The sequence below is a fragment of the Durio zibethinus genome, chromosome 16 (genome assembly GCF_047325235.1).
Source record: "Durio zibethinus cultivar Kanyao isolate XHJ-2024 chromosome 16, ASM4732523v1, whole genome shotgun sequence".
Classification (NCBI taxonomy): Eukaryota; Viridiplantae; Streptophyta; class Magnoliopsida; order Malvales; family Malvaceae; genus Durio; species Durio zibethinus.
In genome coordinates, this window is record NC_143177.1 from 23,282,640 (window position 1) to 23,343,552 (window position 60,913).

The 60,913-nt window shown below is 32.2% G+C and overlaps 2 protein-coding genes and 2 long non-coding RNA genes across 7 annotated transcripts; all 4 read right to left on the reverse strand.

Moving 5' to 3' along the window:
• Positions 1 to 30,808: 30,808 nt before the first annotated feature.
• On the reverse strand, positions 30,809 to 32,285 carry LOC149514455 (B3 domain-containing transcription factor NGA4-like). The gene has a single exon (XM_089745031.1). It carries the CDS (start codon positions 32,141 to 32,143, stop codon positions 31,763 to 31,765), a length of 381 nt encoding a protein of 126 aa, XP_089601157.1. The 5' UTR covers positions 32,144 to 32,285; the 3' UTR covers positions 30,809 to 31,762.
• A 2,882-nt stretch (positions 32,286 to 35,167) lies between these two features.
• Positions 35,168 to 35,614, reverse strand: LOC111298402 (B3 domain-containing protein Os02g0764100-like). Its single transcript, XM_022893120.2, has 2 exons — positions 35,308 to 35,614; positions 35,168 to 35,223 (listed from the first exon to the last, which is right to left on the reverse strand). The coding sequence occupies exons 1-2, from the start codon at positions 35,612 to 35,614 to the stop codon at positions 35,168 to 35,170; spliced, it is 363 nt and encodes a 120-aa protein (XP_022748855.2).
• A 2,340-nt stretch (positions 35,615 to 37,954) lies between these two features.
• On the reverse strand, positions 37,955 to 40,616 carry LOC149514456 (uncharacterized). Of its 2 annotated transcripts, XR_016328758.1 has the most exons (4): positions 40,071 to 40,616; positions 39,807 to 39,905; positions 38,290 to 39,448; positions 37,955 to 38,189 (listed from the first exon to the last, which is right to left on the reverse strand). It is a non-coding gene; the product is annotated as an uncharacterized LOC149514456 (long non-coding RNA). The 2 variants fall into 2 exon arrangements; XR_016328757.1 differs by having other exon boundaries at positions 37,955 to 39,448.
• A 14,449-nt stretch (positions 40,617 to 55,065) lies between these two features.
• LOC149514457 (uncharacterized) lies at positions 55,066 to 57,990 on the reverse strand. 3 transcript variants are annotated; one of them, XR_016328756.1, is made up of 5 exons: positions 57,191 to 57,957; positions 56,931 to 57,029; positions 56,465 to 56,565; positions 56,309 to 56,374; positions 55,066 to 55,954 (listed from the first exon to the last, which is right to left on the reverse strand). It is a non-coding gene; the product is annotated as an uncharacterized LOC149514457 (long non-coding RNA). The 3 variants fall into 3 exon arrangements; XR_016328755.1 differs by having other exon boundaries at positions 55,066 to 56,374; positions 56,491 to 56,565; positions 57,191 to 57,990; XR_016328754.1 differs by having other exon boundaries at positions 55,066 to 56,374; positions 57,191 to 57,946.
• Positions 57,991 to 60,913: the final 2,923 nt, after the last annotated feature.

Genomic DNA, 60,913 nt, shown 5'->3' on the forward strand with positions numbered 1-60,913 from the left:
CCCACCACAACACTTCGCATATCCAACATATCCTGGAATGCCATCGACTTTCAACCCCGGGCAGTATAATAGCTATATAAATCCTGTCTTCACTGAAAAGGCAGTAGAACCAATTCCTGATATAGATGATTTAAAAGAGAAGGAGAAGGAAAAGATGAGAGTAGAGGCTGAAGAAAGTTCCAAGATTAGCATGCTAGAGCAAAGGCTAAGGGCTGTGGAAGGATTTAGCTTCTATGGGTCAGTAGATGCCGCTGGGCTCTGCTTAGTTCCTGATGTGGTTATCCCCCATAAGTTCAAGGTACCAAAATTTGAAAAATATGATGGTACAAAGTGCCCCAAAACCCACATCACCATGTATTGCAGGAAGATGGCAGCTCATGCACAGGATGAGAAACTCTTGATGCATGTTTTCCAAGACAGTCTTACTGGCTCTGCGGCCAGATGGTATGTTCAGCTGGACAGGACTCGCATTCGCTCGTGGAGCGATATGGCACATGACTTTATCAGTCAATACCGACATATCATCGATTTGGCCCCAGATCGTTTGTCTTTGCAGAATCTGGAGAAAAAGGCAAACGAATCTTTTAAAGAGTATGCCCAGAGGTGAAGAGATATTGCTTCTCAGGTACAACCTCCTCTGACCGAGAAAGAAACTACAGTGCTATTTGTTAGCACTTTAAAACCTCCCTATTATGAAAAGATGATAGGGAATGCAACAAAGAATTTTGCCGATATGGTAATTTCGGGAGAAATCATTGAGAGTGCCATCAAGAATGGCAAGCTAGAAGGGAATGAAGCATCTAGCAAAAGAATCCCAAAGAAAAAAGAAACTGAAGCTCAGGCTGTGAGCTTTGATAGACAGCAACTTAGGGGTTATTCGCCTTACCCCCCACCAGAATATCTGCCCTATCACCCCACTGTAAATAACACTTCTTTTCACCCATACCAACCACCATACCCCCAAACCTATCAAACCTCTCATAGACCCCAAAACACCATGTACAGTTCTAACATTCAACCTACCCCAAAACCACAAATTCGCCCAACTAACCCTGCTGGTGGCTCGCGGGAGCAACGAACCACTCGCGAAAGACCTATTTTTGACCCTATTCCCATGACCTATACGGAATTATACAAGGAGCTCTACAACAATCATTTGATTGCTCCAAGTAAATTGGAACCCCTCAAGCCACCTTACCCTAAGTGGTATGATCCCACTGCCCACTGTGACTACCATTATGGGATTGCTGGTCACTCCACCGAAAATTGCACTACCCTGAAATATAAAGTGCAACGGTTGATTAAGGATGGGATGATCTGCTTTGATACTGGAGGGATGACTGCACCAAATGTTAGTGGCAATCCTTTGCCAAATCATAATGTGAATGCTATAGGTGAAGAGCATGAGCGCCAAGTGAAGAAAGAGGTGGTAGATATTAAGACACCTCCCGATCAATTGTTTGATGTCTTACGAAAAGCAGACATGATACAACTGGTAAGTCCACACAGCTATCATGGAGCATATATAGTTGGTACTAGTTGTAAGTATCATAGTGGGGCAAGAGGCCACTCCATTGAGACCTGTAAACAGTTTCACCGAGAGGTGCAAAAACTTTTGAATTCACATCAGATGGAGGTCTACGAAGAAAAAGAAAGCTTGAAGAATGCTGAGGTGTGCATGACTGATAGGCCTGAAAAGCTGTTTCCCAAACCAGTGACAATTCGGTGTGGAAACAAACCAAAATCAGTCATAGACAAGCTCCTCCCTAGGCCGATAACTTTTAAAGTCCCGACTCCTTTTCCATACAAAGATGATAAAGCTGTGCCCTGGAGATATGGATGTGACACTGTAGTGCAGGGGTAAAAAGAAGAGGTCTCCAAAGCTGATGCTTCCAATATTACTGGTGTAGGAGGCATTACTCGAAGTGGGAGATGTTACACCCCAGAAATGCTAGAGAAGGCTAGAAGGGAGAAGGTTAAAGAAGGAGAAAGACGAAATAATCCAGAGATAGAGCCTGAAGAAGATCAGCCAAAGCCAGTATCAGAAAGGGAGGTTTGTGAATTCTTGAAGCTGGTAAAACATAGCGAATATTCAGTTGTGGAACAGTTGAATAAAATGCCAGCTCGAATCTCATTGTTATCACTGTTGCTGAACTCAGAGCCACATCGGAATGCCTTGCTGAAAGTGTTGAATCAGGCATACGTGGCACATAACGTGTCTGTTGAATATGTGAATCACTTGGCTGGAAACTTAGTCATGCCAAATCACATTTCATTCAGTGATGATGAGATTTCTTTGGAGGGAAAGAGAAATGCTAAGGCCTTGCATATCACAGTAAAGTGCCAGAGCCATATCATAGCTAAAGTCCTTATCGATAATGGTTCAGCCATCAATGTCATGCCTATGTCAACTTTGGCAAGGCTACCCATCGACTATTCTCATATGCGAGATAGTCAGATGATTGTGAGAGCCTTTGATGGGACCAGAAAAGAAGTCCTGGGAGATATTGAGATGCCATTACAAATTGGGCCATGCACCTTCAATGTAAAATTTCAAGTGATGGACATCTCTCCTTCCTACAACTGTTTATTAGGAAGACCATGGATTCACATGGCAGGAGCTGTGCCCTCTACTTTACATCAAAAGATCAAGTTCAATGTAGAAGGTCAATTGGTAGTAGTAGTTGGGGAGGAAGACATGCTAGTGACTCAACCATTAAACACTCCATATGTAGAGGCTGCTGAAGAAGCATTGGAATGCTCCTATCGATCTTTTGAATTGGTCAATACTGTAGGTGAAGGAAACCAAAATCAGCCTTTTTCAAATATAGTGGTGAGCCAAGTCATCAATAAAGGCTGGTGTCCAGGACTAGGGCTAGGCAAAAATTTACAGGGAATTAAAGAACCTCCAACAATAGCAGACAATAGCGATAGGGCAGGCTTAGGCTATGAGATGGCAGAGTGGGAAGTCAAAAGGAGGCCATCAAGAAAGACACCAAGACTAATGTTCATCCCACACTTGTATGAAACCTTCAGACCTGGAGGGTTCATGAACCCAGATGCTAGAAAAAGTGTGGAAGATGATTTTGCCCAGTTAGCCATTAATGCTGTTGAAGATGAGGTGAGGGTAAATCAAGAAGTGTGGGTTCGTCTCTGTCCACCAGATTATGAGCTGAACAATTGGAGTGTTATCGAGATGCCTTCGACTTTTGATTTAGATGCAATGTAATTGTAGCATCCCAATAGCTATTGCCCAAGGCATTGGGGTGATCTTTTTGTTCGGGCCATTCATCATTTATTATTTTTAATAAAGTTAGAAAGTATGCATTTTCATTCATTTCTTCTTGTGTTTTCATTATTTCCATCTTCCCAAACACATCTTGCCAACATATCCCCATTTCATTCAATTGCAGGTCTTTAAATGAACATGAAGATAATCATGATAACAATCAAGAGGTTAGCTTTGAGAATTCAATCAATACTGATGAACTTGATAATGAAGAGAATTTTGAAGAATATGTTATGCCTCCGGACCTAATGAGGATGGTTGAACAAGAGAATAAGCCAATTGAGCCTCATCAGGAGGTAGTGGACTTAGTGAATCTAGGAGATGAAGAGAATAAGAAAGAGGTCAGAATAGGTACTTCACTTACATCTGAAGATAGGCGACGGTTGGCAGATCTACTTTGTGAATTTGTAGATATATTCGCTTGGTCTTACCAGGATATGCCAAGACTGAGCACAGAGATAGTGGAGCACAGATTGCCCCTAAAGCCAGAATGTAAGCCAGTTCAGCAAAAACTGAGACGGATGAAGCCCGAAATGCTGCTAAAGATTAAAAAGGAGGTGAAGAAATAATTTGATGCAGGTTTTTTACAAGTGGCCAAGTATCCAGAATGGGTAGCCAATATAGTCCCAGTTCTTAAGAAAGATGGAAAAGTACGAATATGTGTGGATTATCGGGACTTGAATAAGGCTAGCCCAAAGGATAACTTTCCTTTGCCTCATATTGACACACTGGTAGATAACACAGCTAAGCATTCAATTTTCTCCTTTATGGATGGTTTCTCAGGGTATAATCAGATAAAGATGGCTGCAGATGATATGGAAAAGACTACTTTTGTGACCATGTGGGGAACTTTCTGCTACAAAGTCATGCCTTTTGGATTAAAGAATGCTGGGGCAACATATCAAAGGGCCATGGTAACACTCTTCCATGATATGATGCACAAAGAAATCGAAGTGTATGTAGATGATATGATTGCAAAGTCTTGTGGGGATGAAGATCATGTCACCAGCCTCAGAAAGTTATTTGAGAGGTTGAGAAAATTTCAGTTAAAATTAAACCCAGCCAAGTGCACCTTTGGGGTAAGGTCAGGGAAGTTGCTAGGTTTCGTGGTCAGTGAAAGAGGAATTGAAGTTGATCCCGATAAGATACAGGCCATCCAGAATTTATCGCCTCCCAGCACACCAAGAGAAGTTCGAGGTTTTTTGGGGAGATTGAACTACATTTCTCGGTTTATCTCTCAGCTTACTTACAAATGTGATCCCATATTTAAGCTTCTCCGTAAGAATAATCCTGGGAAATGGAGCGAAGAATGTCAGGAGGCGTTTGATAAAATTAAGCAATATTTATCGAACCCTCCAGTGTTGGTGCCACCTGTTCCAGGGAAACCTTTAATCTTATACTTAACTGTATGTGAAAGTTCAATGGGATGTGTGCTGGGGCAGCAAGACGAAGCTAACCGAAAGGAGAGAGCTATTTACTACCTGAGTAAAAAGTTCACAGAATATGAATCCAAGTATTCTTCACTGGAGAAAATGTGTTGTGCATTAGCGTGGACTGCCAAAAGACTCAGACAGTATATGCTTTATCACACTACGTGGCTCATAGCAAAACTGGATCCCATTAAGTATATCTTCGAGAAGCCTTCTTTGTCTGGAAGAATTGCTAGATGGCAAGTAATGCTCTCGGAATATGATATTATATATATGAGCCAAAAAGCAATAAAAGGGAGCGCTATAGCAGAATTTCTTGCAGATCGCGCTACTGAAGAGTATGAGTCGATGAAGCTAGAATTTCCTGATGAAGACTTAATGACTATTTCTCAACTGGAGGAAGGGGGGCATGTAGAAAAATGTTGGAGAATGTACTTTGATGGAGCTGCTAATGCCTTGGGACATGGAATTGGGGCAATTCTGATTTCTCCAGAAGAACGATATTATCCTGTAACAGCGAGGTTAAATTTCAATTGCACAAATAACATCGCTGAGTATGAGGCATGTGTTATGGGTTTGCAAGCTGCTACAGAAAGAAGAGTAAAAGCACTGAAAGTGTTCGGAGACTCAGCTCTAGTTATATACCAGTTTAAACGAGAATGGGAGACGAGAGATTCAAAACTCGTTCCGTATCATAAGTATATTCTAGAGTTGACGAAACAATTTGAAGATGTCCAGTTCGATCACTTACCTCGAGAAGAAAATGTGATTGCTGATGCATTGGCTACTCTGGCTGCAATGATTCGAATTAATGATGACACCGACATTCAGCCCATCAAGTTAGATGTTAAGGATATACCAGCGTATTGTTCTAATGTAGAGGGGGAAGAAGATGGAAAACCCTGGTATTATGACATCTTACAATATGTCAAGGATCAGCAGTATCCAGTTCATGCAACAAAAAATGATAAAAGGGTCATCCGAAGATTGGCTATGAGCTTTTTCCTGGATGGGGATATCCTTTACAAAAGAAGCAAGGATCAAGTACTATTGAGGTGTGTAAATGAGACTGAAGCGAAAAAAATCATTGAAGAGGTGCATGATGGAATATGTGGGGCACATACTAGTGGACATATGATGGCAAGACAGATTATGAGAGCGGGATATTACTGGTTGACGATGGAGAATGATTGCATTGATTATGCTCGTAAATGCCATAAATGCCAGATATATGCTGATAAGATTCATGCTCCGCCGTCTGCTTTACATGTTATGGCACCACCATGGCCATTTTCAATGTGGGGCATGGATGTCATTGGTCCAATCACCCCAAAGGCTTCTAACAGGCACAGATTCATTTTTGTGATGATAGATTACTTCACAAAATGGGTAGAAGCAGCTTCATATGCAAACGTGACACACTCCGTGGTTTGCAAGTTCATAAAAAAGGAGATTATCTGTAGATATGGACTTCCGGAAAAAATCATTTCAGACAATGCCAAGAATCTAAATAGCAAGATGATGCAAGAAATATGTGCTCAATATAAGATCAAGCATCATAACTCGGCACCATACCGTCCAAAAATGAATGGGGCAGTTGAGGCAGCCAATAAGAACATAAAGAGGATTTTGGAAAAAATGATCGAGACTTACAAAGATTGGCATGAGAAGTTACCATTCGCATTGCATGCATACCGAACGTCAGTTCGCACCTCTACTGGGGCAACCCCATTTTCTTTGGTTTATGGGATGGAAGCTGTACTACCAGTGGAAGTAGAGATCCCCTCTTTGAGAGTTTTAAAAAAAGTTGAGTTAGAAGAAGCCGAATGGATTCGTGAACGTTATGAGCAGTTAAATTTCATAGAAGAGAAGAGATTGACTGCACTGTGCCATGGTCAGTTATACCAAAGAAGAATGATGAGGGCTCATGATAAGAAGACTCGGCCTCGTTGCTTTCGAGAAGGAGAGTTGGTTTTGAAAAGAATTCTCCCAATCCAGCACGATAGTAGAGGAAAATAGACTCCGAATTGGGAAGGGCCGTATGTGGTGAAACGGGCTTTTTCGGGTGGAGCATTGATACTGACTGAGATGGATGGAAACGATTTACCCCATCCTGTAAATTCCGATGCTGTGAAGAAATACTATGCTTGAAAAAAATACAAAAAAAATAAAAAAATAAAAAAAATGAAAAAATGGAAAAAATGAAAAATGATGAAAAATGAAAAAAAAATGGAAAAAATGGAAAAAAAGAAAAAAGTGAATGAAAAAGGAGGACTCAAGGCGAAAACCCAAAAAGGGCGGTTTGAGTCATAGGGGGTTGTCTAAGTTGAAAACCTGAAAAGGCAGCTTAGATAAGGAGGATACGGCATCGAATTTAAAAGTCTGCTGATATAGGGGCTAGCAAGTTCGGAAGAGTTCCAAGTTGTTAAATACATCAGAGGGTTGAGTTTTCAGAAAAGACTTTGAGATGTGTTATCATGATTATCTGATTGTTCATTTTGGGCTTTGTCCCCATACCTATCCTTGTAATTCTTTCTTGACCAAAGTTTGCCAACATTTTGCTAATAAGAGACATTCTATTCCATTCTTTGTGTCTTTTTTCTTATGACTGTTTCTCAACATTCAGATTCTTTTCTTCTTAATACCCCACCATTGAAGAAATGTGCAAATGCATTCTTACTTTTTGAATTTGAAATAATGATTGATGAATGAATAACAACAGGAAAGATTTTTACATTACATTGAATGAGTCAAGAGTGAAAAAGGCAGAATCGACATGTTCAGTTCCTAATTAGGAAATTGAATCTAGGAAGAGATTTCTTACAAGAAGAATGTGAGTGGAAAGGACAATTGAGAGCTATACTGGTTCGATCTTAGAAGAGCAGTGCAATTGGATCCTTGAGGAATCAAAGGGCTTGACACCCAAGAAAGAAAAAAAAAAGCTTGAGAAACTTGAGTACCATACATTGAACATGAATTAATTGGCCAACATTTGCATAGCATGCATTGAAAATCATGCACATTGCATAGCATACACTACTTTTAGGAAAGTATAGTGTACAAATTCAAGAAGCAGGGGTGTTCCAACATCCCACATGGAAAAGACAGGTATAAAAAGACTTTGCAAGTTTGAGAAGAAACTTGTCAGGTAAGTTCCTAATCCTTGAAATAGGATGTCTCTTGGTATCAGGGTTGATTTATAAGACCTTTGGGCATAATCTCCTAAAATCACTTCAAACACAACTTTCAACTCCTTCGGACATGATTGTCTAGGAGTATTTACTTTTTCAAAGTTCGTTGCCTCTGTTTAGAGGAGCAATTTACTTTTTCAAAGTCGTGGTACCTCTGTTTAGAGGAGCAATTTACTTTTCAAAGTTCGTTGCCTCTGTTTAGAGGAGCAATTTACTTTTCAAAGTCGTGGTGCCTCTGTTTAGAGGAGCAATTTACTTTTCCAAAGTCGTGGTACCTCTGTTGAGAGGAGCAATTTACTTTTCAAAGTTCGTTGCCTCTGTTTAGAGGAGCAATTTTCTTTTCAAAGTTCGTTGCCTCTGTTTAGAGGAGCAATTTATTTTTCAAAGTCGTGGTGCCTCTGTTGAGAGGAGCAATTTATTTTTCCAAAGTCGTGGTGCCTCTGTTTAGAGGAGCAATTTACTTTTCAAAGTCGTGGTGCCTCTGTTGAGAGGAGCAATTTACTTTTCCAAAGTCGTGGTGCCTCTATTGAGAAGAGCAATTTACTTTCCAAAGTCCGTTGCCTCTGTTTAGAGGAGCAATTTACTTTCAAAAGTCGTTGAGTCTCTGTTTAGAGGAGCTTCGGCCAAAAAAAAACAAAAAAAAAAAAACAAAAAAACAAAAACAAAAAAAATCAAAAAAATCAAAAAAATAAAAACAAAAATAAAAAAAAATCAAAAATAAAAATGTTGAGTTGAGTCTTGATTGGGTGTCTACGTCTTTGCGCAATTTTTGTTTCACAGAAAATGTGCAAAGAGGGGCAGCTGTAGACACCCAATTGGGTCCGGGCCCAGATCAATTGGGCCTGACCCAAATGGGTAAGGCCCATTTCAATCCTGTATATTTTTTTTTCTTCTTTTGTATTTTATGTATTCTATTATTATTATTATTATTATTATGTATATCTTTATTTATTTATTTATTTTTATTCAGATTAGATTTATATGTATTTTATTTATACAGTTATATATTATTATTATTTTTTTTGTGTAATATATTTTTGGGTTTATCTTATTTTATTTGTTATTATTTTTTTTTAATCATCTGTTAATTCTATCTTCTTTTTCCCGAATTATCTGATATTATTTTTAATTTTTAATTTTTGATTTTCTTTTCTAATTATCTAGTTTTTTTTTATTTTGATTTTGGAGGGCTAAGATTGAAGGCTGAAGAATCCCATTGGAAGTGGAAATTCAATCAGAAGAGTCCAGTGGGATTCAAAGATTGAATTCCCGTCCAAGGAGGAATTGGGATTGATCAGAAACTCCTGATCAATCCCTATATAAAGCACCTCCTGGAACAGTTCAGGAACACATAGAAAACAGTAAGCAAAGCTACTGATTTAAGAGAAAAGGAGGCGTATAGGAAGCTAGGAAAAGTTTAGGAGTGTTCTGGGAGTGAGAAAAAAATTTTTAGAAATTTTTGGCGAAAATTTTTTCTGGAAATTTCTGGGAAATTTCCAGATTCCGACGAAAATTCCGACGAAGTTTGAATTTTCCGACGAAAATTCCGGCCAACATTGAAGTTTTCGGTGACCTGCCCAGTTTTCGGCGAAGAATCCCAGAAACCGGCTACTTTTCGGCCAACTTTCCGGTGAAATTTCCAGATTCCGGCGAAAATTTCCAGAATCCGGCACCGGTGTTCTTCGGTTTCTAGAGAGAAGGGAGAGAAAAAGGAAGAAGAGAGAGAGGGGGAGGAGCGTTCTGCCGAAAAACGGAGGAAGGTGCCTTTTATACCCTCCCAAAACGACGTCGTTTTGGCCTTAAGTAACCCAGAGGATCCGCGCGTTTTGCCTCAACCCGACCCGACCCGGGCGTCGACCCGCTTTCTGACCCGCGCGTGCCAGCCCCCTCCGAGTCGAGCCGAGCCGAGCCAAGCCGAGCCAAGCCGCCAAGCCGCTCCCCCCGAGCCGTTTTCCTGCCTTGAGCCGAGCCGAGCCGAGCCGCGATCCGAGCCGCTCCAGGTTTTTTTTTTTTTTTTGAATTTTTTTGAATTTTTTTGAATTTTTTTATTTTATTTGTTTATTTGTTTATTTTATTTTTTATTTATTAGATTAGGTTTATGTAATATTCTTTTTATTATTTTTTATTATTTTATTTTCTTTAAATAAAAATAAAAAAATTCCAAAAAAATATATTTTTAGGGAAAAGTTGAAAGTATCAATTTTTCTTAGAAATAAATTTCCAAAAAATATTTTTGGGGAAAAGTTGAAAGTATCAATTTTCCTCAGAAATAAATTTCAAAAAAAAAACATTTTTAGGGAAAAGTTGAAAGTATCAATTTTCCTTAGAAATAAAATTCCAAAAACTATTTTTGGGGAAAAGTTGAAAGTATCAATTTTCCTTAGAAATAAATTTTCAAAAAAAGGGTTTTTGAGGAAAAGTTGAAAGTATCAATTTTCCTTGAAAATCGAAATTTCCAAAAAAAATATTTTTGGGGAAAAGTTGAAAGTATCAATTTTCTTTAGAAATAAATTTTCAAAAAAAAAAGGGGGTTTTTGAGGAAAAGTTGAAAGTATCAATTTTCCTTGAAAATCGAAATTTTCAAAAAATATTTTTAGGGAAAAGTTGAAAGTATCAATTTTCCCTACAAAAAAAATCATTCTTTCATTCCTTTCTATCTTAATTTTGATCTTGTTTTTTTTTTTTTTCTCTTTCTTTAAATAATCCGACGACGGAGCCTCTGTAAGTGAAACAGTAGTTTTCTTGCATACTCCTGAGGTGAGGGAATTTTCTCAATTTTCTGCTAAAAGTATTAGAGTCAATTGAGAATAATTTCCAATAACTAATTACTTGGTAAAATTTTAAAGCTTTTGGATAACACAAATTTAAGCTGGTACCATCTTTTGATGGGCGTTGTGAGGGTGCTATAACCTTCCTCACACGTAACCGAACTCCCGAACCCTGTTCTGGTTAGTAGACCTGAACCTATTCTTTTAGGGACCCTTAAGCTTAGGTGTTCCCTGAAAGGACAGATTCCTTAGGTGGCCAATCGCACCTAGACAAAAAAGATTGGTGGCGACTCCCTAAAGTCAATGTCTAGCGATAGATCCCCGGATCTAGACGTTACGACACTCCCTATTATGAAAAGATGATAGGGAATGCAACAAAGAATTTTGCTGATATGGTAATCTCTGGAGAAATTATTGAAAGTGCCATAAAAAATGGCAAGTTGAGAGGAGGAGAAACCAAGAAGACATCAGAAAAGAAAGAAGCTCAAGCTCAAGCTGTGAGCTTTGATAGACAACAATTCGGGGGTTATCAACCCTATCCATCCCAAGGTTACTCTCCATACTATCCTGCTGTGAATAATGCCTCATCCTACCCCTACCAGCTAGCCCCACAACCATCTTATTCATCCACTTACCGCCTTAACATTCAAGCTCTTGTAAGAACCCAAATTCGTCCTACTCACCCAGCAAGTGGCTCACGAGAACAACGGCCTACTCGAGAAAAACCTGTATTTGATCCAATCCCTATGACTTATACAGAGTTATATCGAAAACTCTATAATAGCCACTTGATTGCCCCCAGCCATGTGGAACCACTTAAACCACCATATCCAAAGTGGTACGATCCTACAGCTCGTTGTGGCTATCATTATGGAATTACTGGCCATTCTACTGAAAATTGCACTGCTTTAAAGTATAAGGTGCAACGGTTGATCAATGATGGAATGGTAAGTTTTGATCAAGGAAAAGCAACAGCACCTAATGTTAGTGTACTGAGCGAAAGTCAAGAACAGAAAGGATCCAGAGATTCACAATGAATTGAGGGGCAAGATATCAATGGAGATAAGGCTGGTTGAAGGTTTCTTCTGTCATTTTGGGATTTTTTTTTTCAAACAATGTTAGATTTTTTTGCAATATGACTTCACTTGTTATCATTTTAATAAAGGCAAGTCAGTGCATTTCATTACATTTTTCTCTTTCACTTGACCATTACTCCATGCTTTGTTACCTTTCATAACTTCACATTCCCATTCTTAAATTTCAGATGATGAATATTTAGACAATGATAACAATAATTCTGAGATTTAATTTTGAGAACTCATCCACGTCAATATGAGGAGATGATTTGAGCAAAAAGTAAGCTATTACTGAAGGTGAAATAGATATGTCTTGAAGGTGTGTAATCTTTTATACAAGTTCATGAGCTTTGTTCAATAGATGATGTTCAAGAAAGGTATTCACAATTGAGATGAAAAATGGCCATCTTTCTTTTACCATTTGAAAAACCATTTATTGTTACCCCTTTGAGCTTATCATTTTTTTGAAGAACCCCAACCAAGGATCGCCCTCTACACTGGAGGGTAATTTTTGAAAAAAAAAAAAAAAAAAACCACAAAAGGTCTCAAAGATGAAAAGAGAAAGAAAAGCAAAAGAAAAAATAAATGCCACACATGACTTGGGGCAAAGTAATGAGAATCTTTTGTGTGAGGAAAGAAAAAATAGTGAAACGATGTGGGGCAAAATGTCAAGCTGCATCAAATGATCCTTCGGTCTTGAACCTTTTTAATACATGTTTTGAGCCTATTATATCTATTTTTTTATGACCCTTCACCTTGGCCTACATTACAACCTTGAAAAGTCCATTTGGATCAAATGTGAATACTCAACTTGAATGATCATATGTTGAACGAAGGTATGCTCATGAGGAAGCAATGAAATCATGGTCTAAAGTTGGACGTATGAAAGATATCAACAATGGATGGAAAAATGATGAAAAAAAAAGAAAAAAAAAGAAAAAAAAAAGAAAAAATGAGAAAAAAAGAAGGAAAAAAAATGAGAAAATGAGAAAAAGATATTCAAATTGAAAACCTGAAAGGGTGATTTTAGTAGAAAAAAAAATCAAGTCAAATGGCTCACATGAATGAAAGATCAAAGACATCTGAAGATCTCTCAAAGATTGGGGCAAAGTTTGCTAAACTCAAGATGACTTCAACTATAAATGGAATGAGTTTTTGAAAAAGAATCCTAGATTAATGTTGAGAATTGTCTGAATATTCATCATTTGGACATACCATCCATCCCAATGACATGTATCCAATTCACTTCCTTTCCCATTTGCTTTCTACCAAAATAGATCTCCATTGATTATCTTTACCATAATTCACTTTCTGTCCTCTTATTGTTACACCCTTAGAATGAATTGAGAAAATGCTTGATTGCATTATATTTGTCAAAATTTGAAATGATAATGAATGAATGAACATGTGCTTAAAAGAATCTTACATTCATTTGAAAAGAAATCTAAGATGATGAAGAAATGGTAGAAACCTAAAAGAGATGATGAGGCAAATCTTGAAAAGTGATGAATTGATCGATATAACTTGCAAGATATGATTGAATGACGAAGACAATCAGTAGACAAAGTCTATTTTGGAATGGTTGATGTTGAGACAAGGACCCAATGATGGTGGATGAAATTTGTTTTGAAATTTGCTAGTGCTGAGAAATTCATTGAATGATGGTCAAGGGATGATCGATTGATGAAGTTTATTCCAAAGTATTGAAAAACAGAACAAGGAAAGAATGTGAGTGGAAAGGACAATTGAGAGCTACACTGGTTCGATCTTAGAAGAGCAGTGCAATTGGATCCTTGAGGAATCAAAGGGCTTGACACCCAAGAAAAAAAAAAAGAGCTTGAGAAACTTGAGTACCATACATTAAACAGGAAATAATTGGCCAACATTTGCATAGCATGCATTGAAAATCATGCACATTGCATAGCATACACTACTTTCAGGAAAGTATAGTGTACAAATTCAAGAAGCAGGGGTGTTCCAACATCCCACATGGAAAAGACAGATATGAAAAGACTTTGCAAGTTTGAGAAGAAACTTGTCAGGTAAGTTCTTAATCCTTAAAATAGGATGTCTCTTGGTATCAGGGTTGATTTATAAGACCTTTGGGCATAATCTCCTGAAATCCCTTCAAACACAACTTTCAACTCCTTCGGACACGATTGTCTAGGAGTATTTACTTTTCAAAGTTCGTTGCCTCTGTTTAGAGGAGCAATTTACTTTTCCAAAGTCGTGGTACCTCTGTTTAGAGGAGCAATTTACTTTTCAAAGTTCGTTGCCTCTGTTTAGAGGAGCAATTTACTTTTCAAAGTTCGTTGCCTCTGTTTAGAGGAGCAATTTACTTTTCAAAGTCGTGGTGCCTCTGTTTAGAGGAGCAATTTACTTTTCAAAGTTTGTTGCCTCTGTTTAGAGGAGCAATTTACTTTTCAAAGTCGTGGTGCCTCTGTTTAGAGGAGCAATTTACTTTTCCAAAGTCGTGGTACCTCTGTTTAGAGGAGCAATTTACTTTCCAAAAGTCGTGGTGCCTCTGTTTAGAGGAGCTTTGGTAAAAAAAAAAAAACAAAAAAAACAAAAAAAACAAAAAAAAAACAAAAAAACAAAAAAACAAAAAAAAAACAAAAAAACCAAAAAATGTTGAGTTGAGTCTTGATTGGGTGTCTACGTCTTTGCGCAATTTCTGTTTCACAGAAAATGTACAAAGAGGGGCAGCTGTAGACACCCAATTGGATCCGGCCCAGATCAATTGGGCCTGGCCCAAATGGGTAAGCCCAATTCAATTTTATCTTGTATTTTTTTTTCTCTTTTCTTCTTCTTTTGTATTTTATGTATTGTATTATTTATTATTATTATTATGTATTAATATATGTATATATTTATTTATTTATTTTTTGTTAATATTTATGTGTATTTTATTATTTATGTATATATATATATATTTTTTTTATCTTTTTTATTTTATTCATTTTTGTATTTTTACTTATCTAATTATATATCTGATATATTTTTTTATTATTATTTATCCTATAATATCTGCTGATTTATCTTCTCTAATTATCTAGTTTTTTATTTTATTTGATTTTGATTTTGGAGGGCTGAGATTGAAGGCTGAAGAATCCCATTGGAAATGGGAATTCAATCAGAAGAGTCAGTGGGATTCAAAGATTGAATTCCCGTCCAAGGAGGAATTGGGATTGATCAGGAACTTCTGATCAATCCCTATAAAAGGGACTCTGGAACAGAATGCTGAAGACACAAAAAACAGAAAGCAAAGCTACTGATTTGAGAGAAAAAGAGGCGTATAGGAAGCTAAGAAAAGTTTATGAGTGTTCTGGGAGTGAGAAAAATTTTTTAAAAATTTTTGGCGAAAATTTTTTCTGGAAATTTTTGGGAAATTTCCAGATTCCGGCGAAATTCCGGCGAAGTTTGAATTTTTCCGGTGAAAATTTCGGCTAACCTTGAAGCTTCCGGTGACCTACCCAGTTTTCGGTGAAGAATCCCAAAAACCGGCGATCTTTCGGCCAACTTCCGACGAAATTTCCAGATTCCGACGATATTTTCCAGAATCCGGCACCGGTGTTCTTCGGTTTTTAGAGAGAAGGGAGAGAAAAAGGGAAGAAGAGAGAGAGAGGGAGGAGCGTTCTGCCAAAAAAACGAAAGGGATTGCCTTTTATACCCTCCCAAAACGACGTCGTTTTGGCCTTAAGTAACCCAGAGGATCCGCGCGTTTTGCCGAACCCGACCCGACCCGGACGTCGACTCGCTTTTTGACCCGGGCGTGTCAGCCCCCTCCGAGCCGAGCTGAGCCGAGCCAAGCCGCTCCCCCCGAGCCGTTTTCTCTTCCTTGAGCCGAGCCGAGCCGAGCCGCGATCCGAGCAGCTCCAGGTTTTTTTTTTTTGAATTTTTTTTTGAATTTTTTTTATTTCTTTTTTTATTTGTTTATTTTATTTTTTATTTATTAGATTAGGTTTATGTAATATTTTTTTTTTATTATTATTTTATTTTCTTTAAATAAAAATAAAAAATTCCAAAAAAAAATATTTTTAGGGAAAAGTTGAAAGTATCAATTTTCCTTAGAAATAAATTTCCAAAAAATATTTTTGGGGAAAAGTTGAAAGTATCAATTTTCCCTACAAAAAAATTCATTCTTTCCTTCCTTTCTATCTTAATTTTGATTTTATTTTTTTTTCTTTAAATAATTCGATGACGGAGCCTCTGCAAGTGAAACAGTAGTTTTTCTTGCATACTCTTGAGGTGAGGGAATTTTCTCAATTTTTTGCTAAAAGTATTAGAGTCAATTGAGAATAATTTCCAATAATTAATTACTTGGTAAAATTTTAAGGCTTTTGGATAACACAAATTTAAGCTAGTACCATCTTTTGATGGGCGTTGTGAGGGTGCTCTAACCTTCCTCACACGTAACCGAACTCCCGAACCCTGTTCTGGTTAGCAGACCTGAACCTATTCTTTTAGGGACCCTTAATTCTAGGTGTTCCCTGAAAGGACAGATTCTATAGGTGGCCAATCGCACCTAGACAAAAAAAGATTGGTGGCGACTCCCTAAAGCCAATGTCTAGCGATAGATCCTCGGATCTAGACGTTATGACAATACTCTCACTCAAATTGAACATTTTTCGCTTGTAGCCTGTAATGGGTAGGGATTATGGTGCCTTACTAGTCTATGATGGACAATGATGTAAGGAGCAATTTGAGAACCTTTAGACTTTAACCTCAAACCACATATAGTGAACCTTAAGAGTGCCTAACCTATAGATAGAGCCATCATCCTTCCCTTTTAGAATTGACCAAAAGCATAGGGTTCGTTCCTCTTATTCTGTGTAATGTTTTAATTATTTATTTATTTATTTTTTTGGCATACTAACATTTTCTCTCTTTCTTTTGCATTGGTTCATGCTCATAACATAAAGTTACATAAAGAACATTTGCTTGAAAGACAGTATTCAACAAAAAGTTTTTTATGGACTCCACATAACGATTAGTTTGCTCCTCATCTATATTAGCTCATTGTGAGTTATCCAATGAAGTAAAAATCTAATTAGAAAAGATGCAACTAAAGATGAGGGATTATTTACCAATCGATTATGATTCTACCCTGTCTCAAAAAACATCTATCCTTCTCAAATAAAATAATCTAGAAGAATTGGTTGATATATGGAAAACGATGAGCCCAGCTAAACAAGAAAAGTTTTGCCAAAGACACGGGCATATAGCACACCTTCTCGCAGTAATTATTGATGATCAACTAATTAGAGCTGCAACGTAATTCTGAGATCCTGCATAGAAGTGTTTCATCTTCAATGAAGTTGATATGACATCAACCATCGAAGAATATTCAACTTTATTGGGTTTGCACCTCAAGGCTCCTGATAAGATATATGTCAAAAAACATAAGTCAAGATTTCGTAAGGGTTTGGCTCAACTCATAGGGATAGACAAAGAAGTTGTGGATTCTCATACAAAGAAAAAACAAGAATAAGTTTGCCTACCTTGAAAGTTCTTTCATTAGTTTCTAGTGCAACATGCTAACGAAGAACGGGGGTTAGATGTATTTGCCTTAGCTATATATGGAATAGTGATCTTTTCAAAGGTTTTAGGTTACATTGAAATAGCGGTGGTTGACTTCTTCAAAAGTGTGATCAACGATTGTAACCCTTTAATGGTAATATTAGCAGAGACTATCAGATATTTGAATTACTGTCATCAGAATGGATGGTGCTTTATAGGCTGCATACAATTATTATACTTATGGATGAAAAGTCACTTCGAATGGAGAAAAGGTACTTTTTCGAAGCTTTATGTCCGTAATCAAGCTTCGATCAAAGAATTCTATGAAAGTGAGTTGTCAGAACAAAAGTTTAAGAAGGAATGGATAGCTTTCTTATAAAAATTGACCAGTGTCAAAGTAAGATGGTTAGTTCCATGGATGAATCGTGAACCTATGTTGTATCAGTGTAGGGATAATATTATGCTTTCACCTTTGGGTTTATGAAGAGCAATAAGTTATGCACCACTCCTAGTAAGAAGGCAGTTTAGGATAAAACAGTTCATTCCTATGACGCATGGGCTTTATCAGTTAGATTTCTCTTACAATGAGCCAAAAGCATTTCAGAGGATGAAAGAGATGATTAAAGCATGGAAAAACCTCTGAAAAGTGAGTCCTTGATCATTTACTGATAAAGTCACTCTAGGGCATTTACTTTGAAGAGCAAAATAAAGATAAAAAATGATATTCACTTATGAAAGCTTTCAATCATCAACAGAAAAAAAGCTTGAAGAGACACCATCAGAATTAGAGCTTGCGACAAAAGAATTTGAGTCTGAAAAAGATAAGTTAAAGTAAAAAATCTAGAAGCTTCGAGAAAAAAAAAACAGTGGAAAGATAGAGCTAAAAGGCATGAAGCCAAAGTTTGTAAGATTGTTAAAAAATATGATACAGCTGTTGAAGACCTAGCAGAGTTACACCAAAAACATAAGAGATTATGTGTGAGAGAAATGGCCAAAGAGATAATAATTGTTGAGCTGACTGAAGAGAATGCAAGATTGAAATAAGAATATGTTGAATTGAAAGAAGAAAGTAACCAAGAACAGACGAAGAATAACATGTTGAATAGCTACCTAAGCAGGTTGAGACAAAAGTTGAATGAACAAGAAGACCATATTGCTGCATTGATTAGAAAGCATAGAGAGTTATCATACCAAGTCTGATGTGGTAAAAGAGAGAACTTAAAAAAATAAAAATACATTGAGCACCTAGCGACCTAAATTTGTAAAAGGGTATGCAAGGTAAGAGAGATGGTAGAAGAGGCAGAGGCATTGAAACATGGTGGCCCCAGCAAGAGAACATGGGCAGCGTCTATTAAACTTCATCAAGGAAGCCAGAGCTCAGTATGAGCAGATCAAACGATTTTATGGTTATAACTCTAGGATGATAAACTCAATATAAATAAAAGTTCTTTGGAATAAATGAAATCTTTTAGTTAAGCACCGTCTTAAGGCAAATGTTCTTTACATACATGTATTTTCATTCATTGCATTCTCAATCATTACACTTAACAAAGTAACTATGAGATAGTTATATAAATTTGCTAATTCTAAAACATGATATTAAAAGTTTAAAGATAGCTCCATCTAGTGAGAACCCTGTCCATCAATACAATACAAGAGCTAAAGTCAAATAAATGGAGCAAGAAAACTCTCACAGATTTAAAAAGTTAGAAAAAGCACAAGAAAAGATTGAGAATGAGTTAAGCAAGATTCTAGATGCTCTCAATAAGCTAAACAAGGGAAAAATAAAAGAAAATACAAGCTAACAAGGCCCCCCATCACAAGAAGTGGCTGACCCTTTGTATCTTTCAAGATTTGGTCCACAACAAGCCCAGCCTGCACAGGATATTCCACCATAACAGGTCACATATCCTGTATATCCTGAAATACCATTAGCTTTAAATCCAGGGCATTACCATAGCTATGTAAATCATGTCTTTACTAAAAGGGTAATAGAATCGATTCAAGTTTTTTATCTAGATGACTTGAAAGAGAAGGAGAAAAAAAAATAAATGTGGTGGAATCTCAGAAAGATTCAAAGATTAGTATGCTTGAACAAAGATTATGGGTCGTAGAAGGGATTGGATTTTATAGTTCTATTGATGTTGCTGGGCTATGCTTAGTCCTAAAAGTAATTATTCCCTCAAAATTTAAAATAGCAGAATTTAAAAAATATGATGGTATGAAGTGCCCAAAAACCCATATTACCATGTACTGTCAGAAGATGGCAGCCCATGCCTATAATGAAAAACTATTAATACATATTTTTCAAGACAACCTTACAGGCTCTGCTGTCAAGTGGTATGTCTAGCTAGACAGAACTCGCATTCGTTCTTAGAGCGATATGACTCATAATTTCATTAGTCAATATCGGTATATTATAGATCTGGCTCTTGACTGTTTATCTTTACAGAATCTGAAAAAAAAGTAAATGAGTCTTTTAAAAAATATGCTCAGAGATGGATGGATATAATTTCTTAAATACAACCTCCTCTAACTAAGAAAGAGACTACAGTGCTATTTGTTAGTACTTTAAAATCTCCCTATTATAAAAAGATGATAGGGAATGCAATAAAAAATTTTACTGATATGATAATTTCGAGAGAAATTATTGAAAGCGCTATCAAGAATGATAAGCTAAAAAGAAGTGAAGCATCAACTAAAAAGGCTTCGAAGAAGAAAGAGACTGAAGCCTAAGCTGTAAGCTTTAATAAGCAATAATTCAGGGGTTATCAATCCTACCCATCACAAAGATACCCCCCATATTATCCTGATATGAATAACACCTCTTTTTATCCATACCAACCCATCCCACAGCCATCCTACCCCCAAACATATCAAGCTTTCTTCAGACCTCAGAATGTCACATACAGTCTTAACACTCAACCTACCTCAAAACCTCAAACTCGTCTAGCCAGCCCAATGAAAGGTTCTCGAGAGCAACAAATCACTCGTAAAAAGTTTGTATTTGACCCAATCCTTATGACCTATACAGAGTTATATCGTGAGCTTTACAACAGTCATATAATTACTCTTAGTAAATTAGAGTCACTCAAGCCACCTTACCCTAAGTGGTATGATCCCACAGCCTATTGTGACTATCATTATGGGATCACTGGTCACTTCACTAAAAATTATACTGCCTTGAAACATAAAGTGTAACGACTGATCAAGGATGAAATGATTAGTTTTAACATAATAGGGGTAACTGCACCAAATGTTAGCAGTAATTTTTTACCTAATCACAATGTGAATGCCCTGAGTAATGAATATGAGTGCTATCTGAAAAAGAAAGTGACAGATATTAAGACAACTCTTAGTCAACTATTTGATATTTTATGAAAAATTGACATGATACAACTAGTAAGTCTGCACAGCTATCATAGAGTATATATAGCAAGCATTAGTTGTAAATATCATAATGAGACAGATGGTCACCCTATTAAAATTTATGAGCAATTTCACCAAAAGATGCAAAAGCTTTTAGATTTATACCAGTTGAAAGTCTATGAAGAATGAGAAGTTTCAAAAAGTGTTAAAGTATCCATGATAAATAAGCCTGCAAAGCTGTTTCCAAATATGGTGACGATTCATTGTGGGAATAAGCTAAAGTTAGTCCTAGATAAACTCATTCTCAGGTCGATAACCTTTAAAATTCTAACTCTATTCTCATATAAAGATGATAAAGCTGTACCTTAGAAATATGACTGCGATATAGTAATTCAGGGGCAAGAAGAGAATGTCTCTAAAGCTGACACCTCTAATATAACTAGTGTAAGAGGCATTACCTGAAGTGAAAGATGCTACACTCCAGAAAGATTGAAAAAGGCTAGAAAAGAGAAAACCAAGGTAAGAAAAAGATGAAATAACCCTGAAGTAGAACCTTAAAAAGATCGCTCAAAGTTGGTGTCAGAAAAAAAAGCTTGTGAATTCTTGAAGTTGATAAAACATAGTGAATATTCAGTTGTTAAACAGTTGAACAAAATGTCAGCACGAATCTCATTATTATCACTACTATTAAATTTGAAATCACATCGAAATGCCCTACTAAAAGTATTGAACCAAGCATATATGGCACATAATGTATCTATTGAATATGTGAACCATTTGACTGAAAATTTAGTCATGCCAAATTATATTTCATTCAGTGATGATGAGATTCTCTCACAAGAAAAGGAAAGTACCAAGGCTCTACATATCACAGTCAAATACAAGAGTCATATCATGGCTAAGGTTCTTATTGATAATGGCTCCACTATCAATGTCATGCCTATGTCAACTTTGACAAGATTACCTATCAATTACTCTCATATGAAAAATAGTCAAATGATAGTGCGAACTTTTGATGGGACCAAAAAAAAAGTCTTCTAAGATATCGAGATACCCTTACAAATTAGGCCATACACTTTTAATGTAAAATTTTAAGTAATGGATATCTCTCCATCTTATAATTGTCTACTAGAAAGGCCATGGATTCACATAGAATGGGCTGTTCCTTTTACTTTTCACCAAAAAATTAAGTTTAATATGGAAGGCCAATTAGTGGTAGTGTTTGGGGAAGAAGACATGTTAGTGACCCAACATTTGAATGTCTAATATATGAAAGCTACCGAAGAAATGAAGGAGTGTTCCTATCAATCTTTTAAACTAGTCAACTCTGTGGGTGAAAGATTTAGAAATCAATATTTTTCAAAGATAGTGATGAGCCAAGTCATCAATAAGGGCTGGTATCTAGGAATAAGATTGGGCAAGAACTTACAGAGAATAAAAAAACCTCCAACAGTGGTGGATAATAGTGAAAGGCTAGGCCTAGGCTATGAAGTAGCAGAATGAAAAATCAAAAGAAGGCCAACAGGTAAAATAGTAAGACTAATGATTGTCTCACACTTGTACGAGACTTTCAGACCTGAAAGATTCATGTACCCAGATACAAAAAAAAATATGAAAAAAGCTTTTATCCAGTTAATCATCCATGCTATTGAAGATGAAATGAAGCTTAATCAAAAAAGGTGGGTCCGTCTTTGTCTGCCAGATTATGAGCTGAACAATTGGAATGCCATTGAAATACCTTTGACTTTTGAAACTAATTCAATGTAATTGTACATCCCAATAATTATTGCCCAAGGCATTGGGGTGATCTTTCTTGTTTAGGCCATTTATCTTTTATTATTCTAATAAAGATTAAGAAGGATACATTTTCATTCATTTCTTCTTGTGTCTTCATTATTGCCATTTTTCCAAACATATCTTACTAACATATCCCATTTCATTCAATTTCAGGTTTTTAAATGAACATAAAGATAATTATGATAACAATTAAGAGGTTAGTTTTGAGAATTCAATTAACACTGATAAACTTGACAATGAAGAAAATTTTGAAGAATATATTATGCCTCCGGACCTAATAAGATTGATTGAACAAGAAACTAAGCCAATTGAGCTTTATTAGAAGATAGTTGACTTAGTGAATCTGAGAGATAAAGAAAATAAAAAAGATGTCAGAATTGGCACTTCACTTTTATTAGAAGATAGACAACGTTTGACAGATCTACTTCAAAAATTCATAGATGTATTTGCTTGGTCTTACCAAGATATGTTGGGCTGAGCACGAAGATAATAAAGCATAAATTACCCCTAAAGCCAAAATGTAAGCCAGTCCAATAGAAACTGAGGTGAATGAAGCTTGAAATGCTACTAAAAATCAAAAAAGAGGTGAAGAAGCAGTTTGATGCAGGCTTCTTATAAGTGGCTAAGTATTCGAAGTAGGTGGCCAATATAGTATCAATTCTTAAGAAAGATGAAAAGGTATGAATGTGTGTAGACTATCATGATTTGAATACAAGTAGTCCAAATGATAACTTTTTTTACCTCATATTGACACACTGGTAGATAATACGACTAAACATTTAATAGTTTCCTTCATAAATGGATTCTCAGGGTATAATCAAATAAAAATAACTGCAGATGATATGGACAATACTACTTTTGTGACTATGTGAGAAACTTTTTATTACAAAGTCATACTTTTTAGATTAAAGAATGTTGGGGTAACATATTAAAGAGCCATGGTAACACTCTTCCATGATATGATACACAAAGAGATTGAAGTGTATGTAGACGATATGATTACAAAATCTTGTGAGAATGAAGATCATGTCACCAGCCTTAAAAAGCTATTTGAGAGATTGAGAAGGTTCTAGCTCAAGTTAAACCCAGCCAAATGCACCTTTGGGATAAAGTCAGAGAAGTTACTAGGCTTTGTGGTCAGTGAAAGAGGAATTGAAGTCGATTCAAACAAGATACGAGCCATTCAAATTTTGTCACATTCGAGTACACCAAAAAAAGTTTGAAGCTTTCTGGGAATATTAAATTACATTTCTCGATTCATCTCTCAGCTTACCTATAAATGTGACCCCATATTTAAGCTTCTCCACAAGAATAATTCAAGAAAATGGAATGAGAAATGTCAAGTGACTTTTGATAAAATTAAACAATACTTGTCAAATCCTTCAATGTTAGTGCCACATGTTTTAGGAAAACCCTTAATTTTATACTTGACAGTGTGTGAGAATTCAATGAGAAATGTGCTAGGACAGCAAGATGAGTCTAGTCAAAATAAGAGAGCTATTTACTATATGAGTAAAAAGTTCACAGACTATGAATCCAAGTATTCCTCATTGGAAAAAATGTATTGTGCATTAGCATGGACGGTCAAAAGACTCATATAGTATATGCTCTATCATACCACATGGCTCATAGCAAAATTGGATCCAATTAAATACATATTTAAGAAGTCTTCTTGTCTGAAAGAATTGCTAGATAGTAAGTAATGCTTTCGAAATATGATATTATATATGTAAACCAAAAGGTAAAAAAAAAAGTGCTATAGCGGAGTTCTTTGCAGATCGTGCTACTGAAGAATATGAACCAATAAGATTAGAATTTCCTGATAAAGATCTAATGACCATTTTTCAACTGGAGAAAGAGAAGCATAAAGAAAAATGTTAGAGAATGTATTTTGATGAAGCTGTCAATGCCTTAGGACATAGAATTGGGGTGATTCTGATCTCTCTAAAAGAACAATATTATCCTGTAACAGTGAGGTTAAATTTTAATTACATAAATAATATTGCTGAATATGAGGTATGCGTCATGGGTTTACAAGCTGTTATAGATAAAAGAGTGAAAGCATTAAAAGTGTTTGAGGACTCAGCTCTAGTTATATATTAGTTGAAAGAAGAATGAGATATGAGAGATTCAAAATTTGTTCCATATCATAAGTATATTTTAGAGTTGATAAAGTAATTTGAAGATATTCAGTTTGACCATTTACCTCGAGAAGAGAATCTGATTATCGATGCCTTGGCTACTCTGACTGTAATGATTCAAATTATTTGATAATACTGACATTCAACCCATCAGCCTAGATGTTAAAGATATGCCAGCTCATTGCTCCAATGTAGAAGAAGATGAAGATGGGAAACCCTGGTATTATGATATCTTATAGTATATTAAGGATCAGCAATACCCAGTTCAAGTAATAAATAATGATAAAAGGGTCATCCGAAGATTAGCTATGAATTTTTTCCTATATGAGGATTTTATGTACAAAAAAAGTCATGATCAAGTATTATTAAGATGCGTAAGTAAGGCTAAAGCAAAGAAAATCATTGAAAAAGTGCATGATAAAATATGTGAGACATATGCCAGTGAACATATGATGGTGAGATAGATCATGAGAGCAGGATACTACTGGCTGACAATAGAGAATGATTGCATTGACTATGCTCATAAATGCCATAAATACCAAATATATGCTGATAAGATCCATACTCTACCATTTACTTTATATGTTTTGGCACCACCTTGGTCATTCTCAATGTGCGGCATTGATGTCATTAGCCTTATCACCCCAAAGGCTTCTAATGGGCATAGGTTTATTTTTGTGATGATAGATTACTTCACAAAATGGGTGGAGACAGCATCATATGTAAATGTAAAATGATTTATAGTTTACAAGTTCATAAAAAAAGAGATCATCTGTAGATATGAACTTTTGGAGAGAATTATTTCAGACAATGTCAAAAATCTAAATAGTAAGATAATGCAAGAAATATGTGCTCAATATAAGATTAAGCATTATAACTCGGTACCCTATCTTTCAAAAATGAATGAGACAGTTGAGGCAGCTAACAAGAATATCAAAAGAATTCTTGAGAAGATGATTAAGACTTATAAAGATTGGCATGAAAAGTTACCATTTGCACTACATGCATATCGAACGTTAGTGCGCACCTCTACTGGGACAATCCCATTTTTTTTTATCTATGGGATAAAAGCTATACTACCAGTGGAAGTAAAAATCTCATCCTTAAGGATTCTAAAAGAAGTTGAATTGAAAGAAGCTGAATGGATTTGAGAACGCTATGAACAGTTAAATTTCATAAAAAAAAAAGATTGACTGCATTGTGTCATGGTCAGCTATATCAAAGAAGAATGATGAGGGCTCATGATAAAAAGTTTGACCCCGTTGCTTTCGAGAAGAAGAGTTAGTCTTGAAGAGAATTCTCTCAACCCAGCACGATAATAAAGAAAAATAGACTCCGAATTGGTAATGACCGTATGTGGTGAAACGGGCTTTCTCAGGTAGAGCACTAATACTGATTGAGATGGATGGAAATGATTACCTCATCTTATAAATTTTGATGCTATGAAGAAGTACTATGCTTGAAAAAAAAATGAAAAAATAAAATGAAAAAAATGTAAAAAAAAGAAAATGAAAAAAAAAATAAGGAAAAAAAGTGAATGAAAAAAGAGGACTTAAGACGAAAACCCTAAAAGGTGGTTTGAGTCATAGGGGGTTTATCTAAATTGAAAACCTGAAAAGGTAACTTAGATAAAGAGAATACAGCATCAAATTTAAAAATTCGTTAGCATGGAGGCTAGCAAATTCAGAGGAGCTCTAAGTTGTTAAGTGCATCAGATGGTTGGGTTTTCAGAAAAACTTTGAGATGTGTTATCATGATTGTCCGATTGTTCATTTTTGGGTATTAACTCCCCATACTTATCCTTGTAATTCTTTCTTGACCAAAGTTTGTCAACATTTTGGCTAATAAAATACATTCTATTTCACTCTTTGTGTGCCTTTTCTGTTGACTATTTTCCAACCATTCTTATTCTTTTCTTCTTAATATCTTACAATGGAAAAAATGTGCAAATGCATTCTTACTTTTTGAGTTTGAAATAATGATTAATAAATGAATAATGGCATGAAAGATTTTTACATTACATTGAAGAAATCAAGAGTGATAAAAACAGAATTGAGATGTTCAGTTTCTAATAAGGACATTGAATTTGAAAAGGGATTTTTTTACAGAAAGAATGTGAGAACTAAATGGAAGAGATGATTTAGAGTTACGCTGGCTCGATCTTAGAAGAATGACGTAACTTGGTCTTTAAAGAATCAATGGTTCGAGACCTAAGAAAAGAGCTTGAAAAACTTGAGTACCACAATTGAATAGGAATTAATTAGCCAACATTTGCATAGCATGCATTGAATTTCACATGCATTTCATAACATATACTACATTCAAGAAAATATAATGCATAAATTCAAAAAGTAAGGGTATTCCAAAATCCCACATAAAGAAGACAGATGTGAAGAAATTTTTAAATTTGAAAAAAGCTTATCAGGTAAGTTTCTAATCCTTGAAATAGGATATCTCTCGGTATCAGGATTGATTTGTAAAACCTTTGGGTATAATCTCCTATTATTCCTTCAAATATGATTTTTAACTCATTTGGACATGATCGTCAATGAGCATTTACTTTTTCAAAGTTGTGGTGCTTCTAATTAGAGGAGCCATTTATTTTTCAAAAGTCGTTGAGCATCTGATTAGAGGAGCCATTTTTTTCCAAAGTTATTGAGCCTCTGATTAGAAGAGCCATTTATTTTTCAAAGTTATGATGCCTCTGATTAAAGGAGCTTTATTTATGTTTCTCAAAGTCGTTGAGCCTCTGCTTAGAGGAGCTTTGATCAAAATTTTAACATTAAAAAAATGAAAAAAAAAAGGTTTAGTGGAGTCTTGAATGGATGTCTATGTCTTTGCGTAATTTCTGTTTCATAAAAAATGTGTAAAGAGGGACAGCTGTAGATACCTAATTTGGTCCAGGATCGGATCAATTGGGCTTGATCCAAATAGGTAAGCCCATTTGTTTATTTTTATTTTTTATTTTTATCTATTTATAAATATATTTTTTATTATTATTTATCTATTAATATTTTTTATTTATCTATTAATATATATACATTTTTATTATTTAGTAATATATTTTTTATTATTTATCTATTAATGTATATTTTTTATATTTATCTATTTTTATTATTTTTATTTATCTTTTAATATTTTTTATATTTATCTATTATTATTATTATTATTATTATTATTATTATTATTATTATTATTATTATTATCATTTTTTGTTGGTTTATCCGATCTTAATTTTGATTCTTGGTTCTAGAAGAGAGGTTCTGCCATGAATCAGGGGATTGAAAGAGTTTGAATTGGATTCAAAGAATGAATCCTAATCCTAGAAGAAATTGAGATTGATCAGAAACTCTTCTGATCAATCCCTGTAAATGGGTGCTGAAACATATACGAAAACACACACACAGATATGGAGAAAAACACAACAGAGAGGAAACAAAAACAAAAGGTGTTTAGAGGCAGTTTAGGATTTTTAGAAGATTTTTTTTTGAAGTTTTTCTGAAAAATTTTCAAAAATTTTCCAAAATCCGACGAAATTTTTCGATGAACCTAAAATTTTTCAATAAGTTTTTTGGCCAATTTTAAAGTTTTCGACGTTATTTTTCAGAATTCGATGAAAATTCAACCGGATTTTGGGTTGATTCTTGGGGTAGAAAGAGAAAGAAGAGAAAACTGAGGGGAAGAGAGAGAAGGGGAAGGCGCATCTGAAAAAAAAAAAAACTCGTTCTTTACCTTTTATACCTGCCCAAAACGACATTATTTTAGTGTTAATACATTACCAAGATCCGCATGTTTTTGTTTGGGCTAACCCAACCCGATCGCGATCCGATTCGTTAACCCGCATGCTAGCCTATCCCTGGAGTCGAGCCGACTTCCCCGAGCAGCATCTTCGAGCCGTCTTTTTTGTCTTAAGCCGAGCCGAGCTGTTCCAAAGGTTTTTTTTCTTATTTATTTATTTATTTATTTATTAGATTTGAATTATTTAATATTCCTTATTTTATTTTTATTTTTATTTTATTGTTTTATTTTTTAATAATTTTTTTAAAATAAAATTCCAAAAAAATATTTTTGAGGAAAAGTTGAAAGTATCAATTTTTTTTGAAAATAATTTTCTAAAAAAGGTCTTCTTTTTAGGAAAAGTTGAAAGTATTAATTTTTTTGTACAAAAGCCATGAGTTTTTGAAGAGAACAATATTCATATCTAAAGCTGAATCATTTTTTTTTCTTTCATTTTATTTCTTTTCCTTTTTGTTTCTTGAATTTTCTTTAATGTTAAATAATCCGATGATAAAGCCTCTGCAAGTGAAACAGTAGTCTCACTGCATACTCTTGAGGTGAGAAAATTTTTTCAATTTTTTGCTAAAAGTATTAGAGTCAATTAAGAATAATTTTTAATAATTAATTACTTAGTAAATTTTTAAGGCTTATTAGATAACACAAAATTAAGCTGGTACAATCTTTTGATGGGCGTTGTGAGGGTGCTATAACCTTCCTCACACGTAACCATACTCTCTAACCCTGTTCTGATTAGTAGACCTGAACCTATTCTTTTAGGGACCCATAGGCTTAGGTGTTCCTTAAAAGGATAGATTCTTTAGGTGACCAATCGTACCTAGATAAAAAAGATTGATGGCGACTCCTTCAAGTCAATGTCTAGTGATAGATTTTCGGATCTAGACGTTATGACACACACCTTAAGATAAAAAAAAATTAAGCTTCAAAAAAATTTTAAGTAGATTTTTTTTTAAGAGTTTATATTTGATATACTATTAGTGCATAAACTCTATACATTATCAATAAATCAAATTATGTTTAGGTTTGGATCCAAGTTTTATGGCTAGTGAGGGCAAATTATTAGGCAATATGTCTTTACAAACTATTGTAACCTAAAATGACTATCAGTAAAATATAATGTCAAATATTTTTAGTAATATAAAATAATAAAAATATTTTTAAAAATTATAAAATATTAAAAAAATATCATTTTTATATAAAAATTATTAATTGTATCCCGTTAAGAAAGAATATTAAAACTTATATAAATAAACATAAATATGACAATTGAATAAACAAATTAAAGATTTAAACATATACACAAATATATTTACCAAATGGATATAATACCATACGATTAACAAGTTTATCAATCAAGTTAGATTAAACATGATATGACATAACATGTGTTGTAACCTATTAAAAAGCCATTCTAACAAGATCAATAAATATTGTTAAAAGATAAATTTTATATTTATATTTATATTTTGAATGATTAACTTATCCAATTACTTTTTTTATTTTGTTAATACATTCATATAAATTTCAATATTATAAAAGATCCATTCTTATTTTATTTTTACATTTAGTAGTGGTAAAAAAACAAAAAATTAACAATTGAGTTTATTTCTAATAATCCAACTTGTTATTTTAAAACTTTAGTAGGGGAAAAATACAAAAATTATTTATATTTGGGGTCTTTTACTAACAAAAATATTCAAATTTCAAGATTTTAGTAAGGGCCATTGCCCCCACCCTAGATCCAACTCTGATTGTGTTACCTCATTAAAAAGTAAATATCAATTATTAAAATAAATATACAAAAATTAATATTTAAAAAAAAACTTATTTATTAATAAAATAATATCATTTAATTCATTTTATTAATGAGATGACATTATCTAAATAATTGGTGAAAAAAATTTTCTTTGATCATAGGACACAACACTTGACAAATGAACAAAACATTTCACTGACGAATAAGCATAACTCTTTACTTAATGAACAAATATGCAACATTTCACTTGATAAACAATCATAATTTTTTTAATTGGAAAATTAAATTGATTTTGTCTAATAAAAAAATATCTTAGTTATCCGATCCAAAATTGTTTGGCACCGATTATATATAAGTGTGGAAACTCTGTCCAAATGAAATTGGCACAGCAATTGGCCAAAGAGAAGAAAGAAGAGGGAAGTTGTTTGGTCATTGGGTTAATTTGCAGTAAAATCAAGTTTGTTAAATTGCCAAAGGTACAAACTCTTAGTTTAAAATTAACAAGAGTTTGACAATAGTCACATGGTCTATTGGCCAACAATTACGTGATCTATTGATATTGAATTATTTGTTTCAGTTCAAATCCTGACAAGTTTTTTTTGTTCAAAAAATCCCGACAAGTTCAATTATTGAAAAAAATAACAAGGGTTTTACCTTGAATCAAATTAAGGGTCGTTCAACACAGAGTAAAGAATGCAAAGGAGAGCCATCACACGGCCTAACAGCAGTCAGGGAATTTCAGCCAAATATCCTGGCTGAATAATCTGAATTTTCTCTTCACTTCAATTTTTAGAGTAGCTTTATCATTGTCTATCTCCTCGTGAAAAATGACCTTATCGTTGTGTTTAAGTCAGATCCTTTCGTTGAGCAAATTCAAGCCAACCCACCGACAGAACCCTGTCGTATGTGATCTCATCATTCTGTCGAACGATGCAACAAATTAAACACTCATAAACAGCAGCTCCCTTTTTGCTCATACATGGCTAGCTGTGCAATCTCAAATTAACACGTATGTTTGATCAGCAAACTCACAGCATGGCCAGAAATTTATATAGAGAGAGTTCAGAATCCTTCGTCTGCAATTTCCTAATAACCGAAATGAAAGAATCAGACTGCACCTGCCACCGTCCTCTCTATATCCCAGCAGATTCGGGAATCAGAGATATATGTTAGTGAACAATACATAAACTCTATACCAACCATAAGCAGGTTGATCAGCAAGAATCAATGTATCAAAACCTAATCCCAGATAAGGGTATATAAAGGAAAACCAATCACAATTGATTGGCTAATCATGAATGAAAGCCTGAAACTAAATAGTTTTAATTTGTAACAACACCAAATACATCATATTTTATGTATATTACATAGAGCGAGGTCAACAATAACCTGACAAATACACCATGTATATATCACAGATTAATTCAAACTTGGAGATCAACAAGAATCTGGCTATAGAGTACTGGACGGTGGACACAATAAGCAAACTAGTAAAATACTATAGAATGATGAAAGCTAGGACCATTATAATTGCACTAAAAACGAAGACCTTTTAATACCTATAGGTGGGGAATGGAAATTATACCATTCTTCACTTCAATTTTTGATCGTATTGTCGCCAAATCAAGCTCTAGAGATCAGCCCAATGTTCTTGACCGAGTAACTTTATGTTTCTCTGTACCCGGATCCCAAGCTGATCCCCGTTTTCATGCACATGGAAAATCACCTTGTCTCCCACTCTGAGATCCTTATGTTTCACAAAGTCAATCCATCCTCTAGTGAGGACAGGCTTTGGGTGACCGTCATTCTTCCTAGTGTGGAGGCGAAAGGTCCAGAACTTCCTATTCTTGTCCATGACTTGAAAATCCAGTGACTGAGTCCCTTCCTCGAGTCTGAAATAATGTTCCCTCATTGCAGCAGTTGGAAATGAGAGCCTAACCGTCACATCAGTTGAGGTTAATATCTTCGAGCAAAGCTCCGGTACTACTAGTTCACCCTGAGTCGACTGCATTTGACAGGCTTATAGTGAACCGAGTTCTCGGAGTTTGCCAATGACATGTTAAACTTATTAACAATTTATAGGTGATCGACAGCTGGTTTCCCATTTCAATGCAGTTCTAAGAAAATGTACAAACCTTTTTCAAGTTCAAGTGTAGTCACAATCACCAAATAGAACACTAAATTCCCAAGAAGCTTCAAAGTTAATTAATGGATAATACAAACCATGAACGTGCTTGATGGCTGGTTGGATCTAGATGGATTGATGGAGAGATCTTTTGCATTTCAATTTTCAATCCCGTTGATTCTAGTAATTAATACTTGATAGGTTGTTTATACCAGTGTCCCTTTATCAAAGTATTGTGAACCAAACAGGTTTTATTATTATGGGCCCAGAATAGATAAGATGAGATATGAAATGCCATCCGAGGTTTCTAACTAGAAGCCGGCCTGGAAAGAATGTTCTATAGCAACAATTAGAGGATCCCCAGATCCTAGAATACGACATGAACATGATTTTTCAATGTACTTTCTATTTTTTTTTAGAATTCATACTCCCCTTTTTCTAGTCCGTGCGTCCTTTTCATCGGCCATATACCAACAGTACCAATCACTAACATTATAGATAACAGATTCTGTTTCTCATTTTAATCATCCCTCTCTCAATTTGATTTTTTTTTATCCATATTTCATAGTCACAGACGAAAACAGACAATGACTAAAGAGAGAGTCAAACAGTGAATTAAATTGAGGATGAAGGACAGATATTAGTTTTGGTGGCCCTAATTAATGTTTTAGAATTGGGTTTTAACCCTTACCACTAAATAAAAAATTAAAAAAAAAAAAAGAATGGGGTAAAAAATGTTTTTTGGAGTCATGACCTGTTCACATGTTTCTCTAATTAAAACAAAATTTTATAGATGTCAATATATTTTTAGTTATGATTGTCATTAACATATACTAATTATTTTAATTAAAAAATTATCTTTTCGACTTGAAAATGCCCTTCACAAAATGTAGTATACAATTCATTTATACGGACCCTTAAGTACTTTTTTTTTTAATTAGAAAAAAAAAAGGTTTTCTCACTATTAGATCAAAACATTAATAAGTTTCAATAACAATTTATATTAAGCTTACAAATTATCCAAACAACATGATTACCATTTAAACTTGATAATTTAAAACATAATATGATAATATAATACGAATACGATTAAAAATAAAATATAAAAATGACACAATTTAAAATTTTAACATTAATTATATATGAGTTTAATATAACTAAAAAATATATTTTATATTTTTATATCGATACGAATTATGTAATGTAATTTTTATATAAAATATTATACATATATATAAATTTTAATATTTTATATTATAAGAGTACATAAATCATCATATCTACTACTAACAAAACTCATACTTAAATTTAATTAGGCAAGTATTCAATATTTATTTATACTTAACCAAAGGTATTTTGATAAATAATGTTTTAAATGATAGCAAAGGACAAAGGCATATCTAATTCTATAAAACAAGCGTTATTGGATTATGCATTGGAATGTCAGACAACGTACGGATTGCGGACCGGAATCTTGTTAACATTGTAACATTGACAAAGAAACTATCCGACAAGCCAATCAATCAAAGAAACGGTATTAAAAGTTGACAATGAAATAATGAATCGAAATCAGAGCCGCCAACTGTTTGGTTGTGGGCGAAAAGTTGGGAAACATTTTTTTTTATATAGAAAAAATATAAAAATATTTATCACTATTGCTATATAATGAACAAAACAATAGTAAACTACATGGAAATTTCCTATAGAAAACAATACTATTGTTTATGGATAAAGTTAACTAAGATTGTGATAGTTCCAATAAAACAGAAACAGCAACCCAAAAAAATTTTCAAATCACAGAAGTATTTAGAAAAAAAAAAATTAATGTTACTAATAAGTTATAGTAAAATTCCAAATCTTATAATTGAACTTTAAAAATGATATTTAACCTTTGTAAATTTTTAATGCTATTAATTTTAAATTATATCATGTGATGAATAGATAATTTTTAAATATCATAATAATTAATAAATTTAAAATTTAAATATTATATTAAAAAAATTTTAAATTCAAATTTTACATTATATATTTTATTATAATTTAAATACCGTTCATAATATAAATACCTATAATAATAATAATTATAGTAAAACAAGAGGGGGGGGTTTGGTTTGTCCAACTTACAAGTCAAGAATCGTAACCTTTTAATATCAGTAGTGGGCCTAAAGATACCCGCAGTCAAACCTACGAGCAACCCTTTAATTCGGTCGTTGTCGAGCGATGCTTGAAATATTCTAGTACGACTGATCAAAAACAACTTTTTGATTCACTTTCTTTTATGTCTTTTTGTGTTTTTTCTCTTTCACTATTTAAAGAAAGTGGTATCTTTTATTACGGTACTCAATCTGGCTGTTGGCTTGAACGGTATCTGCCATCCGCAAGAATCATGAGCAAGCAATTCACTTTTTCATATGACACGTGGTTTTAGAACACTGACGGATTCGGCTTTTGTGGGATTTCATTTTCATAAATAAAATTAATAAATTTATTGATAATTATATATTATTATATAAATGAATATTTTTAAAAAATTCTGAATCTGTCACTGTCAGTGTCACCGTCAACAATGATATTCTACAAAAGAACTCTTGGTAAAAACCTAACTAAAACAAGTTCTGCACTGAGAATTTTACTAAACCAAAAGGTTTGGTTTTTTATTTGTTTTCACCTATTTTGGCTTGATTTTTCTAATTTTTCCCGTTAACCAAAGACAGTAGAAGGATTAAGGTATTTTAATGGTTAAATACCAGTCCATTTATTAAAGACCCATTGAAAATGCTACTCTCACAAAAAAAAAAAGGAAGAATTCAACAATTTTCATGTAGAAATCAGAATGGAAACTGTAAATGGGTTTCTCCAGAATATTGATATTAAGAATGACTATGAAGTTATTATGCAGACTTAGATAAACTAAACCCCTGAACCGTAATGGTTCTCAGCAATGTAAGATTCAGAAATTCTCTTCTCTTCTCACAAAATAAACAAGAGTACAAATCAAAAGGATCAGTTTGAGCCTAAGTTACTTTTTCTATTTACAAAACTTAAAGTACCACTATCACTCCTCTCCACTCGAATTTTGTAGTGTGCCCCTTCCTCCTTGTAAAGAATGATAATATCACCATTACGGAGACCCTTACTTCGGATAAATTGGATCCAACCGGAAACAAGAACCAGTTTTGGGCGAACCCCAGGTTGTATTTCGTAACCAAAGTTCCACAAGTTTCCAGTATCATCCTGAACCTGCAACACCATTACATGGCACCCTTGGGACCGAGGTAAAGCAGGTTCGCAGATATCTGGAGATGATAATCTTCTCTCAACGTCAGCGGTTGTGAGAACTTTTGTAAAAATTTCCATAACTGAATTTGATTTCTTTGAGCTGCTCGGCTGGTCAATTTTTACTTACAGAGTTGCGAGAGAAGATGAACTTTAGAGCACAAATATATAGAGGTAGAAAAGTCTGGGAGTTCGAAGGCCCAAGGCTTAAAACTGACAGATATGAGTTGTGTGAGGTCTAACCTGACAGATGTGATTGCGTGAGATTGAGACTTTGGATGTGTCTTTTTCTTTATTTTTCAGAGAAAGGCCTACTGGTAGGGCCTATGAAAAGAAAAAAAGAACTAAAGATCCACCGAGTACAAAATTTTTCTTGCCATTAGAGGTTTAAATTATTACAAGTTCTTTTCATTGATCAGAATATGTTTTGTCTTTTGCCATTTTAACGTTTCTTTTGTAAGAAAAGCACACTTCAAACAACTTTGTCGTGACGCAAATTCTTCTCAAACGAATATGCTCGCATCAATAGCAATCTATTGGTTGCACGACAGATTCACTTGATGTGTCGCGCGTGATACCTTTCTTCTTTCTTTCTTGCATGTTGCAAACTACCCAAACTCCACCTGGCTCTTGTTTGTAGGCTAAATTTTATGGGCATTGAAATCAATTCGGAACTATGAAGCAGACTCCTGGTTTTGATTATAGCAATGTATATATCATTTAGTCACTGCTTTTACTATTGGAAAGGTTGTTGTTTCTGCCTGTAAAACAAGGTAAACATCATTTATCCAAAAAAAAAAAAAAATTACTATCAAATATGGAATCCTATAAACACCACTATAGTAAGGAATTTACTAATCCGGTCCTGTAATCCCTATATTTCTTTGTCACGACAATTTGGTGATGGGTTATGGCTTAAAATTAGTGATTCAGTGATTCATTCTTAACTAGATAGTTACACCTATTTTGCCTATTTTACAATTATTATAGAATTTTTCAATAAAGAGAGATTACAAGCACAATAATAAAATTTTAAACTAATGACTTTTAAATTAAGTATAATTAAGATCATTAAGGATTTATTTAGATGGACAATGAAATTAAAAATAATAATAATTATTATTGTAAATGCAATTAAAAAAAAGTTATTGTAGTTATGATTAAACAATTATAAAAAAAATTTATACTGAATGAATCTCATTATAATTAGCATTTAGATTTAATTGATGGTGCGATGAGTTCAACTACATTACACTGAAAGTGCAATAGAATTCAAATCCTCACTAAATTTATATAAAAAAAAAAAACTTAAAATACCATTAATATTATTACTTAATGTGCAAAAATTCTCATATTTACTCTGTGTAAAGATAATTAATGTCAAAATAGTAATTAAATTTCATGCAACTTAATATTACCATATGAAAACCATAATTCTTTTAATATGATACAATTTTGATAGAGGTGTTTTGAAATGCTAAAACTAACTTAAGGTGTTAGTTGTAGAAAGAATTGTTAAGTTCCTGACTTAGTATTTGGGACTAGTAGTTTGTGACTGAATGTTACAGCTTACAATCTTATTAGTAATCCTCGTGTATTTTTTTTTTTAATTTGGGAAATGGGATTCGGACTTTATTTTTAAATAAAAAAATCATATACATCAATTATTAAATTAAAATATTTGGTGGGAAAAAAATAAAAGCCCAAAAAAGAAAGAAATGGAAGAATGGGCCACTAACATCTAAGGTGACCCAAAAATATGAATAATCGATGACCGATCGTTTTTTTCTACATTCTTCTTATTGGGTTCTTATGCGCAAAGATAAATAAATAAAACGCTTTTCAAGATAGTGAAATCAGAAAGCCACCTACTTGAGCTGAGATTCTTTTGGAGTTTGCACTTATCAAAAAAAAAGGCCGCCGTCGCAGCTACCACTTCATCTTCTTCAGTGACGGAGGAGGAGCTGACACTGACAGTAAAATGGAGTGGAAAAGAGTAAACGGTTCGAGCTGTGGCGATGACTCAGTGACCGAGTTGAAACGAAGAATCCGGAAACTCACCAACGTTCTACCCAGAAGACAGAATCTTCTTTACTCTAAAAACAGCAATTAATAATAGTCCAATTATTAAAAACCCATTGAAAATGCCAGTCTCACAAAAATAAGAAAGAATTCAACAATTTTCATTCAGAAAATTATCAGAATAGAAAGCGGAACTGGGTTTCTCCAGAATATTGATATTAAGAATGACTATGAAGTTATTATGCAAATTTAGATACCCTAAACACCTGAACCGCAATGGCTCTCAGCAATTAGTGAAAGTACTAGCTAAAATCATTTAGGAACTTCCACAACTGCCTTTGAATATATATATATATATATATATATTTATATATATATATATATAAATGGGTGGATTTATCATATGAAAGGTAATAAATAATTCTTATACAAATTTGGTCCTTATATTACATTCTATATTATAAAAATAAAAAATATTGCGTAAAAGGTTTGTACATATCGTATTATCTTACAAAAGAATCTTTGAAAAACTATAAATCTTTACACGTGTAGATCAACAACGTTATAAATTCTCCACGTTTTGTGATCTTCATTTTCAGTAGATTTATTGGAAGACTTTTTCTCTTGGAATTACCTGCATCAATGACGAAAGAAAATATTTCCTAGCCTATTGCTAGTAAAGTGAGTAAAAGATAAGGAACCAAATATGACTAAAGCAACCTCTTAAACCTTACCTGAGAATTTTCCTTAACTGAACTGAACTAACAAATCCCAAATCATCTATTTTTTATTTATTGAATTTCCTTGAATTCCAAGATTGCAAGTATAACTAATTTCTCTACTTCAAAGACCTGAGAGCCCGTAATCAGGGCAGACGACAAAGAATCATAAGGACAAACATGAATCTTATTATCCCAAGTAAATATTGTAATTTTTAGCATTTAGGCAAACTAGCTTCTAATATGCTTGTAAAAAATAGGAAGAAGGGCTAAACTTTGAACTGGATATGCACAGTACTAATTATTAACAACCTTCATATCTCAATATGCTGTAAGCACAATGTATCATTCTGTATAAATTCTATTGGAATCACCCAAAACTTGGACATGATTTACATATGAGTCAAGAGTGTAATGACTGGAAAATAAAACTTTACCTGGTCTGGTAGAAATACTGAAAGACAAACCATGATGAATTGTTGATTCCCAAAAAGAGGCTTGCATAACAGAGTTCAGCCCGAATTAGTTCCATTATCCATATTATTTGATTAGTTTGGCCCAACTACACCCATTGAAATTCCTTAGATGAGAAAATAGATGTGAATAGCTATTGGATTGACATAATTATTGGGAAATCTAGGTGCAACAATCATACTAGAAAATGCCAAAGTTGCATTATTAGAGGGACTACATGGATGCTCATAAGGCCAGCTTTCTATCTAAGTTTGAAAACACTAAGGAATGATGTTACAAAGTAGAGATAGGGACAGAGCATAAATGCAAGCATGCCCATGAATTACAGGGAAAAGCCAATTCAAATAAACTAAAATTAATAGAAACCAAATGAAATAAGTTCAATGAACTAGGTATGAAAGAGCTCGCTAAAATAAAATGCATCTCTAATTTTTTTGCCTACACCTTTTTCTATCATCTATATTCTTGAAAGTTCACATGGCATGTTGCTAACGCATGCTCCATAGAGTCCTAAAGATTCACATAGAGGTAACTTAAATGAGAAGCATGATATTAAATAAATCAAGCAGGATAAAAACATAGAGAAACTCTGAAGCTACCATGAGCTGTAGAAATGAAAAATGACCTTCTGGCCGACCATTCCAATTTGGCAAATGCACAACGCAAAGTAAAGTTGGCAGTGTCAGTGTATCTCCTTTTCCTGCAAAATAAGCAGATGAAATTCTACAAAATCAATTGAGGTCAAAAACTTATTGCTCAATCAAGAGATGCCTAAGCAAACTAGTTTTGCAAAGAAATAAGGAATGAAACCAAAGAGGCGGTCATCTGACCGAAGTTTTTTCCTTAGTAGATATCAATTAAAAAGGTGAAAAGACAAAATGGGAACAGATTTATTTGTTACCTCTGTTTCATATATATAGACATGTCAAGCCTAAGTTGGTTGATGTCAAACCTAAAGTATATATATTATATATAATGAATGCAATATATATATATATATATATATATATATTACATAATGGAAGAAAAAAGAGTGCAAATTATAATATAATATAAACCTAAAGCAAAATCACGGTTTAGCAGAGCTTGAAGGTGATCCAAAAATCTTCACGCTTCACCACACCATCTTCCAACAGCTTCTTCAGAACAGAACCAATCTGCATAAACCAAGTTATTGAACATGAGTAAATCATCAAAATTAGGGCATCAAATTAGGTATGTGCAACTGCAATACAAATTTAAGATGAAATAGGAGCTGAACTTCAGTCACTGAAAGTGAAAAAACAAATAAATTATAAATTTAATTTGTTTCATACAATTACCCCTTTCTTGTTCTCATAGACTTGAGCATAATCAGTATGCTCGTATCCATGCTGCATGAAAACAGAGCAATTGTTACACAAACGATGGCGACAGTAACAAATGGCGGTGAGATGACAATCGTGGGAGGGAAAAGTGAGAATTAGGGTTTGATTTTCACCAATTAGTGGAAAATGAAAAGATAAAATCTGATTTAGGAAAGAGATTTTGATTTTGAAAGAGTAAAAATATGAATTTCACAATACTGGAAAACGAAAAGAAAGCAAAAGAGAAGAGAGAGGTAGAAAATTTTTATATGAGAAAGACAGGAGAGAAAGGATTTTTCTAATCATTGGAGGCTAAAAGTGCCTTAAAACATTGGTCATTAGCGGCGGTTTCATTTTGGTCATGAGAAAACCAAATAAAATAGCATAGTTGTGGCGGTACTTCAAACCCTCAAGAAAAAAAAAATTGTTCTTAAAAATATATTATTGTGTAGTGATTACGAGCACAAAATTGTGTTTCAAACCCTTTGGTTTTTTAGCCGACGAAAAGTTATGGGATTTTAGAGAAAGAAGTGAGAGAAAAGTCTTAGCTTTTTAATTTAAACCGACTGACGAGGACTGATGAACTAATGAGAACATCAAGAGATTTCAGAGTAATGGAGTGCAAGTAAAAGTTAAATAAATAAAGGCAAATAATATCATATACAAAGACAAATATTACTTTTGTCCCTAAAAATTACATTTTAGAGGCAAAAATTTTATTTGTCTCTAATAATAAGTTGTGTAGTGAGGGTACAAATAAAAAAGGTTAGTTTGAGCCTAAGTTTCTTTGTCTATTTACAGAACTTAAAAGTATCACTCCTCTTCACTTGAATTTTGTAGTGTGCCCCTTCCTCCTTGGAAAGAATGACAATATCACCGTTACGAAGGCCCTTACTTCGGACAAATTGGAGCCAACCGGAAACAAGAACCAGTTTTGGGATAACCCCAGGTTGTATTTTGCAACCAAAGTTCCATAAGATTCCAGCATCATCCTCAACCTGCAACACCATTACATGGCACCCTTGGGACCGAGGTAAAGCAGCTTCGCAGCCAATTGGAAATGATAATCTTCTCTCAATGTCAGGGGGTGTGAGAACTTTTGAAAAAATTTGCATACCTGAATTTGATTTCTTTGAGCTGCTCTACTGGTCAATTTTTGCTTACAGAGTGGCGAGAGAAGATGAGAATTGAGCACAAATATATAGGTGTAGAAAAGCCTTGAAAGTTTGAAGCCCTGACATGTGGTCGCGTGAGATTGAGACATTGGATGTGTCTTTGTCTTTTTTTTCCAAAGAAAGGTCTACTGGTGGGGCCTATGAGAAGAAAAAAAGAACTAAAGCTCCAGAGGGTACAAAAGTTTTCTTGCCATTCAGAGTGTTTAAATTATTACATGATCTTTCATTTGTCAGAATGTCTGTCATTTTCAACATTTGTAACGAAAGCACACTTCAAAACAACTTTGTTGCAGCTCATATTCTTCTGAAACGACAGATTCACTTCATGTCTCGCGCGTCAGACCCTTCTTTCTTTCTCGAATTTTGCAAATACCCGAACCCCACCTGGTTCTTGTTTGTGGGCTAAATTTTATGAGCATTGAAGCCAATTCGGAACTATGAATAGACTCCTGGTTTTGATTATAGCAATGTATATATATATATATATATATATCATTAGTCACTGGTTTTATTATTGGAATGGTTGTTTCTGCCTGTAAAACAAGGTAAACATCATTTCTCCAAAAGAAAAAAGTACTATCAAATATGCAATCCTATAAACACCACTATAGTAAGGAACGTACTAATCCGGTCCTGTAATTCCTATGTTTCTTTGTGACGACAATATGGTGATGGGTTATGGCTTAAAATTAGTGATTTAGTGATTCACTCTTAACTAGATAGTAACACCTATTTTGCCTATTTTACAATTATTATAGAATTTTTCAATAAAGAGAGATTACAAGCACAATAATAAATCTTTAAACTATCAATTTTTAAATACAAGTATAATTAAGATCATTAAAGATTTATTTGGATAGACAATGAAATTGAAAACAATAATAAAAATTATTATAATTGCAATTAAAAAAAAAGTTACTATAGTTACAATTAAAAAAAAATTATAAAAAAATTTATGTTAAATGCATCTTACTATAATTGACATTTAAAATTTAATTAATTGTATGGTGAGTTCAATTACACTGCACTGAAAATACAACGAAATTCAAATCCTCACTAAATTATATATAAAAAAAATTAAAATACCATTAATATTATTACTTAATGTGAAATTTTGTCATATGTATTATGTGTAAAGATGATTAATGACAAAATAGTAATTAAATTTCACGCAACTTAATATTACCATACGAAAACCATAATTCTTTTAATATGATACAATTTTGATAAAAGGTGTTTTGAAATGCTAAAACTAACTCAAGGTGTTAGTTGTAGAAAGAATTCTTAAGTTCCTGACTTAGTATTTGGGACTAGTAGTTTGTGACTATGAATGTGACAGCTTACAATCTTATTAGTAATCCTCATGTATTTTTTTTTTTTTTAATTTGGGAAATGGGATTCGGACTTTATTTTTAAATAAAAAAAATCAAATACATCAATTATTAAATTAAAATATTGGGTGGGAAAAAAATAAAAGCCCAAAAAAGAAAGAAATGGAAGAATGGGCCACTAACATCTAAGGTGACCCAAAAATATGAATAATCGATGACCTATAGTTTTTTTCTATGTTCTTCTTATTGGGTTCTTATGCCCAAAGATAAATTAATAAAATGCTTTTCGAGAGAGTAAAATCAGAAAGCCACTTACTTGAGCTGAGATTCTTTCGGAGTTTGCACTTATAAAAATGAAAAAAAAAAAAAAAAAAAAGGCCGCCGTCGCAGCTACGACTTCATCTTCTTCAGTGGCGGAGGAGGAGCTGGAGTGGAAAAGAGTAAACGGTTCGAGCAGTGGCGATGACTCAGTGACCGAGTTGAAACGAAGAATCTGGAAACTCACCAACGTTTTACCCAGAAGACAGGTCACTCTAAAAACGGCAATAAATACTCGTCCATTTATTAAAAACCCATTGAAAATGCCAGTCTCACAAAAATAAGAAAGAATTCAACAATTTTCATTCAGAAATATATCAGAAGAGAAACTGGAACTGGGTTTCTCCAGAATATTGATATTAAGAATGACTATAAAGTTGTTATGCAAATTTAGATACCCTAAACACCTGAACCGTAATGGCTCTCAGCAATTGATGAAAGTACTAGCTAAAATCATTTAGGAACTTCCAAAATTGCCTTTGGATATATTATTTTGTTTTAAAAAAATGGTGGATTTTATCATATGAAAGGTAATAAATAATTCTTATACAAATTTAGTACTTAAATTAGATTCTATATTATAAAAATAAAAAATATTGGGTAAAAGGTTTGTACATATTGTATTATCTTACAAAAGAATCTTTGAAAAGGTATAAAATCTTTGTAAGAGTAGATCAACAACGTTATAAATTCTCCACGTTTTGTGATCTTCATTTGTAGTAGATTTCTTGGCAGACTCTTTCTCTTGGTATTACCCTGCATCAACGACGAAAGAAAATATTTCCTAGCCTATTGCTAGTAAAGTGAGCAAAAGATAAGGAACCAAATATGACTAAAGCAACCTCTTAAACCCTGCCCGAGAATTTTCCTGAACTGAACTGAACTAACAAATCCCATATCATCTAGTTTTGATTTGTTGAATTTCCTTGAATTTCAAGATTGCAAGTATAACTAATTTCTCTGCATTCAAAGACCCGAGAGCCTGTAATCAGGGCAGACGAAAAAGAATCGTAAGGACAAATATGAATCTTATTATCCCAAGTAATTGTAATCTTGAGCATTTAGGCAAACTAGCTTCTAATATGCTTGTAAAAAACAGGAAGAAGGGCTAAACTTTGAACTGGATATGCACAATACTAACTACTAACAGCCTTCATATCTCAATATGTTGTAAGCACAAAGTATCATTCTGTATGAATTCTATTGGAATCACCCAAAACTTGGACATGATTTACATATGATTCAAGAGTGTAACAACTGGAAAATAAAACTTTACCTGGTCTGGTAGAAATACTGAAAGAGATACCATGATGAATTGTTGATTCCCAAAAAGAGGCTTGCATAACAGAGTTCAGCCCGAACTAGTTCGATTATCCATATTATTTGATGAGTTTGACCCAACTACACATTGAAATTCCTTAGATGAGAAAAGAGATGTGACTAGCTCTTGAATTGACATAATTATTGGAAAATCTAGGTTCAACAATCATACTAGAAAATGCCAAAGTTGCATTATTAGAGGGACTACATGGATGCTCATAAGGACAGCATTCATCTAAGTTTGAAAATACTAAGGAATGTAGTTACAAAATAGAGATAGGGAAAGAGCATAAATGCAAGCATGCCCATGAATTACAGGGAAAAGCCAATTCAAATAAACTAAAATTAATAGAAACCAAATGAAATAAGTTCAATGAACTAGTTATGAAAGAGCTCACTAAAATAAAATGCATCTCTAATTTTTCTGCTTCCATCTTTTTCTACCATGCTCCATAGCGTCCTAAAGATTCACACAGAGGTAACTTAAATAAGAAGCATGATATTAAATAAATCAATTAGGATAAAAACATAGTGAAACTATGAAGCTACCATGAGCTGTAGAAATGAAAAATGACCTTCTGGCCGACCATTCCAATTTCGCACATGCACAACGCAAAGTGAAGTTGGCAGTGTCAGTGTATCTCCTCTTCCTGAAAAATAAGCAGATGAAATTATACAATATCAATTGAGGTCAAAAACTTATTGTTCAATCAAGAGATGCCCAAACAAACTAGTCTTACAAAGAAATAAAGAATGAAACCAAAGAGGCGGTCATCTGACAGAAGTTTATTCCTTAGTAGATGTCAATTAAAAAGGTAAAAAGACAAAATGGGAACTAAGTGACAGATTTATTTTTTAGCTCTGTTTCCTATATATAGACATGTCAAACCTAAGTTGGTTGATGTCAAACCTAAAGTATATATATTATATATAATGAATGCAATATATATATATATATATATATTACATAATGGAAGAAAAAAGAGTGCAAATTATAATATAATATAAACCTAAAGCAAAATCATGGTTTAGCAGAGCTTGGAGGTGATCCAAAAATCTTCACGCTTCACCACACCATCTTCCAACAGCTTCTTCAGAACAGAACCAATTTGCATAAACCAAATTATTGAACATGAGTAAATCATCAAAATTACGGCATCAAATTAGGTACGTGCAACTGTAATACAAATTTAAGATGAAATAGGAGCTGAGCTTCAGTCACTGAAAGTGAAAAAACAAATAAATTATAAATTTAATTTGTTTCATGCAATTATCTCTTTTTTGTTCTCATAGAATTGCACACAATCAGTATGCCGGTATCCATGCTGCATGAAAACAGAGCAATTGTTACACAAACCATGGTGACAGTAACAAATGGAGGTTAGATGACAATCGTGGGAGTGAAAAGTGAAAATTAGGGTTTGATTTTCAACAATTAGTGGAAAATGAAATGATAAAATCTGATTTAAGAAAGAGATTTTGATTTTGATTTTGCTCGGAGAAATAAGATGTTGATTTTGAAAGAGTAAAAACATGAATTTTACAATTCTGGAAAACGAAAAAAAGCCAAAGAGGTAGAAAAAAAAATTATATGAGAAAGAAAGGAGGGAAAGGCTAAAAGTGCCCTTAAAACATTCTTCTTTAGCGGCGGCTTCATTTTGGTCACGAAAAAACAAAATAAAATAGGATAGTTATAGCGGTACTTCAAACCCTGAAGAAAAAAATGTTCTTAAAAATACATTATTTTGTAGTGCTTACGAGATTAGGTTTGAAAGAGGCACAAAATTGGGTTTCAAACCCTTAATTTTTTAGCCGACGAAAAGTTATGGAATTTTAGAGAAAGAAGTGAGAGAAAGTCTTGGGTTTTTACTTTAAACCGACTGATGAAGTGAGAAGAACATCAAGAGATTTTAAAATAATGGAGTGACAAGTAAATATTAAATAAATAGAGAAAAATTATATTATTTGTAAAGGCGAACATGTTTTTGTCCCTAAAAATTACATTTTAGAGGCAAAATTTTTATTTGTCTCTAATAATAAGTTGTGTTGCAGTGCGGAGTACAAATCAAAAAGGTTAGTTTGAGCCTAAGTTTCTTTGTCTATTTACAGAACTTAAAAGTATCACTCCTCTTCATTTGAATTTTGTAGTGTGCCCCTTCCTCCTTGGAAAGAATGACAATATCACCATTACGAAGACCCTTACTTCGGACAAATCGGAGCCAACCGGAAACAAGAACCAGTTTTGGGATAACCCCAGGTTGTATTTTGCAACCAAAGTTCCATAAGATTCCAGCATCATCCTCAACCTGCAACACCATTACATGGCACCCTTGGAACCGAGGTAAAGCAGCTTCGCAGCCAATTGGAAATGATAATCTTCTCTCAATGTCAGGGGGTGCGAGAACTTTTGAAAAAATTTGCATACCTGAATTTGATTTCTTTGAGCTGCTCTACTGGTCAATTTTACCTTACAGAGTAGCGAGAGAAGATGAGAATTGAGCACAAATATATAGGGGTAGAAAAGCCTTGGAAGTTTGAAGCGCCAGCTCTGTCTAACCTGACATGTGGTCGGGTGAAGATTGAGACTTTGGATGTGTCTTTTTCTTATTTTTCAATGAAAGGTCTATTGGTGGGGCCTATGAAAAGAAAAAAAGACCTAAAGATCCAGAGGGTACAAAAGTTTTCTTGCCATTCAAAGTGTTTAAATTATTACATGCTATTTTCTTTTGTCAGAATGTCTGTCATTTTCAACATTTGTAACAAAAGCACACTTCAAACAACTTTGTTGTAGCGCGGATTCTTCTGAAACTATTATACTATCATCAATAGCAATCAATTGGCCGAACGACAGATTCTCTTTGGTCTCGCGCGTCAGACCCTTCTTTCTTTCTTGAATCTTGCAAAATACCCAAACTCCACCTGGTTCTTGTTTGTGGGCTAAATTTTATGAGCATTGAAGCCAATTCGGAACTATGAAGGAGACTCCTGGTTTTGATTATAGCTATGTATATATCTTTAGTCACTGCTTTTACCATTGCAAAGGTTGTTTCTGCCTGTAAAACAAGTTAAACACAACTTATCCCAAAAAAAAATCAAATATGGAATCCTGTAAACACCACTAACTACTAATTTTAAATAAGGAATGTACTAATCCGGGCCCGTAATCCCTATATTTTCTTTTTGTCACGACGATTTGGTGATGGGTTATGGCTCAAAATATAGTAATTATTTCAAGTTTTACCTGCTAGGATTAAACTTTTATTTTTTTAGAAAGCCATCATAAAACAAGTAAAAAAAAAAAGAGATTTACAGCAATTCGCTCTTAACGTAATAATTACGCTTATTTTACAATCATTGCAATAGTTTTCGACAAAAAGAGATTAAAAGCACAATAATAAATCTTTAAGCCAATGACTTTTTAAATATAAGTATAATTAGGACCACATGGTTATATGTACGAAAAAATTAAAATACCATTAATATTAAGTTATATTTACAAAAAACTTAAAATACCATTAATATTATTACTTAATGTGCGAAAATTCTCATATTTACTTTGTTTAGAGACGATTAATGTCAAAATAGTAATTAAACTCCACACAACTTAATATTATCATAGGAAAACCAGAATTCTTTTAATATGACACAATTTTGATAAAGGTGTCTTAGAAATGCTAAAACTAACTTAAGGTGTTAGTTCTAGAAGGAATCTTAAGCTCCTAACTTAGAACTTAGGATTATTAGTTTGTGACTATGAATGTTACAATTAACAATCTTATTAGTAATCCTCATGCATTTTTTTTTCTATATAGGCAATGGAATTCGGACTTTATTTATTAAATAAAAAATCATACATTTTATATAAATATATAAAAGTCAAAATCTCTAATAAAAAAAGAAATAATTTGATGTGGATAGTCTACATTTTTTACATGTGGATAACATAAATAATTGACATGTATTCAAAATTAATTATGCATTTCAAATTTTAAATTTGGAATTTACTATAAAATAAATTTAATTTAAAATATCTTATTTCCATTATTATAGAATACATTCAATGATTCTTATTGATATTTATTTTTAAATAATTAATTGACTAAAACAAATTAAGAACTAAATCAATAGTAATTGTATCTTAAATCAAAAGTAATTTATGCTTGATAAGTAGAATAGTCAAATATAATGTGTATTTAATACATTTGAGAGAAAAGAAAAAAGAGATTTTAAAATTAATGTAATAATGATAATAAAATTAAATTTTGATTAAATGCTAACTTTTATACATTCCATAAATTATTCTCGTTACTTTCATTTTTAGTTTTTAGTCAAATTATTATAATAAATATTAAATACCTTAAACACCTTATTAATCTTATATCTTATCTTATATAAACTAGTTTTAAACCCATGTAATGCACGAAAATATATCCATATATCAATAAATGTTATATAAATATAAATTTTTATAAATGATAATATAATTTATGAAGTTTAAGAACTACTTGTCTTAAGATTATACCGAGTCGCCTTCATCTCAAACATACAAATTTTACCCCTAAGATCTTCAAATATCTCCTGAATTTTATAATCTCCATTTTCTTAAATCATAAGTATAAATATATCATTCAATTAATTTAAATATTAAATAATATTAAAATAATTTTTAATTTAATATCTTAATAGATATTAAAGATCATCAATATCTTTATTAATTAAATCTTTAGCTTTTGTATTGAACAGTACGAACATCGCCCTTTTAGAATTATTATATGCCTCGATATTCAACTTATACATTTAAAAAATATAAAATTCTATAATTATGAATATAATATAATAATTTAAAATACTTTTATTATTATCTTGAAATAATAATTTGTTTATGTATCAAATATAAAAAATATACATACTAATTACCTTGAAATTGGATTAGAGATATCAACATTACAGGAATAACATTGAAATTTTCCATCAACTTCATATAGCTTCTTGTTACAACCATGTGACATATAATATCAATCAAAAGTGGTATCAACTTTCATGATAGTTACTCTATTGGTGAAAGATTTTCCCTATATATATCCAATTCTAAAATAATCAATAAAAATTATATACATGTAAAATCAATCATTTTTAAAGTTATTTTGCTCCATAAGAAATAAAGTTACTCAAATACCTTGCACATTGGCTTTGTGATTATTGCTTTAATCTCTGACAAGGGCTTTCTATTTCTAAACATTAAAATCTCATCTGTTGGTACTCTTTTGTGCAATGTGTTTATGCAATGTGCGATAAAGTTCTACACTAGAATCTTCCTCAGACAAACTAAATACTAGAAAGAGTAAAATAAAATAGTAATTTGTCATAAAAACATTAAATTACAGAGAAATTGTATGAGGTATTATACCTTTGTAAAATTATTGAGACTTTAGGAATATCTAGAATGATGTAAATCTTTGTTCCATTCGTAATTAAAGAAATATAAAATATAAATATAAAAATATAAGTATAAAAAAAAAAATAACCTTTAAGCAACACAAACCAAGAAATGAGGGAAGGTGATCTCAAAGAAAACTGTAAAGGAAAAAGATACAAAGTGATAAAGGTAATCATTCAAATTAAAACTGTAAATAAATATAAAATATAAAAACTAAAAACTAATATCATAGTTAAAGAAATATAAAATATAAGTATAAAAAGAGAATAACCTTTAAGTAACACGGACCAAGAAATGACACAAGGTGATGTCAAAGAAAACTGTAAAGAAAAAAGATACAAAGTGATAAAGGTAATCATTTAAATTAAAACTGTAAGGAAATTGTAAACATTCAAATTAAGTTTTCATTTTCATTACATGATAAAGGTAAAAAATAAAAATTAATCAATGCATTCTTAATTTGAAATATAAATTATTAAAAAAATACTAAGTGAAATGGGTGTGTGGAGCTTTACCTAGATGCAAAGCCAATGAAATTGGAGAACAACCTTTCGTGTACTTTATCATATGATGATACCCTATTTATAGTAGATTTTTTTTTTGGTAGAACATAATCAATAGAAAAGCTATATATAAGTCTTAATTGCAAATTAATTTAGGCATAACTTACATAAAAAAAAAATTTAGGCGTAAGTCATGCAAACCAATTATAATGAGTGCCTTTTGAAAAAAATACCAACTTGTTTATGCTTTTGTTTTGGAAAATCCATACTTCACTTTCCATAAGTCAAGATTTGAAATTTTAACCATACGGGAAAATATTAACCATTAATGAGGTTTTTTTTTAGGGATTAGTCAAGATATTTTTTATGAGAAATACTTTGAATAATTACATTATAAAAATTTATGACGGAATTATTGAAGGAGTTTTTGGCCAATAACTTCATTAAAAAAAATTTTCAAGATTATTGAAAATGTTTTTGTCTAAAAACGCCTTGAGTAATCAACTCATAAAAATTTATAAGAAGATTATTAAATACGTTTTTAGCCAAAAATACATTCAATAACCCTATTAAAAATTTTTTTTAGGATTATTAAAGGCATTTTTAGTGAAAAATACTTTGAGTAATTACATTTATGGTTAATAACCCTATTAAAAAAATTTTTTCGGGATTATTTAAGACATTTATGGTTAATATTGCCTTTAACAACCCTATAAAAAAATTTTATGATTATTTAAGACATTTTTGGTGAAAAACACATTGAGTAATTACATCATAAAAATTTATTAAGAAATTATTGAATGTGTTTTTTGTCAAAAACGCCTTCAATAATACCATTAAAAAAAAATTTTGAGATTATTAAAGGCATTTTTAGATAAAACGTTTTTAATAATCCTCTTCATTTTTAGACATGTTTTTCAAAATAATAACGACTATTTCAGGCCTTTTTATTCAGGTTAAATTTGAAAATAATGTTACTTTCTCCCACAAAATCCTAAAATACTATAGGGAGAGGTGGGCTTTTTATTTCAGGACTTTGGATACTGTTGGAAATTTATAAGATTTTTTCAACATCAAATAACCATGAACCAAACATTGAAATTAAATACCAACAATAAGATTTCAGAAAAAAAAATGTGTGAATTCTCCTGAATCAAATGTTCCTTTATAGTAAATTAATGCGCCCATCAGATCATAAATATCAATTAAAAGATATGAAAAAATATTAACCATTAATGAGCTTTCTTCTTAAATTTTAATTTTTTGTATTAATGATCAAATTAATCATAATTCACTCATAGAAGGCAAGGACATTAGATATTCAAAACAAATAAATTTAATTAAAATAAATTACGTTTAAATTAAAAATGTATTAAATTAAATCAAATGCATTAATTAGTGGACACATGGCTTTAACATAGACCATCCAAATGTCAAAAAAGTAGATTATACACATATGATTTTTTTCATTTTTGCCAAAAGCTTTGGCTTTTATATATCTTATCTATATAAGATATATAAAAATCAAAACCTTTCACAAAAAAAAAAAAAAAAATTCAATGTGAATGTTTTATTTTTTACACGTGTATAATCATGAATAAATGCCATGTGTCATCTAATAAATACATTTTATTTTATTTTTATTTTTAAAAAAATCAATATGCTTAATTTAATTTGATTCATTTGTAATGTAAAAAAAGTAAATTTATTTAATTTAAATTATTACATTTATTCTCTTTTAAATATTCATTTCTCTTACCTTATGAAAATAAGTTTCAATTAAATTTGTAATCAAAGTTAATTTTTTTTTTACCTTAAATCACTCTCAATTAAATTTTATTCTTAATTTTTATACCAACTTCAACATCATATATAAGAATATGCTTTTGTCCATTAAAGATAATGGTATTGGACATTTTTTCTATAATTCTATTATGTTCCATTTCTCTTTTTTTTTTTTTTTATTTGTTCCATTGATATGTTTCTTTTTCTTCCATTTGTTTTATTTCTCTTTGTTTCAAAGTGTGATTTCTTTTATTTTTTTAATATTAAAATTCACTTTTTAGCAAAAAAAAAAAAAAAATCTACTTTTACTTTTTGGAACAATATTAATATAATATACAAATATGTTGATATGCCTTAAAAATTAATATAAGCATTTCATACATAATATAAAATGGCTTGCTTATTTTATCTTTATATTAATTTTTAGTTTATTTTTTAATGAAATAATTTTTAATTTTTATATGTAAATGTATATACGTATGCTATGTGATTAACATTGACTACAAAGTTTTACTAGCTTTTCTAATTGGTAATAAGTTGTTACTAGGAATATGTCTAATCTCAAATAACATAGTGAATGATTACTGCCACGAAGAAAATAGGATATGGTACGCAAAGGATTGTCCAAACAAATATGGATGGCTTACACTAATTACTTTGCATGGGATTCACAATTTCTAAATTTCAATTATTCCAAGACCAAATAAAATTCAATTATCTTATATATATAAATGAAAACTAAATTTTAATATGTTATCTAAACTATAAATGTATTGATTTCTTATATATTATTATATGTAATAAGAATTATGAAAATTGATTTGCCTGATTATTTCTTTTGAAAATTCAAAACGAAATTGAAGTTCATATTAATCATTTTACGAAAAATCTCCATCATTTACATCTAACTAAATTAATTGGTGTCTTTTAAGTTTGAAAAATGCATTAGAAATGTGTTGGCATTCATTAGAGTAAATTGAACAATAGAGATAATAAATTATTACATTACTAGATATTTGTTATTTACCCATCAATAGGCCTTGAAAGTATGGAATAAATGGATCCAATAATAAGAAATTGTATTAATAAGTACAAAGTTTTTAAGAGTAAATTTATTTTTTAAAAGTTAAAGTAAAAATCAAGTTTCCAAATAATGTTAGTATTGATAAATCAAGTGCTATTGACAAAACAAAGTCAAATGAAGATTTAAACCTCTCAAGAGATTAAGAGTTAAGAATTAATTTATCTGAATTATTTATACAGTAAATATAATATTACAATCATTTCCTTATGAATAGTCACTGTTTTCGCCTTTTATGAATAAGTTACAATTCAATTTGTAATTAAAATTTAATTTTTCATTATTATTTACCTTAAGTTACTCAAAATCAAATTCCATTATTGAATAGGAGTTTGCTTTGACGTATTACTATTTAATAATTAATACTATAAAAATTTTAAATTTAAATTATTATCGGAAGAACAAATTTCAGTTTTATATATTGTCTTTCTAATATTACAATACTAATTAAATGAAATATTTCTTTTCTATTTCATGATAAAAGAATTTGTGTTGCTTCCAATTAATTAATTCATATAAAAAACATATTTTACAAAATTATTATTAATCAACTATTTGACATTCGAACAAAAACTTATAAAATTTGAAATTATATAGTCATTAAATTAATAACTTTATACTTTTATAAAAAATTTATTAATTTCATTATCTTATTTAGATAAATTTTATCCTACATTAAATTAATGCTACATACTCTTGATTAAATTTTTATATTGTCTAATATTTAATATTTATAATCTAGTCTCAAATATAATCTTAAAATATATGTACATATCAACAGAACAAAGTGGTCTGTACAAGTACAAAATAAATGTGCTTGCTAATAAAATATTTTATTTTTATTATTTAATGGTTAATTGACAAAAGTAAATATTAATGGATTGACTATAATCAAATTATTATATTTTTTTAACACATAAAAACAAAAAATTAAACCTAATTTTAACATATATTTTTTAAATTATAAATTCTCTTAATATTTTTGTTTGGTTGATGAATTTATAAAAATTAAAATAACTTATTTTAAAATGATTAATTATCCAATCATAAATTAATATTATATTTTTATATGCTTTATCACATATTTTACACTAAAATCCAAATCTCTTCTTTTAGTTCTAAGTTACGAAGCCTAATGTATAGTTTGTTGAAAAAATAAAGATAATATATGCTTTCCAATTTTAAATGAAATTTTGTATAGAGATTTTTCTATATTTTAATTTTAGTTTGAAATAAATACAATAACAATATATAAAGTTAGTTAAAAAATATTATCATATTAAATTTAATTAATTAAAATAAATTCATAAAAAAAAATCTTTTGTATTTCAATATTTACAAACTAATCAATTATTGAATCAAACATTGGGGTGGAAAAAATATGTAAGTCCAAAAAATGCTAGAAACTGGAAGAATGGACCACTAACATCTAAGGTGACCCAAAAAATAATGCCTGATAACCCATCTTTTTTTCTTTAATCCTCTTATTGGGTTCTTATGTCCAAATATAAATGAATAACAAGCCCAATTTGAAATCAGAAAGCCACCTACTAGGCAGAAATTCTTTTTGAGTTTGTAAGTCCAAGAAAAAAGGCCGCCGTCGCAGCTACCACTTCATCTTCTTCCGTGACGGAGGAGGAGCTGACACTGACAGTAAAATGGAGTGGAAAAGAGTAAACGGTTCGAGCTGTGGCGATGACTCAGTGACCGAGTTGAAACGAAGAATCTGGAAACTCACCAATAAATACTCGTCCATTTATTAAAAACCCATTGAAAATGCCAGTCTCACAAAAATAAGAAAGAATTCAACAATTTTCATTCAGAAATATATCAGAATAGAAACTGGAACTGGGTTTCTCCAGAATATTGATATTAAGAATGACTATGAAGTTATTATGGAAATTTAGATACCCTCAACACCTGAACCGTAATGGCTTTCAGCAATTGATGAAATTACTAGCTAAAATCATTTAGGAACTTCCAAAATTGCCTTTGAATATATATATATAAATAAGAGTGGATTTATGATATGAAAGTTAATAAATAATTCTTATACAAATTTAGTCCTTAAATTACATTCTATATTATAAAAATAAAAAATATTGGGTAAAGGGTTTGTACATATTGTATTATCTTACAAAAATATTTTGAAAAGCTATAAAATCTTTGCGAGTGTAGATCAACAACGTTACAAATTCTCCACGTTTTGTGATCTGCATTTGCAGTAGATTTCTTGGCAGACTCTTTCTCTTGGTATTACCTTGCATCAATGACGAAAGAAAACATTTCCTAGCCTATTGCTAGTAAAGTGAGTAAAAGATAAGGAACCAATTATGACTAAAGCAACCTCTTAAACCTTACCTGAGAATTTTCCTTAACTGAACTGAACTAACAAATCCCAAATCATCTAGTTTTGATTTGTTGAATTTCCTTGAATTCCAAGATTGCAAGTATAACTAATTTCTCTACGATCAAAGACCTGAGATCCTGTAATCAGGGCAGACGACAAAGAATCATAAGGACAAACATGAATCTTATTATCCCAAGAAAATAATTGTAATCTTTAGCATTCAGGCAAACTAGCTTCTAATATGCTTGTTAAAAATAGGAAGAAGGGCTAAACTTTGAACTGGATATGCACAGTACTAACTACTAACAGCCTTCATATCTCAATATGCTGTAAGCACAAAGTATCATTCTGTATGAATTCTATTGGAATCACCCAAAACTTGGACATGATTTTCATATGATTCAAGAGTGTAATGACTGGAAAATAAAACTTTACCTGGTCTGTGAGAAATACTGAATGACATACCATGATGAATTGTTGATTCCCAAAAAGAGGCTTGTGTAACAGAGTTCACCCCGAACTAGTTCCATTATTCATATTATTTTATGAGTTTGGCCCAACTACACTCATTGAAATTCCTTAGATGAGAAAAGAGATGTGAATAGCTCTTGAATTGACATAATTATTGGGAAATCTAGGTGCAACAATCATACTAGAAAATGCCAAAGTTGCATCATTAAAGGGACTACATGGATGCTCACAAGGGCAGCATTCATCTAAGTTTTAAAATACCAAGGAATGTAGTTACAAAATAGAGACAGGGAAAGAACATAAATGCAAGCATGCCCATGACTTACAGGGAAAAGCCAGTTCAAATAAACTAAAATTAATAGAAGCCAAATGAAATAAGTTTAATGAACTAGGTATAAAAGAGCTCACTAAAATAAAATGTGTCACTAATTTTTCATCCACACCTTTTTCTATCATCTATATTCTTGAAAGTTCACATGGCATGTCGCTTGTGCATGCTCCATAGGGTCCTAAAGATTCGCATAAAGGTAACTTATGTGAGAAGCATGGTATTAAAATAAATCAAGGAGGATAAAAACATAGAGAAACTATGAAGCTACCATGAGCTGTAGAAATTGAAAATGACCTTCTGGCCGACTATTCCAATTTGGCACATGCACAACGCAAAGTGAAGTTGGCAGTGTCAATGTATCTCCTCTTCCTGAAAAATAAGCAGATGAAATTATACAAAATCAATTGAGGTCAAAAACCTATTGCTCAATCAAGAGATGCCCAAGCAAACTTGTTTTGCAAATAAATAAAGAATGAAACCAAAGAGGCGGTCATCTGACCGAAGTTTTTTCCTTGGTAGATATCAATTAAAAAGGTGATAAGACCAAATGGGAACTAAAGCTACAGATTTATTTGTTAGCTCAGTTTCCTATATATAGACATGTAAAACCTAAGCTGGTTGATGTCAAACCTAAAGTATATATATTACATATAATGAATGCAATATATATATATATATATATATATATTACATAATATAAGAAAAAAGAGTGCAAGTTATAATATAATATAAACCTAAAGCAAAATCATGTTTTAGCAGAGCTTGGAGGTGATCCAAAAATCTTCACGCTCCACCACACCATCTTCCAACAGCTTCTTCAGAACAGAACCAATCTGCATAAACCAAGTTATTGAACATGAGTAAATCATCAAAGTAGGGCATCAAATTAGGTATGTCCAAATGTAATACAAATTTAAGATGAAATAGGAGCTGAACTTCAGTCACTGAATGTAAAAAAACTAAATTATAAATTTAATTTGTTTCATGCAATTACCTCTTTCTTGTTCTCATAGACTTGAGCACAATCAGTATGCCGGCATCCATAATGCATGAAAACAGAGCAAATGTTACACAAACGATGGTGACAGTAACAAATGGCGGTGAGATGACAATCGTGGGAGTGAAAAGTGAAAATTAGGGTTTGATTTTCAACAATTAGGGGAAAATGAAAAGATTAAATATGATTTAAGAAAGAGATTTTGATTGGAGAAAGAGACTTTGATCTTAATAAGATTTTGATTTTGAAAGAGTAAAAACATGAATTTTACAATTCTGGAAAACGGAAAAAAGCAAAAGAGAAGAGAGAGGTAGAAAAAATTTATATGAGAAAGACAGGAGAGAAAGGATTTTGCTTATCATCGGAAGCTAAAAGTGCCCTTAAAACTTAGTCATTAGCGGCGGCTTCATTTTGGTCACGGAAAAACAAAATAAAATAGGATAGTTATGGCGGTACTTCAAACACTCAAGGAAAAAATGTTATTAAAAATACATTATTTTGTAGTGCTTACGAGATTAGGTTTGAAAGAGGCACAAAATTGGGTTTCAAACCCTTAATTTTTTAGCCGACGAAAAGTTATGGAATTTTAGAGAAAGAAGTGAAAGAAAGTCTTGGGTTTTACTTTAAACCGACTGATGATGTGAGAAGAACATCAAGAGATTTTAAAATAATGGAGTGACAAGTAAATGTTAAATAAATAGAGACAAATGATATTATTTGCAAAGGCAAACATGCTTTTGTCCCTAAAAATTACATTTTAGAGGCAAAAGTTTTATTTGTCTCTAATAATTTGTGTTGCAGTGAGAAGTACAAATCAAAAAGGCTAGTTTGAGCCCAAGTTTCTTTGTCTATTTACAGAACTTAAGGTATCACTCCTCTTCACTTGAATTTTGTAGTGTGCCCCTTCCTCCTTGGAAAGATTGACAATATCACCATTACGAAGACCCTTACTTCGGACAAATTGGATCCAACCGGAAACAAGAACCAGTTTTGGGATAACCCCAGGTTGCATTTTGCAACCAAAGTTCCATAAGATTCCAGCATCATCCTCAACCTGCAACACCATTACATGGCACCCTTGGGACCGAGGTAAAGCAGCTTCGCTGCCAATTGGAAATGATAATAATCTTCTCTCAACGTCAGGGGTTGTGAGAACTTTTGAAAAATTTTCCATACCTGAATTTGATTTCTTTGAGCTGCTCTGCTGGTCAATTTTTACTTACAGAGTAGCGAGAGAAGATGAGAATTAAGCACAAATATATAGGGGTAGAAAAGCCATGAAACTTTGAAGCGGGAGCTCTGTCTAACCTGACATGTGGTCGCGTGAGATTGAGACTTTGGATGTGTCTTTTTCTTACTTTTTCAAAGAAAGGTCTATTGGTGGGGCCTATGAAAAGAAAAAAAGAACTAAAGATCCAGAGGGTATAAAAGTTTTCTTGCCATCGGAGTGTTTAAATTATTACATGATCTTTCCATTTGTCAGAATGTCCGCCATTGTCAACATTTGTAACAAAAGCACACTTCAAGCAACTTTGTTGCAACGCATATTCTTCTGAAACGATTATGCTATCATCAATAGCAATCAATTGGCTGAACAACAGATTCACTAGGTCTCGCGCGTCAGACCCCTCTTTCTTTCTTGAATCTTGCAAAATACCCAAACTCCACCTGGTTTTTGTTTGTGGGCTAAATTTTATGGCATTGAAGTCAATTCGGAACTACGAAGGAGACTCCTGGTTTTGATTATAGCAATGTATATATCATTAGTCACTGGTTTAACTACTGGAAAGGTTGTTGTTTCTGCCTGTAAAACAAGGAAAACATCATTTCTCCAAAAGAAAAAAGTACTATCAAATATGGAATCCTATAAACGCCACCATAGTAAGGAACGTACTAATCCAGTCGTGTAATCACTATATTTCTTTGTTACGACTATTTGGTGATGGGTTATGGCTTAAAATTAGTGATTCAGTGATTCACTCTTAACGTGATAGTCATGCTTATTTTACAATTATTATAGAATTTTTCAATAAAGAAAGATTACAAGCACAATAAAAAATCTTTAAACTAACGACTTTTTAAATACAAGTATAATTAGGATCATTAAAAATTTATTTGGATAAATGATAAAATTAATTTAAATAAAATTAAAAATAATTATTATTATCGTAATTATGATTAAAATAAATTATTGTAATTACGATTAAATAAAATTTAAATAATTTTATACTAAATGGATCTTACTATAATTGATATTTAAATTTAATTATATCATTAATATTATTACTTAATGTGCAAAAATTTTCATATTTACTCTATATACAGATAATTAATGTCAAAATAGTAATTAAATTTCACGCAACTTAATATTACCATACGAAAATCATAATTCTTTTAATATGATACGATTTTGATAAAGGTGTCTTAGAAATACTAAAACTAACTCAAGGTGATAGTTATAGAAAGAATTCTTAAGTTCCTGGTTTAGTATTTGGGACTAGTAGTTTGTGACTGTGAATGTTACAGCTTACAATCTTATTAGTAATCCTCATGTTTTTTTTTTTTTTTTTTAATTTTGGGAAATGGGATTCGGACTTTATTTAAAAACAAAAAAAACTCATATACATCAATTATTAAATTAAAATTTTGGGTGGGAAAAAAATAAAAGCCCAAAAAAGCTAGAAATGGAAGAATGGGCCACTAACAGCTAATGTGACTCACAAATAATTAACCGTTGACCCATCCCTTTTTCAAATGCACTTCCAAAATGAAAGTATGGGTAATAAGTCTACGAAGCTTAGGGAAAATAGAATTAAAGAAAATAAAATGTTAAAGTTAAAGTCTAATATTTAAAAAAAAAAAAATAGACATGATTTTTCGTTCAGAAAATACTTCCTAAGATTTTTAACTTAATTACTTTAAATAATATATTTTAAATTATTTATTCATTCTTTTAAAACTTCGAACTTTTACTTTACATATTTTAAAATTTTTATTTTGATTAAATATGAACACTTGAATTAACGAGTTATGTCTTTAAAATTTTATATGTTGATAAGATTTTATCAAGTTTTTTATTATTAAAAAATATAACCCTAAGTTAAAAATAAAAAAAAAATGACAATTTAAAGTTATAATCAGTTATCATACTTAAAAAAATTTTAAAGTTTTAAAATTTTATCCAAAATAAAAAGTTACAGTGTAAAACTTTTTAAAAAATCAATACACATTAAAGATTTTACGTTTCACCGAAATATGAAAATAAAAATCAACCCTGTTTTTCTTTCCAAATCTTCCTCAAAAAATATTAATTAGTTTTGATACGCCTTAAAGTGTCATGGCTTCTTATGTCCAAAGATACAATTAATAAAATGCTTTTCGAGACGGTGAAATCAGAAAGCCACCTACTAGAGCTGAGATTCTTTTGCCGTTTGCACTTAATAAAAAAAAAAAGGCCGCTGTCGCAGCTACCAGTTCATCTTCTTCAGTGACAGAGGAGGAGCTGACACTGACAGTAAAATGGAGTGGAAAAGAGTAAATGGTTAGAGTCGTGGCGATGACTCAGTGGCCGAGTTGAAACGAAGAATCTGGAAACTCACCAACGTTTTACCCAAAAGACAGAAGTTTCCTTACTCTAAAACGGCAATAAATACTAGTCCATTTATTAAAACATTGAAAATCCCAATCTCCCAAAAATAAGTAAGAATTCTATAATTTTCA

What these genes read in the sequence shown, in the direction of transcription:
- LOC149514455 (XM_089745031.1), bottom strand. Translation starts at nt 32,143, where the DNA reads ATGCAGTCGACTCAGGGTGAACTAGTAGTACCGGAGCTTTGCTCGAAG.
- LOC111298402 (XM_022893120.2), bottom strand. Translation starts at nt 35,614, where the DNA reads ATGGAAATTTTTACAAAAGTTCTCACAACCGCTGACGTTGAGAGAAGA. An exon ending in AGTGGAGAGGAGTGATAGTG is followed by an intron (nt 35,224 to 35,307) that starts GTACTTTAAGTT and finishes TTTTGTGAGAAG; the next exon opens with AGAAGAGAATTTCTGAATCT.